Source organism: Salmo trutta, chromosome 31 (genome assembly GCF_901001165.1).
Source record: "Salmo trutta chromosome 31, fSalTru1.1, whole genome shotgun sequence".
NCBI classification, from domain to species: domain Eukaryota; kingdom Metazoa; phylum Chordata; class Actinopteri; order Salmoniformes; family Salmonidae; genus Salmo; species Salmo trutta.
The window spans coordinates 25,498,716-25,570,651 of NC_042987.1; the positions used below are offsets into that span (position 1 = coordinate 25,498,716).

General features: G+C 43.5%; 4 protein-coding genes across 12 annotated transcripts in view; 1 reads left to right on the forward strand and 3 right to left on the reverse strand.

Moving 5' to 3' along the window:
- The first annotated feature begins 7,247 nt into the window (after positions 1-7,247).
- Positions 7,248-9,785, forward strand: LOC115169824 (frizzled-8-like). The gene has a single exon (XM_029725818.1). The coding sequence runs from the start codon at positions 7,647-7,649 to the stop codon at positions 9,396-9,398; it is 1,752 nt and encodes a 583-aa protein (XP_029581678.1). The 5' UTR covers positions 7,248-7,646; the 3' UTR covers positions 9,399-9,785.
- A 7,006-nt stretch (positions 9,786-16,791) lies between these two features.
- LOC115169825 (gap junction delta-4 protein-like) lies at positions 16,792-20,015 on the reverse strand. Its single transcript, XM_029725819.1, has 2 exons — positions 18,327-20,015; positions 16,792-18,033 (listed from the first exon to the last, which is right to left on the reverse strand). The coding sequence occupies exons 1-2, from the start codon at positions 18,388-18,390 to the stop codon at positions 16,847-16,849; spliced, it is 1,251 nt and encodes a 416-aa protein (XP_029581679.1). The 5' UTR covers positions 18,391-20,015; the 3' UTR covers positions 16,792-16,846.
- A 1,636-nt stretch (positions 20,016-21,651) lies between these two features.
- LOC115169826 (cyclin-Y) lies at positions 21,652-54,106 on the reverse strand. 4 transcript variants are annotated; one of them, XM_029725820.1, is made up of 13 exons: positions 53,874-54,106; positions 53,504-53,687; positions 29,219-29,293; positions 28,451-28,471; positions 27,674-27,708; positions 27,519-27,542; positions 27,063-27,157; positions 26,924-26,959; positions 26,750-26,807; positions 26,490-26,609; positions 23,166-23,332; positions 22,672-22,834; positions 21,652-22,330 (listed from the first exon to the last, which is right to left on the reverse strand). In XM_029725820.1, the coding sequence occupies exons 2-13, from the start codon at positions 53,655-53,657 to the stop codon at positions 22,214-22,216; spliced, it is 1,065 nt and encodes a 354-aa protein (XP_029581680.1). In that variant the 5' UTR covers positions 53,658-53,687; positions 53,874-54,106; the 3' UTR covers positions 21,652-22,213. The 4 variants fall into 4 exon arrangements, with proteins under 4 accessions (XP_029581680.1, XP_029581681.1, XP_029581682.1 ...); XM_029725821.1 differs by lacking the exon at positions 28,451-28,471 and having other exon boundaries at positions 53,874-54,105; XM_029725822.1 differs by lacking the exon at positions 27,519-27,542 and having other exon boundaries at positions 53,874-54,104.
- Positions 54,107-60,364: 6,258 nt separating this feature from the next.
- Positions 60,365-71,936, reverse strand: part of LOC115169828 (cAMP-responsive element modulator) — an 18,877-nt gene continuing 7,305 nt past the window's right edge. For 2 of the 6 annotated variants that reach the window (XM_029725826.1, XM_029725824.1), the window contains exons 2-8: positions 70,438-70,580; positions 70,019-70,150; positions 69,209-69,300; positions 68,844-68,986; positions 65,993-66,172; positions 62,576-62,741; positions 60,365-62,219 (exon numbers count right to left, since the gene is read on the reverse strand). In XM_029725826.1, coding sequence (XP_029581686.1) covers positions 62,075-62,219; positions 62,576-62,741; positions 65,993-66,172; positions 68,844-68,986; positions 69,209-69,300; positions 70,019-70,150; positions 70,438-70,554 — 975 coding nt within the window. In that variant the 5' untranslated portion in view covers positions 70,555-70,580 and the 3' untranslated portion in view covers positions 60,365-62,074. Of the gene's footprint in view, positions 62,220-62,575; positions 62,742-62,907; positions 63,346-65,086; positions 65,344-65,992; positions 66,173-68,843; positions 68,987-69,208; positions 69,301-70,018; positions 70,151-70,437; positions 70,581-71,936 lie in introns of those variants that run through there. The other 4 variants (XM_029725827.1, XM_029725828.1, XM_029725829.1 and 1 more) reach the window with 4 other exon arrangements.

Consider the following 71,936-nt stretch of genomic DNA (forward strand, 5'->3'; position numbering starts at 1 on the left):
GAAAACACATGAGAAATAAAACTGATTAGCAGCAAATCTCTGGGTATAGAAAACAAACAGGGGGTCTGCTACAACTACAGGTTGGGAAGTGAATCAGCACTTGGAAGGTGTTGGTGTTGGGGGTGTAGGGTGACGTTGACCTTAGACGCTGATCTTGGGTCGGTATAGCATTTTCCACACTAATGGTTAAGGTTTTGGGGGAGGGAAAGCTGATCCTAGATCTGTACCTAGGAAGAACTTCACCCTGAAGCGAGGTGGGCAGTACTGAGAGGCACAGCTCGGCTATGTTTGTAAATTGGTTATTCATTGGGTGCTAAGAACTCAGCAACAGGGCAGTATCCCATCAGAGATGAAGGGTGGCGTCCTAAAGACTGTGTTCAAACTAAAGTAAACGTTGTTTTGAGAGAGAGGAGGCCTAAATGAGATGTAGTTACTGTCAGCCCACGTTCCTAATACACATATGATTCCGCTTTACTTTAGGACCAAAATGACACGTTTATTTACTTTTTCCAGACTTCAAAAGATATTCTGAAACCTGATATAGTTAGCAAAATAGGCCAGGATGCTCAGTTGAAAAATCCAGAGGAAATGCTAGACTAAGTGCTGCAGAAATCAGTCATAAATTGTGTATTTATAGATCATTCGTAACACAATCGCAAACAAGTATCATCCTTGTAAAATGGTCCAAATATCCAATATGTTACAAATAACTGTCATTGAGTACGTTTACATGCACAGTAATAATTCGATATAAAACTGATTATGGCAGTGGGCAGATTATTCAATAGTCATGTAAACACTTTACTCGCCTCATTTTAATGGGCGTAAGGTCAAAATCTAAGTAAGTATACACCGATTAAAACACCTGGTTTTATGAGCAATCTTTCAAATTATTAGGACATGTAAACACCTTAATCTGTGTTCCAGTTGTGTATTTGATCTGCGCTGGTGTTACCACTGTCTGAGCGAGCCTCCCTCTTTAGCGCGAGTTTGGAACAACTGAATGTATGCGTCTTAGAAGTAGTTTTCGCATAGAAACTTTATATGTCCAAACTCAGAATCAAATACGCTTCCCAAAAATAACATGGTCGCAGTGGTTCAACGTCTATATGTGTCTCAAATTAGTCTTATTCCTCTCTCCCCTCCCCCTCTCTTTCTCTAGTTCTCTCTCTCTCCTCCACCTCGCTCTCTGTGTCTCTCTCCTCCACTTCTCTCTCTCTCGCTCTCTCTGTGTCTCTCCCTCCCCCCACCTCTCTCTCTCTCTCTCTCTCTCTCTCTCTCTCTCTCTCTCTCTCTCTCTCTCTCTCTCTCTCTCTCTCTCTCTCTCTCTCTCTCTCTCTCTCTCTCTCTCTCTCTCTCTCTCTCTCTCTCTCTCTCTCTCTCTCCTCTCTCTCTCTCTCTCTCTCTCTCTCTCTCTCTCTCTCTCTCTCTCTCTCTCCTCTCTCTCTCTCTCTCTCTCCTCTCTCTCTCTCGTCTCTCGCTCCTCTCTCTCCTCTCTCTCTCTCTCTCTCTCTCTCTCTCTCTCTCTCTCTCTCAATTCAATTTGCTTTATTGGCATGACATATTGCCAAAGCTTACTTTGGATATTTACAATATTAAGATCAAAATAATCAAAATCGTCAACGGGACAACAGTAACAAAAATAACCAAGGGTCAAAATAACCATACATTGAACAATAACAATAAGCATACAGTAGAGGACATGTGCAGGTTGGATGGTCTGTCAGACACTGTCCCTCATCTTATGGCAGGCAGCAATGTAGTGCGCTGCCAACCAACAGCTCTCTGCATTCTCCCTCAACAGGACGGGTAGCCTATTCACATCAGAGAGATCTTTTAAACCTTGAATAAGGGTTTCAAATTTGGGGAAATTACACTCTAATTGTTTTATATTTTTTACATTTAGTCAGGAAATGCAACTCTGTCTCAGGTTCTGCTGTGGTGCAGTGGTTGCACAGCCTTTCTTCTACATGGGGCCAGATTTTCCTGTGTCTACCCTTCTCAATGACAAGGCTGTGCTCACTGAGCCTGTACTTTGTCAAGGTTTTTCTAAGGTTTTGATCAGTAACCATCGTCAGATAGTTAGCCACGGTGTACTGTCGATTTAGGGCCAGATAGCACTGCATTTTGCTTTTTGCTTGTGTTTCCCAATAAGCAATGTAGTTTTGTTTTGACTGTGTTGTAATTTGGTTTATTCTGATTGATTGGATGTTCTGGTCCTGAGGCTTCAGTGTGTTAGTAGAACAGGTTTGTGAACTCAGCCCCAGGACCAGCTGGATGAGGGTCCTGAGGCTTCAGTGTGTTAGTAGAACAGGTTTGTGAACTCAGCCCCAGGACCAGCTGGATGAGGGGACTCTTTTCTTTGCTCAGCTCTTGGCATTGCAGGGCTTAGTAATGATATGAGAGGGGGGTCACTGTATTTTAGATGTTTCCAAAACTTAATTGCTCTTTTTTGAGTTTTTATTATTAGTGGATATTGGCCTAATTCTGCCCTGTATGCATTGTTTATAGTTTTCCTCTGGACATGTAGGAGAAGCTTACAGAACTCTGCATGCAGGGTTTCAATGGGGTGTTTGTCCCATTTGGTGAAATCTTGTTTTGCAAGTGGACCCCACACCTCGCTGGCATAAAGTGCAACTGGTTCAATAACACATTCAATTAGTTTTAGCCAAATTTGAATTTGAATTTGTTTTTTAATGGTGTAGAATGCCCTGAGTGCTTTCTCTCTCAGTTCATTCACTGCATCATTAAGGTGTCCAGTTGAGCTTATTTTTAAACCTAAGTAATTGTGTAGTGTGTACAGTACTCTATATATTTTGTACCAATTGAGAACTTTGGTCTAATTCCCTGAGATCTGGATCTTCCCTGGAAAATAATTATTTTAGTATTTTTGGGGTTTACTGCCAGGGCCCTCTCGCTCTCTCTCCTCCACCCCGCTCTCTCTCCCTCTCCCCACCCCACTCTCTCTCTTTCTATGTGTCTCTCCCTCTCCCCCACCCCTCTCTCTCTCTCTGTCTCCCTCTCTCTCTCCCCCTCTCCCCCAACCCGTCTCTCTATCTCTCTCTCTTTCACCTCTCTCTCTCTGTCTCTCCCTCTCTCTCTCGCTCTCCTCCACCTCTCTTTCGGTCTCTCCCTCTCCCCCACCCCTCTCTCTCTCTCTATTTATATGTGTCTCTCTCTCTCTCTCTTTCTGTCTCTTTCTCTCTCTCTCTCTCTCTCTCTCTCTCTCTCTCTATGTCTCTCCCTCTCTCCCCACGTCTCTCCCTCTACCTCTCGCTCTCTCCTCTACCTCTCTCTCTTTCTATGCGTCTCTCCCCAACCCTCTCTCTCTCCTCCACCCCTCTCTCTCTCCCTTTCTCTAGTTCTTTCTCTCTCCTCTCTCTCTCTCTCTCTCTCTCTCCCTGGCATCATGAACTGTGAGAGCCCTGGGAGAACAGGCCAGAGAACATAGAGTAGAAATTGAGTTTTAAACAGATGCAGTAATTCAATTTCCACCCTTTTAAATGTGGAATGCAGGGGGCCATATGTAACCCAACACTTCCTATCGTAGTTACAAACAGGGGGGCGTTTCAACAGTTGGTGGCTAGACTGCACCTCTATCTGTCTTTTAATCAATACAGGGCCCTATGACTCTAATATACACAGTCTGCATCCCAAATAGCACCCTATTCCCTATTTAGTGCTCTACTTTTGGGTGCCATTTGGTATGCACACACAATCAGGGTAACTGATGCTGATCCTCATCTGATAGTCTCCATTATGTTGGCCTTTGGCCCTGAGACTGGACACCTGTTATGTTCTGCAGCTTTCACCTCCAGTTCACAGCTTGTGTGCATCCTAAATCGCACCCTATTCCCCATATAGTGCACTACTTTTGACCAATGCCCATAGGGCTCTGGTTAAAACTAGTGCACTATGTAGAGATTTGGGTGCCATTTGGGACACAACCCTTGTAATGGGGGCAGGGAAGGAGGTGAAGCACTCACAGAAATCTATCAAAAAATGTCAACGCAGAGTAGACAGTGACTGGCGTTGGAAAATGCATGAAGACCACATACAGTGAGGGAAAAAAGTATTTGATCCCCTGCTGATTTTGTACATTTGCCCACTGACAAAGAAATGGTCAGTCTATAATTTTAATGGTAGGTTTATTTGAACAGTGAGAGACAGAATAACAACAAAAAAATCCAGAAAAACACATGTCAAAAATGTTATAAATTGATTTGCATTTTAATGAGGGAAATAAGTATTTGACCCCCTCTCAATCAGAAAGATTTCTGGCTCCCAGGTGTCTTTTATACAGGTAACGAGCTGAGATTAGGAGCACACTCTTAAAGGGAGTGCTCCTAATCTCAGTTTGTTATCTGTATAAAAGACACCTGTCCACAGAAGCAATCAATCAATCAGATTCCAAACTCTCCACCATGGCCAAGACCAAAGAGCTCTCCAAGGATGTCAGGGACAAGATTGTAGACCTACACAAGGCTGGAATGGGCTACAAGACCATCGCCAAGCAGCTTGGTGAGAAGGTGACAACAGTTGGTGTGATTATTCGCAAATGGAAGAAACAAAAAGAACTGTCAATCTACGTCGGCCTGGGGCTCCATGCAAGATCTCACCTCGTGGAGGTGCAATGATCATGAGAACGGTGAGGAAACAGCCCAGAACTACACGGGAGGATCTTGTCAATGATCTCAAGGCAGCTGGGACCATAGTCACCAAGAAAACAATTGGTAACACACTATGCCGTGAAGGACTGAAATCCTGCAGCGCCCGCAAGGTCCCCCTGCTCAAGAAAGCACATATACATGCCCGTCTGAAGTTTGCCAATGAACATCTGAATGATTCAGAGGACAACTGGGTGAAAGTGTTGTGGTCAGATGAGACCAAAATGGAGCTCTTTGGCATCAACTCAACTCACCGTGTTTGGAGGAGGAGGAATGCTGCCTATGACCCCAAGAACAATATCCCCACCGTCAAACATGGAGGTGGAAACATTATGCTTTGGGGGTGTTTTTCTACTAAGGGGACAGGACAACTTCACCGCATCAAAGGGACGATGGATGGGGCCATGTACCATCAAATCCTGGGTGAGAACCTCCTTCCCTCAGCCAGGGCATTGAAAATGGGTCGTGGATGGGTATTCCAGCATGACAATGACCCAAAACACACGGCCAAGGCAACAAAGGAGTGGCTCAAGAAGAAGCACATTGAGGTCCTGGAGTGGCCTAGCCAGTCTCCAGACCTTAATCCCATAGAAAATATGTGGAGGGAGCTGAAGGTTCGAGTTGCCAAACGTCAGCCTTGAAACCTTAATGACTTGGAGAAGATCTGCAAAGAGGAGTGGGACAAAATCCCCCCTGAGATGTGTGCAAACCTGGTGACCAACTACAAGAAACGTCTGTCCTCTGTGATTGCCAATAAGGGTGTTGCCACCAAGTACTAAGTCATGTTTTGCAGAGGAGTCAAATACTTATTTCCCTCATTAAAATGCAAATCATTTTATAACATTTTTGACATGTGTTTTTCTGGATTTTTTTGTTGTTATTCTGTCAAATAAACACTGTTCAAATAAACCTAGCATTAAAATTATAGACTGATCATTTCTTTGTCAGTGGGCAAACGTACAAAATCAGCAGGGGATCAAATATTTTTTTCCCTCACTGTAAGCGCCATACCTCAATATTTTAAATGACGTGCCTGTCCTCCTCCATTCTATGCCGATAGTAGCCTATTGGAGAATGGTGGTGAAAGAGAGGAAATATGTAGATAAGACCAGGAGACTTGGGCAGTTGGTCACTGTAGTAAAATAACATTGTGACTTTGCTTGAGATTACCCTAACCAATTAGTGCGCCAACAGAATCACGTTAATGACAGCCATCACATATATTTCCAAGCTATCAGCTTTGCTCATCTACTTCCCCATAATCCATCTGCTTAGACTATTGACACATATCCTCAGGAAGTTTGCTGGGCGTTGGCAGGCATTTCGCTAATCACCTCCTCAGCATGGAGCCTAGACAAGCACTAAATGAAACATTGGCACCACAATTAAGACCTCTTTCTTTAGTTTCGGACAAAGCCCTGGGGTCTCCCAACTATCCCACATTAACCCCACTGTCTCCCCACTGCCCCAAAGTTCGATTAAATGTGTTCCTTGGGTCTATACCTAGCACAGTGTTAAAGGTTTCCAGTTAATGTGTTACATTTAAAATCACAGATATGCCCCATGTCATGAATATCTCCATATTTCTCAAATTGCATCCATGATTGACTGAAATGTAAATATCCTATTGAATGTGTAAAGGCGTCAGCATGCTTCAGTTCAGCTAGGCGCCAGCCGAACCGAAGCATGCTGACGCCTTTAGGTGTGCCTAGTACAGTGCTTCCCTGATTTGGAAATGGGGTCACAGAAAAACTCTGGGTTATGTCAGTAACATCCAGAGTGGTTTCTGTTTTCCTCCTACAAATGTGGCTCTATCTTTTGAATGGTTTGATCTACAAAATAGTATGACCCCATAACTGAAAGATAAGACTATCAGGAACACGTATGTGTCTTCTGTTTTCTTCTACAATGCCCACAAGTCTCATTAGAACAGAGTGGACAAGACCAGGCACTAAATGTGATGGGGGAAAATAACACCATCTCAATGATGTTCTTTTCTACACAGAATATAATACATTATTGCCTGATGCTTTTTTGAATTTCCCAATACCTTTCTGATGCATTTCAGTCACTTCAAACCATACTTCCTTCAGATTGAAATAGTACCAAAAGTACTGTCAGAAGGATTTACAATCATCATAGCCCCAATTAAAAAAGTACATTGACCATTGATTACATCACTTTTTTTACATGGTGGGTCGTGATTTTTTTTTTATACATCAAAATGGTGTCGCGGGTCAAAAAAGTTTTGGGACCCCTGGCCTAGTGCATGATTACACTGTGACCTAATAAGGATCCTGTCACCCTTCATTTACCTAACAGTTATTGCAATGCAACAAATCAAACAGCAAAAAGGTTTCTATTTCGGAAGCGTAGGCCTGTGTTAGTTAATTTACCCATAACACAAGTTCATGTGAAGGTACAATTAAATTCACTCCATAACGAGAAGAATAAACAAAGACAAAGTCATTTAAAAAAGATTATTCTATGGAGGGGAACATGTAAACAAACACCTTTGAGAAACACTTGATTGATTTACGCTAGTTCCCCGCCCCCGTCGCTCTGTGATTAGGCGCTCCAATAGAGGGAGTGACTTCGCCTCCCCCCATATATATCCCATTCAATGCATCCGCCAACAACAGAGCATGCAGAGCGATCAAAAACAATGGTGCCATTTACGAACACGGGGAGAAACCGAATGGTATCGGCGCGTAAATTATAGTCTGGCAGTCAATAGCAGACGGAGAAGAGTGGTCGATTTTTACAGAATAACGTCAAATCAAGATATAATAAAGCGGTGTGCTGTGTGGATTCCCTACCATTTTACCAGACAGACAAGACACCCACAGGCTACTCCCCAAGAACACCGTCTGCGCCAAGGATGAGTCTACCAGCATTTCTGGATTAATCGGACTTCACAGCCTACTTGCAAGCGCAAGTTCGTTGGCACTTGGAAGCAGACGAATTCAACAGTGAGTGATGATGGGGTGCAACTTGCTGGGTTTGGGGTGGTGCATGTTTTTTGCACTCGTTCTACACAGGTCGAGCTGCGCCGCGGCGAAGGAGCTACAATGCCAGGAGATATCCGTGCCCTTATGCAAAGGAATAGGCTACAACTACACCTACATGCCCAACCAGTTCAACCACGACACACAGGACGAGGCAGGGCTGGAGGTGCACCAGTTTTGGCCCCTGGTGGAAATCAAGTGTTCTCCGGACCTGAAGTTCTTTCTCTGTAGCATGTACACTCCTATTTGCCTGGAGGACTACAAGAAGCCCCTGCCGCCGTGTCGGAGTGTCTGTGAGAGAGCCAAGGCAGGCTGCGCGCCTCTGATGAGACAGTACGGGTTCCCGTGGCCAGACAGAATGAGATGCGATTTATTACCAGTGCAAGGTAACCAAGATACACTATGCATGGACTACAACAGAAGTGCGACGACTGTTTCTCCAGTGGTTGCAAAGCCCACACATCGTCCTGTTAAACCAGTAAACCCACGAAAGAAAAATGGACAAGGCCGTTCTAACGACCCCAGTAAACACAAACCTCCGAGTTCTCCATGCGAACCCCAGTGTCACTGCCGCGCTCCCATGGTTCCAGTCAGCAACAGTAATCCTCTATATAACAGAGTTAAAACAGGACAGATACTCAACTGTGCCATGCCTTGCCACAACCCTTACTTCTCCCAAGACGAAAGAACATTTACTGCATTCTGGATAGGACTATGGTCCGTCTTATGTTTTATCTCTACTTTTGCAACAGTGGCAACTTTTTTAATCGACATGGATCGTTTCAAATACCCGGAGCGACCCATTATATTCCTCTCTGCTTGTTACATGTTTGTCTCGGTCGGCTACATTGTCAGACTAATTGCCGGACATGAACAAGTGGCTTGTAACATGGAGCATGATACCGAACACATCCACTACGAGACCACCGGCCCTGCGCTTTGTACCATTGTTTTTCTACTCATCTACTTCTTCGGCATGGCAAGTTCTATTTGGTGGGTTATTCTGTCTCTTACCTGGTTCCTGGCTGCGGGGATGAAGTGGGGGAATGAGGCCATAGCCAGTTACTCCCAGTATTTTCATTTAGCTGCCTGGCTGATACCCAGCATGAAATCAATAGCTGTGTTGGCGTTGAGTTCAGTGGATGGTGACCCTGTGGCTGGAATATGCTATGTTGGCAATCAGAATTTGGATAATCTCCGGGGCTTTGTTTTGGCGCCGTTGGTTATCTATCTTTTCATTGGAACTATGTTCCTCCTGGCCGGGTTTGTGTCACTGTTCCGGATCCGGAGTGTTATAAAGCAAGGAGGGACGAAAACAGACAAGTTGGAGAGACTGATGATCAGGATAGGTGTTTTTACAGTGCTTTACACTGTCCCCGCCACGATTATAGTAGCATGTTACTTCTACGAGCAGCACAACAGACAGACTTGGGAAATAACCCACAACTGTTCATGCTTGTCGGAGCATGAAATGCAGAAGCCGAACTATGCTGTGTTCATGCTGAAATATTTCATGTGCCTTTTGGTTGGCATCACGTCCGGCGCGTGGGTCTGGTCGGGAAAAACTCTAGAATCCTGGAGGACTTTTTGTACCCGCTGCTGCTGGGGCAGCAAGGCCACGAGCGGGTCAATGTACAGTGACGTTAGTACGGGATTGACGTGGAGGTCCGGTACTGCGAGCTCTGTCTCTTGTCCCAAACAGATGCCATTGTCACGGGTTTGAAAAGGAAGAATGGACCACTAATTGCGTTGGGGTTGACCATCAGCGTGTTCCAATTAGCACATTAACGAGCACCTAATGATTTTTCTTGCACAATGAGACCCGCATCCAGTTTAGAACCATATAATCAGAAGAATTAGAGGCTTTGCCTAATTTGTACCTACAAAATGAGCTTTTCACCTACAAAATGAGCTTTTCAAAGATGATTTGAAGTAGGCTATGCCTTAATGTCATACGGGTTTCGTTGGTGCTTAATGTATTTTTTATAATTATTGATGTACAAACATTGTAAATTTGTATATACAATTTATACGAGATTGAATATATGTATAATTCACTTTGATAGAAGATCTTTATTTTGGTAATAAAACGACTTTTATTACATTTTTACCTGTGCGTCTTGATAGTCATTCTGCGCCAAAGCTGCGCACCACTCCTATATTTTGCAAATTTAATTTTAGCTTTTCTGTCTTCATGCCGTGATACGAGATTTTTGGATAAGTAGAACCCCCTATTCATATTTGTCAAATAGTGATCTAATTATTAATTAATAGAAACGTAATAGGCCTACACAACAGTTGGGTTCCTTTTGGGTAGCATTCGTGGAAAAAAGTACACTTTTACACATTGTAACGAACACTGGTGGTTGGCTGTTGCGTTCCTTTTTGTTATGGTGGGTATCCCTGTTAGGTATTCTAGATGCAACCACAAGCAGTGGGGTACGAGGAGGATTCATAAAAACGTTGAAATGGCAGTGAAAGCCCTACATGTGGTCTGTTTGAGTAATCCTCTCTTGAGGGAACCCCTCTGTGCAACAATTATGTTACAAACGCTGCATAATCTGCCCCCAATTAATACTGATGACCCAGTGAAACATTTCCCACTCTGACCTGCATATGAATATGAAATCATAGGGATTCTACTACTATTCCTATTAAGGTTTGTGTGGGGCAGAGTTCTAGATACTCACCCCTCTCACTGTCAAGATGTCATAGGCCTTATAATTAAGATGCCAGACAGGGAGGGAGGACTGTTGTGCATCCCAAATGACACCCTATTCCCTATATAGTGCACTACTTTTGACCTGAGCCACATGGGCCCTGGTCAAAAGTAGTGCACTATATGGGGAATAGGGTGCCATTTGTGACTCAAGCCAGACTTACTCGGTGACCCTATGTGTTCCAAGTCTGGTCTCATAGATAATTCATAGTGCACGCTAATCCGGGACACTCAAATCAGTATGATATGTTACATTTGGTGTGGTTTTATTTAACTAGGCAAGTCAGTTAGGAACAAATTCTTATTTACAATGACAGCCTACCCCAGCCAAACCCTCCCGTAACCCGGACAACACTGGACCAATTGTGCGCCGCCCTATGGGACTCCCGATCACGGCCGGTTGTGATACAGCCCGGGATTGAACCAAGCTCTATAGTGACGCCTCTAGCACTGTGATATAGCGCCTTAGACCCCTGCGCCACGCGCGAGCGATTATGGTTACATAAGACAGATGGTTACTTGTCCGGGTGGTTGGGTAGGTGTATAAGATGACTGTCTAGCTACCCAAAGTTTGTGAGTTGGAATCTCATCATGAATAACTTTAGTATTTTAGCTAAGTAAGAACTATTCAACTACTTACTACTTTATAGCCACTTTGCAACTACTTAACCCTTTTAGCTAAACCTTCCCCTAACCTTAACCCTTTTAGCTAAACCTTCCCCTAACCTTAACCCTTTTAGCTAAACCTTCCCCTAACCTTAACCCTTTTAGCTAAACCTTCCCCTAACCTTAACCCTTTTAGCTAAACCTTCCCCTAACCTTAACCCTTTTAGCTAATCTTTACCCTAACCTTAACCCTTTAACATAACTCCTAACCTTAACCCTAATGCTTAGCCTAGTTAACTTTAGAATTCATAACATATTATACGTTTTGCAAATTTGTAAGATATTGTACATTTTGCTAATTTTTCAAATTGGAACCGAATAACACAGAATGCTCTGGGACCAGGCTGCAGCTGATGGTTAAAAGGTCATTAAGACTCAGTGTGTGGTCTGTGTATCTGACCATAAAAGCGCTTAAACAGGTGGATTATTTTCTTAACAAACTTAAAGAAACTATTGCATTTGAAAACTGCAAATAGGACCACCGCTTGTTGCGAACACACTTGTGTTTTAGAGGCCCAAGCCTTCAAAATGAGGACTGTGTTTTTACTTTAGCAAAGTTAAACAGTGTGTTTACGGTTTAGCCAATACCCAGATATATAAAAATGTATTTATAAATGAAAATGTTCTTATCCATTTAGAAGAGATCATGTCCATCACAAATCATTGGCTTACCTCTTAAAACTGTCCAACCAAACAGGGACTTTACAGCATGATGTTGTTGGGACTCAGTTGTAATTGCTCTCATCCTAGTTCATAAACTGCAATCCTGACTTTATTTTACATTTATTTAAAAGATAGACTGTATCGACTTGGCTACTACAGTCAGTGATATCATACTGCCACCTTGTGGACAAAGAATATCCTCATGAGTTACAAGCTTTCAACAAACCTGTAACAAGCACTTATTAAACGTTATTTCAAAATAATAAAAATGTATTAAATGTGCACTATCACATTATCAATTTAATACATTTAATTATTTTGTTTTTTTCAATACCTTTTATAAGTAATTGACGTTCCAATAAAATATAAAACAATTGGTAGGCCTACAGGCTATTCTTAACAATGTATAGTGAACAAACAGGAGGGTACAACTATGCTTCAGCTCAGAGACAAAGTTATATGTTGCTTCCCAAATTGCACCATATTTCCTATATAGTGCACTACTCTTGACCAGCCCTAGTCATCTGGGACGTTGCCAGAGATTCTTCCAATCCAATGCAGAGAGGTCAGGGCATGCGTGTGTGTGTGTGTGTGCAGGTCAGGCTGTGTACACTCTAGGCTAAAATCAACAAAGGAAATGAGATCATGGAGGTCACGCCAGATCCACCTCCTGCCAAGATAAACAGGAAGTTTACTAGTGGGTGCAGGAAGGGCCCATCACTTAGAGGCCGTCCATAGCATGTGTCCCAAATGGCCCAGGTCAAAAGCAGTGCACTACATAGGGAATATGGTGCCATTTATTAATAAGGGCACATTGAATGGTGTCTTTGTCTACTGATTGATTGAGAAACATCTGTTGAAATTGAATTCAGAAGTAAGATGGTGCCACCATCGTGTCGTCAGCAAACTTAATCATGGTGTTGGAGTCGTGCACGACCACGTAGTCGTGGGTGAACGGGGTACAGGAGGGGACTAAGCACGCACCCCCATGTTGAGGGTCAGCGTGTCGAATGTGTTGTTGCCTATCCTCACCACCTGGGGGAGGCCCGTCAGGAAGTCCATTGATTGTGGCCTGTGGAATGTTGTCCCACTCCTCTTCACTGGCTGTGCGAAGTTGCTGGATATTGGCGAGAACTGGAACATGTTGTCGTAGACGTCGATCCAGAGCATCCCAAATAGGCTCAATGAGTGTCTGGTGAGTATACAGGTCATGGAAGAACTGGGACATTTTCAGCTTCTAGGAATTGTGTACAGACCCTTGCGACATGGAGCCGTGCATTATGCTGAAACATGAGGTGATGGCGGTGGATGAATGGCACGACAATGGGCCTCAGGATCTCTGTGCATTGTGTTCGTCGTCCGTAGATTATGCCTGCCCATACCATAACCCCACCACCACCACGGGGCACTCTATTCACGATGTGATGTTGACATCAGCAAACCGCTCGCCCACACGACGCCATACAGGCTGTCTGCCATCTGCCTGGTACAGTTGAAATCGGGATTCATCCGTGAAGAGCACACTTCTCCAGCGTACCGGTGAGCATTTGCCCATTTAAGTCTGTTACGAAACCGAACTACAGTCAGGTCAAGACCCTGGTGAGGATGACGAACAGATGAGCTTCCCTGAGGCGGTCTCTGACAGTTTGTGCAGAAATTCTTCGGTTGTGCAAACCTACAGTTTCATCAGCTACCCAGGTGGCTGGTCTAAGACGATCCCGCAGGTGCTGTACAAATCTTTTTTCCCATGCTGGCGCTGCAGACTGCTGTATCGGTCTGCTAATACATGACTATTAAAGGCCCAGTGCACTACATTTGTGAGAAATTATTTTTCTATTAATATATATATATATATATATATATTTTCTTCCAATTTTTCAGGGGGTGCTGCAGAACCCTCTGCACCCATACTTCTCATGGCTATGGCCACACCTGTCAGGTGGATGGATTATCTTGGAAAAGGAGAAATGCTTACTAACAGGGATGTAAACAATTTTGTGCACAAAGTTTGAGAAAAAATGTTTATTTGTGTGTATGGAACATTTCTGGGATCTTTTATTTCACGTAATGAAACATGGGACCAGCACTTTACATGTTGCGTTTAAATGTTTGTTCAGTGAAGCAGGCTCTCTAATTCCTTTACCACTATATCTTCAGACAGGGTTGGACATCGTTCATTCATCACTCAAAATTAGACTAGAGGTGAGGGTTGCAAAGGTCAACGGTTATAGCTATATCCGTCAGTCCATGTTCGTGAAAGTGTGTGTGTATGTATGAGTTTGTGAGTAAGTCAATGTATGCATGATATTTCCATATACAGGAAAAACAAAAATGTTGCATATCTATATTATGTTGCCTCTACTCTGACAGTGTTTTCTAATTCTTCAATACACAGAGAACACTAATAGCCTGTATACTGACTCTCCACTTATTTCCCTTACACAACAGAGTCATATTCACTAGGCACCAAACATAGAAAACATACTAAAACAGGAAGGGACTTCCTGACTTTGTCCTGTAAGAAATGCTTGTTTTCGTTTTCTGTTGGAAAACAGTTTGCTACGTTTTGATACGGTTCGCAATAATGAATGCAACCCTGTAGGCTTGCTGGGAATAGTCCATTGTATGTAGTGATCTCTACATTTACTCTGACATCAACATCCAAGGAGTGAGAATGGATTTTTCTGTCACCAAGGACAACAAACATATAATCCTACTGAATTCTCTCCGCAACATGCAATCTGGTCTCAGAGAAAGACGTATAATACTATTGTCCGCCAAGATGTATTATAAGTTACATCATCCAATTCGTATGCTATTTATTGTATGATCAGGTAAAACATATACTATACGTCCTCTCATTCCTATGATATTGTACAACTGCTATTCCATTCATAATGTAACCTAACGTTATGTATCATACTAAATGAAGGAGAATGGATTTTCGTACCAAATCTTACAAATTTGCTTTGAGGCCAGGTTGATATTTTATATATATTTTTGATGTACTTTTATGCTCAATGCTGAATTCTCTGCATAAATTACTCTATCACTAGTTTCTGTCAACCATGAGATCTAAGTACTTTACCAATAGCATATAGGACCAGTGAGGGTTGGATCATTTTCAGATGAACAGGGCTCTGGTCAAAAGTAGTGCACTATTTAGGGATATGGTGCCATTTGGGATGCATCCGAACAGTGGATCAATAAGGTTGAGTAGGCGCTGACTCACTGTTGTGGTTTTCCCATGTGAACACCAAACATCATCCTTGCAAAACGAATTCAGAAAATAAAAATGATGATTAAAATATAAAAATAGTTAAATTCCAATTTACAGTTAAGGAAAAATATCTACATACAGTATGTACAGGTATTTTCAAATGGATTAAGAATTTCTCATCTCTGGCAGAGTGGTTCTTTCTTGTATCTGTACTTTCATTTATCTACCAGAGGAGGGCAGTAAAGACAATGGCATACACTTATTCAGATGTTACACGACCCTGTTGTTTCAATGGATTTTAAAAAATATTTTTATTTAAAAAGGCAAGTCAGAACGAATTCTTATTTACAAACCCTAACCCAAACCACACTGGGCCAATTGTGTGCCGCCCTATGAGACTCCCAATCACAGCTGGTTGTGATACAGCCTGGAATTGAACCAGGGTCTGTAGTGACGCCTCTAGCACTGAGCTGCGCCACTCGGGAGCCCTAAAACAAACAAGGTAATGATTATGGCTGCCCCATGTGTACTTAAATGTTTAATAGTCTGTACAATTACTTAAAAAAACAAATTATATAAATGCAGAGATCCTGCCTACGAATTGAACAACGAAACAACATCCCTGTCCCAGACAACTATATCTGAATGTAAGCATAAATTTAAGATGCATATACCACAACCCCATTCCGTGAATTAACCTTTGACCTACTAGCATCATCACCCACTTACACGGGGTAATTTGTTCCAAGAGACCACTTTCTTTGGACAAGACACACTACAAAAGTATGTGGACGTTCTTTATCCCACCCCAGCCAACGCTTGTCATTGCCCATGGTGATCTTAGGCTTGTGTGTGGCTTCTCGGCCATGGAAACCCATTTCATGAAGCTCTCGACGAACAGTTCTTGTGCTGACAGATATACAGCTGTCAGCAACGGTGTGGCTGAAATAGCCAAATCCACTAATTTGAAGGGGTCCACATACTTTTGTATATATAATGTATGTTTTCAAAACTGTTTTTTAAAATTATTTCCAGGGATACACAACATACTGAAATATATGTAAATATCTTTGTTAGAAAGAATACTATATTTTCCTTGACGGAGTGGTGCTGAATGTAACAAATGGCTCTCCCCTACACTCAAAACCGCATGAAGTCTTTGGCCAGGATTCAATCCAAGGCACGTTGTAGAGCAGCGCATTGTGTTTGACTTTTAAATGTAATTTACACTTGAGCTGACATCCACAGCATTGTTGACAGTAGGTGGCCTTGCATTCACCTCAACTTTTCCATCACTGGCCTCCTGTAAAACCTCTCCTGACATTTACAATGTATTAATTTAGCAGACACTGTTATTCAGAGTGACATACAGGATAAATTAGGGTTAAGAGCCTTGCGCAAGGGCACATCAACAGATTCTTCACCTAGTCGGCTCAGGGATTCGACCTTTCGGTTACTGGCCCAACGCTCTTAACCGCTAGGCTACCTGCCACCCTGGTGGAGGAGTAATGTTCCTTTGTTACCCTCAGTTTTCCAAGTGGTCTTAGCTTCTGATGAGTCGGGGCATGTCAGTCTTGTCTGACTGTTTGGGAACCCAACGAAAGACCGTGTGAGCTGAACAACAGTGGAGTGCTCTTAAAGGTCAACTAACTGGCATTCATTGGATCACCCATTCTAATTCTGTTAGCTAACACATACAGTGAACACATTCTGTTTGTAGAGCTGAAAGTGAGGTCACAACAGCAAAATGCAATGTAGCCTATTATTACATTTTGGGGAAAAATGAATTTAAGTGTATGTAAAGAGTAAATCATCAGAGTTGTTGAACTAAAAAAGACAGCATTCCCATTGCTGTGTTGCTGCCTTGTATATAATTACATTGTTTTATTTAGACCTATCTACTTTACTGAGCATCTGATGAGGAAGAAGAATCACTGGAAGAGCTTGAGGATCCCCTTACTTCCTGCAGGTTGACGTCATCCAGGAGCCTATCACGGGATTCTGCGCTATCATAATGCTGCTCCAGGAGTGTTGCGTCTACCATGGTGGACTGGCCATGCCTCCGACCACTGTACATTGGTGAGGGTGTAAATTGGCGTGACACTACTACTGGGTCTCTCTCTAACCGCCGGGAGAGAGGGACGGAAGATGAACGGGAGATGTGGTTGGGATGAACAAAGCGCCCGCTCCATGGAGCCCCCATAGGTATGGGGTGAAAAGGCGGTTCAATCTTTGCATCCCTTCGCGGCAGCCTGCTCCGCTGCAGTGGTTGGGCAGACACCCTAATGCGAGTCTCATCATTTATTCTGACTCTTCGGTGTGAAAGGTCACCATTTGGGTTACAGTTCGAGGTTGGTTTGTCAATGTGACTTTGTCCTCTCTTGAGGACAGTTTTGGGGGTGTTGTGGTTCTGGTTGTACAGGGCTTCCATGTCTTCCCCAACCCCACCGTTCATCAACCGTCTGCCCTTTGACCTTGGCCTCTGTGTCACCATCCACTGCACAGAGCACACAAGATCTGCCAAGTTCAGTAGCAGAGACAGGGACGCAGCCCCCAGCATGAAGTTGAGCATGATGGTCTTCTCTGTGGGGCTGGATACGTAGCACTCCACCATGGACGTACAGGGGAATTCATAACACTGGAAGCTCCTGGGGACAGAGAAGCCATAGAGGTAGTACTGGCTGGCACTGAACGCTGCCTCCAGCAGAATCCGCAGTATCACATCCAGAAGATAGGCACTTACAAAGTTAGGTGTTCCTTTTGGTAGAGCGTGTAGAGGGGCACACAGAGTGCCTGCTCCGGTCTGACTTCTGCTTCCAGAGAAATAGTTCCCTCTGATACGGAGAGTTGACGATACTTTGTGGATGATATAAGAGATGAACATCAGGTGAGGGAGACAGAGCATGATCAGTTGGAACAGCCAGAAGCGAAAGAGGGAGAGGGGAGCGAAGCCGTCGAAGCAGACGTTGGTACAGCCTGGCTGGATGGTGTTGCACACAAAGTGCTCCTGCTCGTCCCGGAAGAGGGGATAGCCAGAGAACAGGAGGATGAGTAACCTCAGGACCACCATCAAGATCATCCATGTCTTCCCTGCAGTAACAGCAAATCAATTAAATATTCACTCACACACATTTAAACATTTACATTTTGGTCATTTAGCAGACGCTCTTATCCAGAGCAGCTTCCAGTCAGTGTATTCAACTAAGGTAGGTAAGACAACCACATAGCACAGTCATTGCAAGTAAAACAAACATTATTTTAGTGTTAGATACTCTTGGGAAAAAAGCTTCATGTTAGTAACATTAACTATCCCATACATACAGCATCTACAGGCTCATTTACATAGAGTACAGTATGTCCACATAGCGGAAAGGAAAACCTACCCAGAAAAGTGACGTTGTGATTGAAAGTAATGAAGAGTATTTCCATTAGGCCCGTCTTCTCCATGATAAAAACAACAAGCAGCTCATCCCATAGAGATCCTGTCTGTATACCTTGATCCAATCCAGATTACTCAGCAAGGGTCCATTTCAGTCCAATCAATCCAGTTCAGTTCAACTCAATCAATTCACTTTGATTCAATTCAGTCCATTTAAAATCCAAGTACCTCATTTGGTTGTAGAGAAGTGGCTCAAGTTCTCAGTTCCCCAGAGTGTATGTCTACTAGACTATAGATGTCTCTCAAGTGTTATAAACAGCTCCGTGATGCCAGGCAGGGTTCTCTCTCTGCTATTATTATCACGTCCAAATCATGTTACCATCAAACCATTGCTAGGATATTTCAACAAAACACACTGAGCTAAGACAACTGGTCGGGTCTACATAAAAGAACCATAGTGATTATAGAATGTTATTCAAATTGAGGTTACCAGGTTAAAGGTTATAGGACAATAATGAGAATTGTAGCTTTGTGCCCAAATGGTGGTGACCTTGGCCTCCTGTCCATTAACCTCAATATCCAGGCTTCCTCACATACGTTCGGAAATAGCAGCATGATTAATGATACTTGGTGTGCATCCCAAATGGCACCCTATTTCCTATATAGTGCACTGCTTTTTACCCGAGCCGTATGGGCCCTTGTCAAAAGTAGTGGATTACATAAGGATTGGGTGCTATTAGGACGCATTTTTGGGGGTATGGTAACGCGAGTTTACATCTCCATGAAGCCATTTTAATGGTCATGTCAAGACGACAGCTGCTACATGTTGGATATGTAACAGTATGGCTTCTGTCCATCCTAGCACACAGCTAACTAGCTCGCAACTCCACATTGGCTACAAATAGACTGCTAATAGGGGGATTTAGTGATTAGCATACACACATGATCTAACAAGTTCTCTACATATAAACATAAATTAATACAACAGTCAGACAAACGCTTTGGAAATAAGTGTATTTTACACTTTCATGTGTTGTCCTCTTGGATTTCTAAACTGTACAAATAGTTTTCACCCAAAAATAAATGAATCAAAATCAAAAGACATGTTCTTTTATTACAAACATGGATCAACGCCTCCATATAAATATTTCAAAATTAAGTTAATGATCGCATCATCACTTTAATACTTGATTATACACTGTACAAAGTTTAATTTCAAAATAATTCATACAATTGTAGTGCTTCAGTTGTCAGTAGGGTCTTCTTGACAATGATAAAAACACAAATAAAAGTTGATCATGAATATAACAATATTAATATATTTATAAGACAAAATCAAACTGTATAACGTTTGGAGGAGCTATGTTATATAGAAGTTGGCTCAGTGTTCAGGTTTTTGTTCTTAAACAAATAAAGAAACATTGTAGCTTAAAACATCGAGTTCTAAAACAAAAACATGCTTCACACGGTGTATCAAGTATGATAACCCATTTCTATCCTTTCAATGGTCACCTTCTTGTCAATATAACCTACTTGGAATCCTGTGGATGACACATTCACAGTAGCTAAATCACTCACATATACACTACATGGCCAAAAGTATGTGGACACATATTAATCATGGGCATTAATGTTGGTCCCCGCTTTGCTGCTATAACAGCCTCCACTCTTCTTGATTAGGCCTGGGTCTCAGTCGGCGTTCCAATTCATCCCAATTGTGTTCGATGAGGTTGAGGTCAGGGCTCTGTGCAGGCCAGTCAAGTTCTTCCACACTGATCTCGACAACCCATTTCTGTATGGACCTCGCTTTGTACACGGGAGCATTGTCATTCTGAAACAGGAAAGGGCCTTCCCCAAACTGTTGCCACAAAGTTAGACACACAGAATTGTCTAGAATGTCATTGAATGCTGTAGCGTTAAGATTTCCCTTCACTGGAACTAAGGGGCCTAGCCCGAACCATGAAAAACAGCCTCCACCAAACTTAACAGTTGGCACTATGCATTCGGGCAGGTAGTGTTCTCCTGGCATTCGCCAAACCCAGATTCGTCCGTTGGACTGCCAGATGGTGAAATGTGATTCATCACTCCAGAGAACACATTTCCACTGCTCCAGAGTCCAATGGCGGTGAGCTTTACACCACTCCAGCCGACGCTTGGCACTGCGCATGGTGATCTTAGGCTTGTGTGCGGCTGCTCGGCCATGGAAACCCATATCATGAAGCTCCCGACAAACAGTTCTTGTGCTGACGTTCATCCAGAGGCAGTTTGGAAATCAGTAGTGAGTGTTGCAACCGAGGACAGACGAGTTTTACGCGTTACGCACTTCAGCGGTCCCTTTCTGTGAGGTTGTGTGGCCTACCACTTTGTGGATGAGCCGTTGTTGCTCCTTGATGTTTCCACTTCACAATAACAGCACTCAAAGTTGACCAGGGCAGCTCCAGCAGGGCAGAAATTTGATGAACTGAATTGTTGGAAAGGTGGCTTCTAATGACGGCGCCACATTGAAAGTCACTGAGTTCTTCAGTAAGGCCATTCTATTGCCAATGTTTGTCTGTGTGCTCGATTTTATACCCCTGTCAGCAACAGATGTGTTTGAAATAGCCGAATCCACTAATTTGAAGGGGTGTCCACATACATTTGGCCATGTAGTATATCATTGATGAATGCATATCTGAATATAACATTCGGAGTATTGGGATGTACAGTAACTAGGGAGATATACTAGTGGAAAGGTACCCACTGGGAACAACGTCTATTTCTTATTTGCATACAAAGTTTAGGTTATAAGTTCAGTGAAAATAATACTTTTTTCAAATCCAATCAGTTTTCCACATTGATTCAACGTCATCACATTGAATTATTTTGTTGAAATTATGTGGAAACAACGTTGATTCAACCAGTTTTTGCCCAGTGGGTAGTAAAGTAATATGGTCAACTTGTTTGAACATGAACAAAATAATTGTGTTCATTAAGAACTAAATGCTTCTGGAATTTGAATGTAGATCTCCAGTAGAAACGCCTGCACAGCTAGAATGCTGTTTTACCTGATCAAATACTGTCTGCAGGTACTTGGGTTTGGTCGGCTATAGCAGTAGGCAGTGAAAACAACCTTATGAACACAAAATGAATAAAAACCCTTTCACTAAAAGCTACAGAACCATCTCCAAAGGCCACCAACTGTCTGTCGTGCCACACCAGCTTGGACAGTCTAGGACCCATGATCGTATTCATTAGTGCACGCCATAGCAAAACGTTTTCAATGGAAACCGGAAAAAAACATGTTTCTCAATGGACAAGTTCAGGTCGTCCACCTGTTTCAGTCCTTTTTCTTTCGTTTGGTACGACCCGGGAAAAGAGGTCAAATGTCACTGAAATGTTGTTTTCTGACAACTTCTCTGGTTTGCTGCTACAACACATAAAGCTAATGTTGCCACAGTGATGGTTGGCTGGCTACTTCTGATGGTCTTGATGGTCACCTGGCTGCTGCTGTCCACAGGAAACTGTGATGTCATGAGATCTCTTAACAGTCATCTTTGTGTTGTATCACAAAGCAGCTTTCATTTTTCTTTCTCTTAACAGTCAGTGAACTACCAGTCCTGTAGAGAGCTCTTCCGTGTGTTACAGGAGCGGAGGCACTGTGAAGGCATCTATCTGTGACAGGGACAAGGTCGGTCTGTCTATCCAGGTTAGGGTTGCAGAATTCGGGTAACTTTTCCAAAATTCCCAGGAATCTAGACTGGATGATTCCCGGAATCAGCAGGAAATCTGGAATCCTCCAATCAGGTATTCTGGAAAACCTGGGAATTTTGGGAAATTTACCATGCTGGCCTCAGGCCCGGCCTCAGGCCCGGCCTCAGGCCCGGCCTCAGGTATGGTCTATGTTCCTGGTTGTTAGGAAAGGATGGCAGGGACCCATCGCACCCCGACCAGATTGTCCACGCTCGCTGAGCGCTTCTTGGCAGCTCTCCTGGCATCCTTGTACTTGTCGTCACATAACCTTGAGATCGCCTTTAGGAGCAACAAACATGATGAATCGATAAACAAACTCGCTTGAACAGAATTGTTACTGCCCTTCGGGCATAGACTAAAAGATGTAGAAGATGTAGTTAAAGTGTTAAACCAAGACTATTCAGAGGATCAGCTGCCATCAACACAAGCCATTTTCAGATCAGCCGTTGACACAAAGTGCTCTATAGTAACCCGGCCTACCCTGTACTGCATAGCCTCTGCTTCCTCTTTCCGTCTTGGCCGGGCTACTGTAAAAGCACCTTGTGACAGCTGCTTATGTAAAAAGGGCTTTCTAAATAAATGTAGTTATTGATAAACAGCTAGATTGAGTGGTGGCTCACCTCTAGTCTCTGGGCTTTGACCTGGCTCAGGGGCTCCAGAGGGAAGCTCAGGTTGTTGGTCTCTGACAGTGAGCGCAGGTCAAAGTAATACTTGGCATAAACACTTGACGGAACGTTGATGTTGAACTGCAAAAGCTCCAGAAACTGACGCTCCAGCTCGTTCCTGTTGAGAAAAAAGGGAGAATATATGTTTATCACAACAATTGATGGCAGTCATACAGAGACAGCTCACTGTCCTAGAGATCGACACCAACATATTAGGGACACGTATCCAAAACATCAGTGTAAAAACAAATTGTTGAATGTACAGTACATGGTTTTGATTTCACAATGTGGTCCAGTGTCAGACCTACAGGAAGTCAGTAAAGCTTTAAGTCTGAGCTTTTCAGAAAACCTGTGTACACACTAAATGTGAGCAGCAAAACAGGTCAGCTAAAATTAGCCAGCAGAAGAGTCCCTATTGAAAATAACATCCTGATTTATTTTCTTCTTACATGTCCTCCACGGTGATGTCTTTGAGGATCTGGCAGTAGTCTACGTTCCAAACAGCCTGGTCATCCCAGACCTTAGAGGCCAGCAGAATGGCTCCCAGTACCATACGCTTCCAGTTCTCTGGGCCAATGTCTATCTCTGCATACGTCAGCAGCCTCTCAACATACACCTGAAAAACACAGTGGGAAAATGAATACTAAAGTCATGAGGTAATTGAGGCAATTACCTTTGTGATATTTGCTTCCCAAATAACACCCTATTGCCTAACTAGTATGTTCATCTCCTGATAATGCGTGGCACACGCAGAGCCATATCTGACCCGTATCTGAAGCTTGATTCATACATTAACCTTCTGTGAACTCCCTCTTAACCCACCTCTTCTCACCTGAGGCACACCACCCCCTATCCCTCCTCCATCCATCACCCCTACTCCCATAGAGCCCTACACAGCCCCCTATCCCTCCTCCATCCCTCACCCCTACTCCCATAGAGCCCTACACAGCCCCCTATCCCTCCTCCATCCATCACCCCTACTCCCATAGAGCCCTACACAGCCCCCTATCCCTCCTCCATCCATCACCCCTACTCCCATAGAGCCCCACACAGCCCCCTATCCCTCCTCCATCCCTCACCCCTACTCCCATAGAGCCCCACACAGCCCCCTATCCCTCCTCCATCCATCACCCCTACTCCCATAGAGCCCTACACAGCCCCCTATCCCTCCTCCATCCCTCACCCCTACTCCCATAGAGCCCCACACAGCCCCCTATCCCTCCTCCATCCCTCACCCCTACTCCCATAGAGCCCCACACAGCCCCCTATCCCTCCTCCATCCCTCACCCCTACTCCCATAGAGCCCCACACAGCCCCCCATCCCTCCTCCATCCCTCACCCCTACTCCCATAGAGCCCCACACAGCCCCCTATCCCTCCTCCATCCATCACCCCTACTCCCATAGAGCCCCACACAGCCCCCTATCCCTCCTCCATCCCTCACCCCTACTCCCATAGAGCCCCACACAGCCCCCTATCCCTCCTCCATCCCTCACCCCTACTCCCATAGAGCCCCACACAGCCCCCCATCCCTCCTCCATCCCTCACCCCTACTCCCATAGAGCCCTACACAGCCCCCTATCCCTCCTCCATCCATCACCCCTACTCCCATAGAGCCCTACACAGCCCCCTATCCCTCCTCCATCCATCACCCCTACTCCCATAGAGCCCTACACAGCCCCCTATCCCTCCTCCATCCCTCACCCCTACTCCCATAGAGCCCCACACAGCCCCCTATCCCTCCTCCATCCATCACCCCTACTCCCATAGAGCCCTACACAGCCCCCTATCCCTCCTCCATCCCTCACCCCTACTCCCATAGAGCCCTACACAGCCCCCTATCCCTCCTCCATCCCTCACCCCTACTCCCATAGAGCCCCACACAGCCCCCTATCCCTCCTCCATCCCTCACCCCTACTCCCATAGAGCCCCACACAGCCCCCCATCCCTCCTCCATCCCTCACCCCTACTCCCATAGAGCCCCACACAGCCCCCTATCCCTCCTCCATCCATCACCCCTACTCCCATAGAGCCCCACACAGCCCCCTATCCCTCCTCCATCCCTCACCCCTACTCCCATAGAGCCCCACACAGCCCCCTATCCCTCCTCCATCCCTCACCCCTACTCCCATAGAGCCCCACACAGCCCCCCATCCCTCCTCCATCCCTCACCCCTACTCCCATAGAGCCCCACACAGCCCCCTATCCCTCCTCCATCCCTCACCCCTACTCCCATAGAGCCCCACACAGCCCCCTATCCCTCCTCCATCCCTCACCCCTACTCCCATAGAGCCCCACACAGCCCCCCATCCCTCCTCCATCCCTCACCCCTACTCCCATAGAGCCCCACACAGCCCCCTATCCCTCCTCCATCCCTCACCCCTACTCCCATAGAGCCCCCCATCCCTCCTCCATCCCTCACCCCTACTCCCATAGAGCCCCACACAGCCCCCCATCCCTCCTCCATCCCTCACCCCTACTCCCATAGAGGCCCACACAGCCCCCCATCCCTCACCCCTACTCCCATAGAGCCCCACACACCCCCTATCCCTCCTCCATCCCTCCCCCCTACTCCCATAGAGCCCTACACAGCCCCCTATCCCTCCTCCATCCCTCCCCCCCTACTCCCATAGAGCCCCACACAGCCCCCTATCCCTCCTCCATCCCTCCCCCCTACTCCCATAGAGCCCCACACAGCCCCCTATCCCTCCTCCATCCCTCCCCCCTACTCCCATAGAGCCCCACACAGCCCCCCATCCCTCCTCCCTCCCTCCCCTCACTCCCACATAACCCCCCTCAGCCCCATCCCTCCCTCCCTCCCCCTAATCGCACACAGCCCCCCCATCCCTCCTCCAACCCACTCACCCCTCCCTCACCCCTATTCCCACACAGCCTCCCTACTCCCACACAGCTCCCACAGCTCCCCTCAGCCCCCAGGGCCCTCCTCCCTCCCTCCCCCTACTCCCCCTCTCAGGATGACCTCCTGAGAGAAGACAAGGATGTGTGTAAACAAGACCACAATGTTGGTGCATCGAAATGTCACTTGGTACGTGGAGAATGTGCTTCTGTGATGCTGACGTTAGCTCTGCTCTGGCTGCAGACCATCTGTGTGTTCCTCTGGCAGTAGAGTAGTAGTCCCAGGCCTTTTACTGTACGTTTGTACAGTAGAGGACACAGTGGCTAACTGGCTTTGGCCCCTGGTGGTTGGCCTAATTTTCCTCCACTGTTGCTCATGTCAGTGAATATCACAGGCTCTGAAACTGGCTGCCAGCCGCCTACAGACACAGGCTAGTTAGGAGGCTTCTTCTGACAGATTCGGCCTGCATCTCAATTCCCTATATAGGCCTTTGTCAAAAGAAGTGCACTAAATAGGGAAAAGGGTGCCATTTGGGAAGTAGCCACAGGCTAGTTAGCAGCCTCTGACAGACTGACTCACATGGTGATCAGCCTGAGACAGGAACACTCCAAGCCCGTGTCTGACCGAGGATAGACAGGCAGACAGTAACCAACAGGACACCAGTTGATCAAACATAAAAGGCTGTAGCTAAAGGGGAGAGAATAACTTGGTGGACAGGAGTTCTGTCTGCCCTGTCTGAGAAGGTGTCAGACGAGTTGAGAATTAACTTTTCTAAAAATATATAGGTCTAATTTATGACACCTCTGATGAAACAAGTTTGGTAAGCTACCTGGTCAAAAGTAGTGCACTATGTAGGGTATAGGGTCAGGTGCCATTTGGGACGCAAACAATGGAGTCAACCAGTCCCCCTCCTTTACCAGTGTAACAATGGCACATTCTGCAGTGAGCTGAGCAGCGCTGAACAGCGTCCGGACGAAGCGGTAGATCTGTTTCTGCTCGGGGTCGTGTTTGTCATAGTCAGACGGCACTTCAGATTTCTAAGAGAGTAGAAGAACATGATACGAACATGGTCACTGTATAAAACTAAATGTATAGATTCATACATAAAGGCGCACACACACACACACACACACAGTGGGTCAATATGAACACGGGAACTGATTGCATTGGCTGTTACCGAGAGAGGGTGAAGCTTCTCGTCAAAAATGTCTTGCCGCATTCCTCCATCTGTGTCCCTGAAACAGGTCATTCAGGAACGCTCAAAGGTCAAATGTTTTACTGGACTGTTACACTAGCTAACCAAACTCTCCATTCAAGGCATTGCTTGCTCAAAGTGATAGGGTATTCTTACCTATTCTTTATATGGTAATATATTGCAAGAGATACACTGTAAAGAAAGAAGGGTAGTTGTTAAAGCATTTGTCACAACCAGTACTTTCTGTCTGTCCCATTGGTCAACCCATGTAAATGGAACTGGGACATTCACTCACCATTTGATGGTGAATTTAAGATTGGGCTGACTGACTGTGTTGTCATCCAGGAAGATGGTGGAACAGGAGCTATGTTTTCTTCTAGTTGATCCATGCTACAATAACGACATAGAATTACAAATACACATCCCTATATTGCTGCAATTATAAAAGCTGACCATTAGTCGAGGGCATGTTGTTACTAGAGGGCATATTGATACATTAAATAAGGTTTCTACTGAGGCTACCTCCTCAAATGTAGCATGCGATGGACATGCATGGCAAATTAAGAGATAATTGTGTATTCACTATTTAAAGATTGCTAATCATTGTCCATAATGCAGAGGGTCCTTCACCTCTAACATGCTACCATGAATGATGCAAGTCAGCCCTAACTATATGAATTTAACATGATGTCACATGAGTAGCAATGAAATGGATCCATGGAGGACACACATAAATAATGCTGTACCTTACCTTTGACTCGTCAATGTGTGTTAACTTGTAAAACAATAAGGAATTACCATGGGCAATTCATACATTATTATGAATCAGTTACAAAGATTAACTGTCCAATATAAGGAAATAATATATTAGCCTGAATCTATATTTAATACGTATTTAATACTCACATGATTGATGAAGAGGCTCTTTCTTTTTTCACGCACTAAACAGAGATAAAAAGAGAAGGATTGAGAAAGGCTTTAATCCTTTGTTATCAGCATTGTCCTAGAGCAGCGGGATTCAAAGTCGGGGTCACGAACTGCAGTGGGGTCGTCAAAATGATGTTGTTTTTTTACAAAAAATTAAGAGTACAGGTTATTTTATGGGACAATATACAAATGTTTTGAGAAAGATACATTTTGAAAAATAAAATGTTATTGAGTAAATGTATTTATTGGTTGATAAGAGATGAAAATGTAATGAGTTGAAGGTTTTGTTGATGTAAAAATCTAAATGTACAGATTTTAAGGTTTTGTCATTAGATTTGGGATGGGGTGGGTTTGCGAGAAATTCGTGCCCAAAAAATGGGGTTCCCAGAAATTCTGGTGAAAAAAATGGGGTCCCCGTTGAAAAAGTTAGAATACCACTGTCCTAGAGATTGCGTAAGCAATAGAAAAAAGCACAATGGTAGATGAGAGTTTCAGCATGATCAGCAAGACATTCTGCACTGAAACAGCAACGCTTCTATGGACCCTACATGCGTTATTTGCAACATACTGTACAGCAAGAAGCGTATCAAAGTGTGCACAAAGAGAACAAAGTGGTTAATATCACACTATCAGAGATGATTCATTATGGTTAGGGCTGGTTACTGGTTATGAACAGAGAGTATTAGAGGCAGACATTACTCCACAGCTAGGGGGAAACAGAAGCACTCAGTATTACTGTACATATACACTACTCACCATTTTTGCTAGACAACTCCACTGAAAAACAACCAAAAGCCGTCTACTTAATTTACCTGTTCAACTCAAACACACAACTATCACTGGCTCTCACTTAACAATAGTATGTATCAAATGTAGCTTCTATCCTGGACAATTGTGTCACTTAGCCTGCTATGCGAATACTGTCTTGTTACAGTATAACATAGCTAAGCATGACTCAAAGTTCCTAGAATCACTGTGGTGTTCTAAAATCCTTCCTAGTAAAATGGAAAGATTTATCAGTGAAAAACAGTGTGATAGGATGAGAATCCCTGAGGCTGTAGATACTGTAGTACTTCTAGGGAAACACCCCAGGGCAAGGCATACATTACCACACAGAGCTGAGCTGTCTGTGTTCACTGGAAGCAGTCTTGTGATCTGGGAATATCCTACTTTATAACATAATACAGAGGTTATACTGTATTGCCAGTATCCATGAGTTTTCCCTGATAAACCTGTGTGTTTTCTTGGTCAGGTCACATGGTCAGGAAAAAACCCTGGTCCGTCCCCAATGGCACCCTGTTCCCTACATAGTGCACTATTTTTGACCAGGGTCCATAGGGCTCTGGTCAAAAGTAGTGCACTATGTAGGGAATAGAGTGCCATTTGGGACGCAGTCCTGGTTTTAGTTTTAGCTAAAGGCCTGAACGTGGAGTACAGGGCCTACCAGTATGTCCATGTTAAATGCACCTGTTGAGTGACGTCAAAGATTCGTCATTTTTTATTGATTGATTGAGAGCCACTCACCATCCGTCTGAGATTTGCTGAGGAATATTGTGCTGGCCCGAGGATGGTCAGAGGGGTTGTACTCCATGTTCAGCTCTGAGAAAACAAAAACAATCAATCACTCTGTCAGTTACTGAATAACACCCTATTCCCTTCACTTTAGGGCCCTGGTACAGGGAATAGGGTGCTATTTGAGACACACCTAAAAATTAACCTGTCAGATCAGATGTGTAGAGTTCCTCAAGTTACAACACACATGTTTTGCAAGAGAGAAAAACACCCTCTTGTTGAATATGAAAACATTTCATTGTAGACAAACACATGCAACTTACAACTGACCGCCAAAATGTAGGGGTGAGATGACATCATTTCAAAGGTTACATTTATGCCCAAAGTTTCTCTCTCATCCATGCATTGGCCTCATTGTTAACTCATCCAGCCAGTATATGGCATCAGACAAAACATAGCCACATGCCTAATTCACACAATAGGGCCAAACCGAGCCAAACCAAGCTGAGCTGTACTGGGCTGGCCTGATTACACATCCACGATAGTTGCTGGAAGCGTACTGGAAAGGACAATGTGAAAAGAAAATATCCAAACCAGCACAGTACAGTTCAGATGGACTCCATACACAGACAGGAGGCTATATGTGTCATACATATAGAGCTGTTGTGAAGGAAGTTGTTAAGGAGATGAGTCTGTGTTTATACAGGACCTCCTGACCTCACCTACCTCAACCAATCATGTCAATGTGGAGCTATACGGAGCCCTCTGCACTGTTACACATTTTGAGAGGCACACGGTAGTGCGGTATGAAGCTCAATTTAGCCTCTGCATGCCACCATCAATACGGAGCCTCCGACCACATTTTCGGATCAAGCATAAATTGGCTCTTACCTGCCGACGGTGATTAATAATAACAATATATACTGCTCAAAAAAATAAAGGGAACACTAAAATAACACATCCTAGATCTGAATGAATGAAATAATCTTATTAAATACTTTTTTCTTTACATAGTTGAATGTGCTGACAACAAAATCACACAAAAATAATCAATGGAAATCCAATTTATCAACCCATGGAGGTCTGGATTTGGAGTCACACTCAAAATTAAAGTGGAAAACCACACTACAGGCTGATCCAAATTTGATGTAATGTCCTTAAAACAAGTCAAAATGAGGCTCAGTAGTGCGTGTGGCCTCCACATGCCTGTATGACCTCCCTACAATCCCTGGGCATGCTCCTGATGAGGTGGCGGATGTTCTCCTGAGGGATCTCCTCCCAGACCTGGACTAAAGCATCCGCCAACTCCTGGACAGTCTATGGTGCAACGTGGCGTTGGTGGATGGAGCGAGACATGATGTCCCAGATGTGCTCAATTGGATTCAGGTCTGGGGAACGGGCGGGCCAGTCCATAGCATCAATGCCTTCCTCTTACAGGAGCTGCTGACACTCCAGCCACATGAGGTCTAGCATTGTCTTGCATTAGGAGGAACCCAGGGCCAACCGCACCAGCATATGGTCTCACAAGGGGTCTGAGGATCTCATCTCGGTACCTAATGGCAGTCAGGCTACCTCTGGCGAGCACATGGAGGGCTGTGCGGCCCCCCAAAGAAATGCCACCCCACACCATGACTGACCCACCACCAAACCGGTCATGCTGGAGGATGTTGCAGGCAGCAGAACGTTCTCCACGGCGTCTCCAGACTCTGTCACGTCTGTCACATGTGCTCAATGTGAACCTGCTTCATCTGTGAAGAGCACAGGGCGCCAGTGGCGAATTTGCCAATCTTGGTGTTCTCTGGCAAATGCCAAACGTCCTGCACGGTGTTGGGCTGTAAGCACAACCCCCACCTGTGGATGTCGGGCCCTCATACCACCCTCATGGAGTCTGTTTCTGACCGTTTGAGCAGACACATGCACATTTGTGGCCTGCTGGAGGTCATTTTGCAGGGCTCTGGCAGTGCTCCCCCTGCTCCTCCTTGCACAAAGGCGGATGTAGCTGTCCTGCTGCTGGGTTGTTGCCCTCCTACGGCCTCCTCCACGTCTCCTGATGTACTGGCCTGTCTCCTGGTAGCGCCTCCATGCTCTGGACACTAAGCTGACAGACACAGCAAACCTTCTTGCTACAGCTCGCATTGATGTGCCATCCTGGATGAGCTGCACTACCTGAGCCACTTGTGTGGGTTGTAGACTCCGTCTCATGCTACCACTAGAGTGAAAGCACCGACAGCATTCAAAAGTGACCAAAACATCAGCCAGGAAGCATAGGAACTGAGAAGTGGTCTGTGGTCACCACCTGCCGAACCACTCCTTTATTGGGGGTGTCTTGCTAATTGCCTATAATTTCCACCTGTTATTTTTTTGAGCAGTGTAATTAAAACACAAATTAATAGCTTTTCTGAAAAACACAGGGGACACAGTCACACAGGCTATAGGAAATGAAAGAGTGAGCAGCCTTAACAGTGAAGCACCATAGGATGCGTCCCAAATGACAGCCTATTCCCTATTCCATAGTGCACTACTTTTGACCAGAGTCCTGTGTGTTGTTTTTGTTATCTGCTGTCCACTCTAGTACTCATATATAAATTGTTGTTTGTTTCTCTTCACTCTCACAGAGACACTGAAGAATGATTCATGCTTTGTGATTCAGAGCATTATCTACATCACGGCCTGGGTATATGAGCTACGGATGGGCGTTCATGTCTCACATCAAACAAATAGTTACACTCATATGCTATACATATGCTATAGTATGGTAAATTACCCTGATGGAGAAAAAGTTACTGAAGGATACTAATAAGCCACTATAGCTACCTTTAATTTGGACTGTGTATCATAATGAAGTCTCCATGATATACATTTGATACCATTGAACGCTACTCTAGCCATCACGGAGTCACTTTTCCAGAGGTAACAGCACCTCAACAACAACACCTCAACAACACCACAACAACAACACCACAACAACAACACCTCAACAGCACAACAACAACAACAACAACACCTCAACAACACCTCAACAACACCTCAACAACAACATCTCAACAGCACCAGGAAATTGGGGTTTCATGCTCAAACAACTGGACTATAGGTACTACCTTAAATAATAGAACAGAATAAACTCAAACCACAAAGCTAAGCCAACTTCCTACTCAAGAGTGAGAAAAGTCCCTCAGATAGCCTTGTACTGAAATGGAGTACCTTGAAGAGCCTTTTTTGGTCAATTCTGAATAAAGAACTGCCAGGAATGCAGGGAGGTCCTCTAACTCCTACAGTGGCCCAAACAGCACCCTATATAGTGCACTATTGGGCCCTGGTTAAAAGTAGCACTATAAAGGGAATAGGGTGGCATTTGGGATGCGCACAGCCCTACTGTATCCCTCCCCCTGGCAGGCAGACCCAGCCAGTAGATTACAGAACAATATACCACAGAACTGGACAGTCAACAACAAGCTGCAAAGGAGTTGCTATGAGGGGTGTTAAAAGGAAAGATATGCTTTCTACCTTGTGTCATTTATTCATTCAACAAATGGCTACTGTGATGGATGGAGAGACCTGAGGGTGCTGCTGATGAAGAGGTCTGAGGTGTTCGTCAGCAGCAGAGGGATATGACCTGGCGGCAACCCAGACAGAGAGCATGTTGGGCTGGCTGTAGGTCAACTGACCCGGAGGGGTGTGCCAGAGTTGAGAGAGGCCCTTTTGGTTATATTTTCGTTAGCTCGCCGAGACGTGGGGCAACTCTAAATGGACTGACAGTGTGGATTAGTCTTGCATAAAACACGGCCATTCCGTCAATTTAGCACACTTATGCAACAGCAACCTGGGTTGTGTCTGAAATGGCATCCTATTCACTGTATATTGGACTACTTTTGACCAGGGCTAACAGGGCTTAGGTCAAAAGTAGTGCACTAAATAGGGAATAGGGTCCCATTTCGGACACAGACCCATAGTATTACACTGAGAGACGTTTCAACACATTCAGAAATTAGGACCATTAGTTATTCAGAGGCAGAGGTAATCCTCTGACAGAAACAAATAGCCTGCAGTTATACACCATGGACAAGGTACCAACATAAGTCTCTTTTCTGTAGAGCAAAACTCTTTTTAAATAGGTTAAAGTACACAATACAGTAAATCCATTAACCTTAATCCATTCATTTTATATGCAATCAATCAATTTCAATAAAAGATCGTTCACACTTAATTTTCCCCTTTTACTTCGCAGTACACAGTGGGTTGCATCGCAAATCCCTAGTGCACTACTTTTGACCAGAACCCTAGGTGCCACTTGGGACACGTACCAGTGTAGATGAATTGGCATCATCCCTGACAGCATGCAGACAGGAAGGATATGAGAGCTCAGCATTTTAATACATGCCTGTTGATGCCCACTCACTACTACAGAGCACCATCACAGAGTACAGACCCGATCCGGGACTCGAGCGGGTCCGGATCCAGAATTCTAAATAATGTCACGGGTCTGATCTGATTGTCACGGGTCTCAGGTATGTGTAATTTTAACTGACTTGTCCGGAAGGGACCGTACAGATCAGAACGAGACTGCTGCAGTGTATAAAGAGAGAGATATTTTATCATTTATACTGCTCCTCTTGCTTTTCACGAGAGTGGAGCTTGTTGTTGGCCAATCATGAGTCATCAAAGCGGCAATAGGCTATGGTCATAGAGCCTCGCTCAGTGTGTAGCAGAAATTAGGAGATATCTAATCAATGGAATTAAAATGATGGAATTAGAAGTTAATGGAGGATACAACGACCAGGAGCCAACAGGTAGGCTGCTACTTAATAATCTGAATGGAGTTGTCATTTGTAACAGTAAGACGAGAAAGCACATGCACTGCAACCTCAGTTAGCCTAGCTAGCTACTGTTAGCTAGCTTAACTAGTTTCTCCCGGTTTGATGCAGGCCAACACAGGTACTACGTAAATAGTATTTGATGATAAATAACCTAGCTATGGCAGCGATTAGCCTACTATAGCACGAGTCGGCTTGGTTAGTTGCGGTCTCTCACTCCCTCCTCCCCGTGTCACTCGCTCACAGTACAACCCCTCCCTGCCTGCTAGAGCGGCACCTCTCCCGCTTGCGGGTCTCTCTATATTTAACACATGTATTTATGCATATCTGGTCCAGGTAGGAAAGCCCCAGGTCCATTACGGAACGGATCCAACTTATTGGTCCCATGAAGACCTCTATCACAGAGCGCTACCATCGAGCAAGGGGCAGAGAGAGGGGAACAGCAGCCTATGCTATCACAAAGTATGCAGCCACACCCATCTCTGGGCTCCATGAGAGAGTCACCTGAGACATGGCTCAACACCACTGACAACTGAACTGACAGAGAGATAATCAGCATCATAGGTCTACCTCTTTCCCTCTGTCTCAATCTGACACTGTCCTTCTTTTCTTACTCTGAGTATAATTCTGTTGTCAGACAGCAGGTTGTCAAGCAGTAGGATCTAATGCAGCTGAGACACCATCTGTGGCCAGCCTGCTCCTTCTACAGCAAGGAACAAACTTTTTTTTGACAAGACCTTGCAACCATGGTGAGGCAAATACCTGTCTATTTATGTAAAATTACACTGATTAACGCTTTAGTCATATCACAGTTTACTTATTTACTTATGTCGCTGCCTACTCCAGACGACTCATTTTTCAAATTATATATAATATAATATAAACCAACATGCAACAATTTCAAAGATTTTACAGTTCATATGAGGAAATCATTCAATTGAAATGCATTCATTAGGCCCAAATCTATGGATTTAATGACTGGAAATAAAGATAGGCAACTTTTGGTTACAGATACCTCCAAAAGAAAATGGGCCTCACAATGGGCCTCAGGATCTCATTGCGGTATTTTTGTGGATTCAAATTGCCAAGCGATAAAATCCAATTGTGTTCATTGTCCATAGTTTTAGCTTGCCCATACCATAACCCCACCATGGGGCACTCTATTCACAATGTTGACATCCGCAAACCGCTCGCCCACACGATGCCATACACATGGTCTGCGGTTGTGAGGCCGGTTGGACGTACTGCCAAATTCTCTAAAACGACATTGGAGGCGGCTTATGGTCGAGAAATGAACATTCAATTCTCTGCTTACGGCTCTGGTGGACATTCCTGCACTCAGCATGCCAATTAGATGCTCCCTCAACAAGAGACATCTGTGGTATTGTGTTGTGTGACAAAACTTCACATTTTAGAGTGGACTTTTATTGTCCCCAGCATAAGGTGCACCTGTGTAATGATCATGCTGTTTAATCAGCCACACCTGTCAGGTGGATGGATTATCTTGGCAAAGGAGAAATGCTCACTGACAGGGATGTAACAAAAAAATAAGCTTTTGGTGCCTATGTAACTATTCTGGGATCTTTTATTTCAGCTCATGAAACATGAGACCAACACTTGACATGCGTTTATAATTTTTGCTCAGTGTATATAAGCAAAACATATTTATCTTTATTTGGAATGGTAAGCCAGACAAAATTAAATGTGCTTATTTATATAATGATTCTGAGTTTGGGGGGGGATAAAAATGATTAAATGTTAAAGCATTAAACCTCTCACTAAAAGCTTCAGTCATACTAAAATTATACTTAAACCCAGGGGTGCAACTTCTACTGGGGACAGCCTACCCACATTCTGGGTAGGCTGTTTTCCGGTTTCAGACAGCAGGATTTAGGACCGCACAGTCACCACAGAGCTTGCAGACAGGCTGTGTGAAGGCAAAGCTTCTGAAAGGCTGGTGTATAGGACAGGCACGGAAGAGATGAACAGAGGCAGCTGCTGTCTGTGTTGTGCTTTTTCTCTGAGTTGTAAAAGCAAGCATGGCAGAAAATGGCTACTCTCTTTAGTTGACTAATCTAGCTGGCAAGGTAACTGCTGTTTGACAAAGGGAAAAAAAATATTCCTAGTTCTGAGCTAGTAGTGTAACTGACATGTTACGTTAGATAATGTTTCATCCCCTCTACTAGCTAACTAGTAGCTACCACAGCCAGTTCAGCTTTAGCTAGCCTCTAGCTATCTGTCAGGTAGCAGTATCTAACAGCTGTTGTTGTATGGAAATGTTTTGTAGCCTTTGTTTTGTCCCGTTTCAACAGAAGTAAATTTGATGATGTACCATCAGCTAGCAGAGCTAGCCAAAAGATGGGTAACGTTAGCTAGCTAGCAAATTTTAGCTATTATTTTTGCCTCAATCACACTAGACCTGAATCAAACGATGAAACCAGTGTCCAAACGATTAAAGACCGATATTCTGACGTTTTTCAGCACAATGCAAGTTTTTATTAGTCAGTATGGCAATGTAACATTATTGATATGTCAGTTTCCCTAGCTAATTCCCTATTTTTCCCACTGACACGGTATAAACAGCTCTACAGGCTTCACTGTCATGGTGCGCAGAAAGTACACAACACTATGCTCATCATGTCTTAGCAGGATCAGATGGTGACAGGTGTCCCAGCAGGATCAGACAGCCAGGGAAGACCAGTCTACAGAGCACAGGTGAATTTTGCATTATATTATAACAATCAATGAATGGATACAAAGTTCCATCTTGAGTTGATGGGTAGACTACAGTCTGGGATCTGGGAATAATGGTAATTTCAGTTGTTGAACCATTGATTCTATTCATGGCTAATACCATGTATAAATGTACACCAATGTAATTCTTTGTCATGCCTCATCTGAGCAGGATCAGATGGTGACAGGGGTCTCATCGGGATCAGGCAGCCAGGGAAGACCAGTCTGTGACTGAGCTGAGGTGAATTGTAGCAGACAACATTTTTCTCTGAGCAGCAAACACTGGATAAGCAAAAAGATTGAAAATATTGTAAGACTGTCTGACAAACCTCTAAAGTTGATTAACAAACTGTGTCAAGGATTGATAAAGGCTTTCCCCGATGACACAAAACATGTCAAACTAAAATGTGAGGAAGACTTGGGAGACGCTATTCATGTTGACGAATGGTTGTTATGTTAGAATGCCCAATCATGTTCATAGAATCTCAGACATAAATTACTGCAGTTTAAGACCATGCATAGAATGTACTACAGTTGAAGTTTACATACACTTAGGTTGGAGTCATTAAAACTAGTTTTTCAACCACTCCACAAATTTCTTGTTAACAAACTATAGTTTTGGCAAGTCGGTTACGACATCTACTTTGTGCATGACACAAGTAATTTTTCCAACAATTGTTTACAGACAGATTATTTCACTTATAATTCACTGTATCACAATTCCAGTGAGTCAGAAGTTTACATACACTAAGTTGACTGTGCCTTTTATTTTTTTATTTAACCTTTATTTAACCAGGTAGGCAAGTTGAGAACAAGTTCTCATTTACAATAGTGACCTGGCCAAGATAAAGCAAAGCAGTTCGACACATACAACAACACAGAGTTACACATGTAGTAAAACAAACAGAGTCAATAATACAGTAGAAAAATAAGTCTATATACAATTTTTATTTTTTTATTTTTTTATTTCACCTTTATTTAACCAGGTAGGCAAGTTGAGAACAAGTTCTCATTTACAATTGCGACCTGGCCAAGATAAAGCAAAGCAGTTCGACAACATACAAAAACACAGAGTTACACATGGAGTAAAACAACATACAATCAATGATGCAGTAGAAAAAAATAAGACTATATACAATGTGAGCAAGTGAGGTGAGATAAGGGAGGTAAAGGCAAAAAAGGCCATGGTGGCAAAGTAAATACAATATAGCAAGTAAAACACTGGAATGGTAGATTTGTAGTGGAAGAAAGTGCAAAGTAGAAATATAAATAATGGGGTGCAAAGGAGCAAAATAATTAAATACAGTAGGGGAAGGGGTAGTTGTTTGGGCTAAATTATAGATGGGCTATGTACAGGTGCAGTGATCTGTGAGCTGCTCTGACAGCTGGTGCTTAAAGCTAGTGAGGAAGATAAGTGTTTCCAGTTTCGGAGATTTTTGTAGTTTGTTCCAGTCATTGGCAGCAGAGAACTGGAAGGAGAGACGGCCAAAGGAGGAATTGGCTTTGGGGGTGACCAGAGAGATATACCTGCTGGAGCGCGTGCTACAGGTGGGTGCTGCTATGGTGACCAGTGAGCGGAGATAAGGGGCAACTTCACCTAGCAGGGTCTTGTAGATGACCTGGAGCCAGTGGGTTTGCATTTACATTTCAGTCATTTAGCAGACGCTCTTATCCAGAGCGACTTACAGTAGTGAATGCATACATTTCATTAAAAAAAATTCTCCATACTGGTCACCCGTGGGAATCGAACCCACAACCCTGGCGTTGCAAACACCATGCTCTACCAACTGAGCCACACGGGACCTGGCGACGAGTATGAAGCGAGGGCCAGCCAATGAGAGCGTACAGGTCGCAGTGGTGGGTAGTATATGGGGCTTTGGTGACAAAACGGATGGCACTGTGATGGACTGCATCCAGTTTATTGAGTAGGGTATTGGAGGCTATTTTGTAAATGACATCGCCGAAGTCGAGGAAGGTCAGTTTTAGAAGGGTATGTTTGGCAGCATGAGTGAAGGATGCTTTGTTGCGAAATAGGAAGCTAATTCTAGATTTAACTTTGGATTGGAGATGTTTGATTTGAGTCTGGAAGGAGAGCTTACAGTCTAACCAGACACCTAGGTATTTGTAGTTGTCCACATATTCTAAGTCAGAACCGTCCAGAGTAGTGATGCTGGACGGGCGGGCAGGTGCAGGCAGCGATCGGTTGAAGAGCATGCATTTAGTTTTACTTGTATTTAAGAGCAGTTGGAGGCCACCGAAGAGTTGTATGGCATTGAAGCTCATCTGGAGGGTTGTTAACACAGTGTCCAAAGAAGGGCCAGAAGTATACAGAATGGTGTTGTCTGCGTAGAGGTGGATCAGAGACTCACCAGCAGCAAGAGCGACATCATTGATGTATACAGAGAAAAGAGTTGGTCCAAGAATTGAACCCTGTGGCACCCCCATAGACTACCAGAGGCCCGGACAACAGGCCCTCTGATTTGACACATTGAACTCTATCAGAGAAGTAGTTGGTGAACCAGGCGACGCAATCATTTGAGAAACCAAGGCTATTGAGTCTGCCGATGAGGATGTGGTGATTGACAGAGTCGAAAGCCTTGGCCAGGTCAATGAATACGGCAGCACAGTATTGTTTCTTATCGATGGCGGTTACGATATCATTTAGGACCTTGAGCGTGGCTGAGGTGCACCCATGACCAGCTCTGAAACCAGATTGCATAGCGGAGAAGGTGCGGTGGGATTCAAAATGGTCGGTAATCTGTTTGTCGACTTGGCTTTCGAAGACCTTAGAAAGGCAGGGTAGGATAGATATAGGTCTGTAGCAGTTTGGGGTCAAGAGTGTCCCCTCCTTTGAAGAGGGGGATGACAGCAGCTGCTTTCCAATCTTTGGGAATCTCAGATGACACGAAAGAGAGGTTGTACAGGCTAGTAATAGGGGTTGCAACAATTTCTGCAGATAATTTTAGAAAGAAAGGGTCCAGATTGACTAGCCCGGCGGATTTGTAGGGGTCCAGATTTTGTAGCTCTTTCAGAACATCAGCTGACTGAATTTGGGAGAAGGAGAAATGGGGAAGGCTTGGGCGAGTAGCTGTGGGGGGTGCAGTGCTGTTGACTGCGGTAGGGGTAGCCAGGTGGAAAGCATGGCCAGCCGTAGAAAAATGCTTATTGAAATTCTCAATTATAGTGGATTTATCGGAGGTGACAGAGTTTCCTATCCTCAGTGCAGTGGGCAGCTGGGAGGAGGTGTTCTTATTCTCCATGGACTTTACAGTGTTCCAAAACTTTTTTGAGTTTGTGTTGCAGGTAGAGGTCGGCCGATTAATCGGAATGGCCGATTTAATTAGGGCCGATTTCACGTTTTCATAACAATTGGTATTTTAGGCCTCCGATTTGCCAATTTGTTATTTTATTTTTTTACACCTTTATTTAACTAGGCAAGTCAGATTTAAGAACACATTCTTATTTTCAATGACGGCCTAGGAACGGGGATTGACTGCCTTGTTCAGGGGGGATTCGTTTTTGCAACCTTCCGGTTACAAGTCCAACGCTCTAACCACCTGCCTTACATTGCACTCCACGAGGAGCCTACATGGCAGGCTGACTACCTGTTACACGAGGGCAGCAAGAAGCCAAGGTAAGTTGCTAGCTAGCATTAAACTTACCTTGTAAAAAACTATCAATCTTAACATAATCATGGTGAGGAAGGCATTTAAAAAAAATAACCAGGCATCCTCTACTGACGGGATGAGGTCAATATCCTTCCAGGATACCCGGGCCAGGTCGATTAGAAAGGCTTGCTCGCTGAAATGTTTCAGGGAGCGTTTGACATTGGTCGTTTGACCGCTGACCCATTACGGATGCAGGCAATGAGGCAGTGATCGCTGAGATCTTGATTGAAAACAGCAGAGGTGTATTTAGAGGGCAAGTTGGTTAGGATGATATCTATGAGGGTGCCCGTGTTTACGGCTTTGGGGTGGTACCTGGTAGGTTCATTGATAATTTGTGTGAGATTGAGGGCATCAAGCTTAGATTGTAGGATTGCTGGGGTGTTAAGCATGTCCCAGTTTAGGTCACCTAGCAGCACGAGCTCTGAAGATAGATGGGGGGGCAATCAGTTCACATATGGTGTCCAGAGCACAGCTGGGGACAGAGGGTGGTCTATAGCAGGCGGCAACGGTGAGAGACTTGTTTTTAGAGAGATGGATTTTTAAAAGTAGAAGTTCAAATTGTTTGGGTACAGACCTGGATAGTAGGACAGAACTCTGCAGGCTATCTCTGCAGTAGATTGCAACACCGCCCCCTTTGGCCATTCTATCTTGTCTGAAAATGTTGTAGTTGGGGATGACGATTTCAGAGTTTTTGGTGGACTTCCTAAGCCAGGATTCAGACACGGCTAGGACATCCGGGTTGTCAGAGTGTGCTAAAGCAGTGAATAAAACAAACTTAGGGAGGAGGCTTCTAATGTTAACATGCATGAAACCAAGGCTATTACGGTTACAGAAGTCATCAAAAGAGAGCGCCTGGGGAATAGGAGCGGAGCTAGGCACTGCAGGGCCTGGATTAACCTCTACATCACCAGAGGAACGGAGTAGGATAAGGGTACGGCTAAAAGCTATGAGAATTGGTCGTCTATGACGTCCGGAATAGAGATTAAAAGGAGCCGGTTTCTGGGGGCGATAAAATAGCTTCAAGGTATAATGTACAGACAAAGGTATGGTAGGATGTGAATACAGTGGAGGTAAACCTAGGCATTGAGTGATGATGAGAGAGATATTGTCTCTAGAAACATCATTGAAACCAGAAGATGTCATAGCATGTGTGGGTGGTGGAACTGAAAGGTTGGATAAGGTATAATGAGCAGGGCTAGAGGCTTTACAGTGAAATAAGCCAATAAACACTAACCAGAACAGCAATTAACAGGGCATATTGACATTAAGGAGAGGCATGCTTAGCCGAGTGATCATAAGGGTCCAGTGAGATTCAGACAGCTAGCCGGACCATAGGTAGCAAGCTGGCAGAAGATGGAGGGAGGTCTATTTTTAGCCACCTCGTGTGTTTCAGTCTGTAGATTAGTGGGGTTCCGTGTGGTAGGGGGGACCAGTCCAATTAGCAAAATAGTTATAGTGGCCCAAGAAAATTGTCCGATAGACCTATTCAGATAGCAGACGATAAGACAGCTAACGATTAGCGGGCCGCAGATGGGCGTTCAGGTTACGTCGCGACGGAGGGGCCAGTTGGATAACTCCCACGGGGAGATAACGTCGATAGTCCAGTCGTGAAGGCCCGATGGGGCTCCGCATCGGCAGTAAAACGGGTCCGGATAGGTGATTGTAGCCCAGGAGTGGCTGATGGAACTCTTCAGCTGGCTAGCTCCGGAATAATTGATGTTAGCTCCAGGACCGACGTTAGCCAATAGTCAGTCGGGTAGCAGCTAGCTAGCTGCAAGATCCAGGTGTAAATGTCCAGAGCCTGCGGTAGAAATCCGGGGATATGGAGAGAAAATAGGTCTGGTATGCTCTGGTCTGAGTCGCGCTGTACAAAACTGCCGATAGCTTTTCGAGCTAAGGGATAGCTGATGACCGCCAAACGTGGCTATGTGCTTAGGGTCGTTGTCATGTTGGAAGGTGAACTTTCGCCCCAGTCTGAGGTCCTAAGCGCTTTGGGGTAGGTTTTCATCAAGGGGCTCTCTGTACTTTGCTCCGTTCATCCTTCCCTCGATCCTGACTAGTCTCCCAGTCCCTGCCGCTGAAAAACATCCCCACAGCATGATGCTGCCATCACCATACTTCACCGTAGGGATGGTGTCAGGTTTCCTCCAGATGTGAAGGTATTCAGGCCAAATCTTGGTTTCATCAGACCAGAGAACTTGTTTCTCATGGTCTGAGAGTCCTTTAGGTGGCTTTTGGCAAACTCGGGCTGTCCTGTGCCTTTTACTGAAGAGTGGCTTCTGTCTGGCCACTCTACCATAAAAGGCCTGATTGGTGGAGTGCTGCAGAGATAATTATACTTCTGGAAGGTTGTCCAATCTTCACAGAGGAACTCTGGTGCTCTGTCAGTGGCCATCGGGTTCTTGGTCACCTCCCTGACCAGGCCCTTCTCCCCGATTGCTCAGTTTGGCTGGGCGCCAGCTCTAGGAAGATTTGTTGGTGGTCCAAACTTCTTCCATTTAAGAATGATGGAGGCCACTGTGTTCTTGGGGACCTTCAATGCTGCAGACATCTTTTGGTGCCCTTCCCCAGATCTGTGCCTCGACACAATCCTGTCTCGGAGCTCTACGGACAACTCCTTCGACCTCATGGCTTGGTTTTTGCTCTGACGTGCACTGTCAACTGTGGGACCTTATATAGACAGGAGTGTGCCTTTCCAAATCATGTCCAGTCAATTGAATTTACCACAGGTGGACTCCAATAAAGTTGTAGAAACATCTCAATGATGATCAATCGAAATAGGATGCACCTGAGCACAATTTCGAGTCTCATATCAAAGGGTCTGAATACTTATGTAAATAATGTGAGTGAGCGCGTGTGTTCAATGTAAGGACCAGTTGTGAAGTATTTTTGGCAAAGACTGAGATGTGCAATACAATTATTCATTACAGGGCGAACTACTGTAAAAGCTTCATGACATTTCTGGTTTTCTTTAATTGATTTATATGGTCAAATATAAATAGTAGGTCATTGAGGAAATGCATTAGACTGTGGAAGAGTAGTGTGAATATCAGGAATGTAACGTTTATGGCCCAGGCATTAGTAGAGTATCTGAAAGCAGCTAAACTCCTGACAAAGATTAAGCCTAGTTCTGGACTAAGAAAAACTTTCAATGGAGAATTTATGTCTGGGAAATCAGCCCTGAGAGTGTTGACAACTAGTCCATGTTATTACTCAAAACAAGTATTATGACACAGAAAAAATGGTTTGGCTTGAATAGTATGGTTCAACTGGTTTCAGTTATGTTCTCTTCATGAGATAGAGCGGTGGAAACAAAGGTGCTTTAAGTCAGCCATTTACCCTGTGTTTTCTTTGACATTCCATTCATTCATAAAACACATGTAAAGTGACCACAGGCTTACTGTACAGCTTAATGTAAACATGGTGTGTTTCGGTAAATTCATCACCTTGGTTAAAGGTGACACAGATACAGTATATTATAGAACATGTATGTATTTGGGACTTGTGGTGAACTGCAGCACACTTATCGGGAGTCAACTGTGGAACATTAATGGAATTCACAGCCAGCACTGCTGGTAAACTTTAACAAAGATTTAGGGGCACCCTATTCCCTTTATAGTGCACTACTTTTGACTAGAGCCCTTTTGACCAAGGCCCATAGGGCTCTAGTCAAAAGTAGTGCACTATGCAGAGTTTCCACCTGAGAATTACCCCAGTGTGACTTCTCTGTTTCTGTCTCCACAGCCCGGCACACGTGTCTCACTGGGTCATGGCCTCGGTGGACCTGCTCTGAGTTGGAGGTCAAGACCTGGTAACTGGTACTTTTCAGCTTTCATTTACATAACTCATGTTCACAGTGAGCCCTTGTTAACACCTTTCTATAATTAATCTCACAAAGCAACTGTCTTGATGATGCAGAGGTTGTTTATTCTGCTCTTTGCAAGTCACCAGTAGTTTACTCTCCCCCAAGTCTTTAGTGTCCCACTCCTGATGTAAACAAAATAACACTACAGCTAACATTAACATAAACACTGGTGACACACTGGTGCTGGGTAAGTCTCAGGTGGAAAAATCACCAAATGTTATGTAGGGAATATGGTGCCATTTGGGATGCTGCCTGTGTAAGAGAAGGCTATCGCCTGTAGCGTAGGCCTGCTGTTCTCTGATAGGCTTTATGAATTAAGAATGGGACTGTTAAACAGTGCTGGAGAGAGAGAGAGAGAGAGAGAGAGAGAGAGAGAGAGAGAGAGAGAGAGAGAGAGAGAGAGAGAGAGAGAGAGAGAGAGAGAGAGAGAGAGAGAGAGAGAGAGAGAGAGAGAGAGAGAGAGAGAGAGAGAGAGAGAGAGAGAGAGAGAGAGAGAGAGAGAGAGAGAGAGAGAGAGAGAGAGAGAGAGAGAGAGAGAGAGAGAGAGAGAGAGAGAGAGAGAGAGAGAGAGAGAGAGAGAGAGAGAGAGAGAGAGAGAGAGAGAGAGAGAGAGAGACTACCACAACACAGGCCACATCAGAGTCACATGTTTGTTTGGAAACTCTGGATGCCTGCGGGTGACTGGGGCAGGCAGGAGGGAGGGGGCCATTTTTATGTTGTTTCTGTTAGACTTAACAGCAGAGATTGAATAGATTTAAAGATTCACTACAGCAACAACAAATTTAGATTTGGTCCAAAACAATCAAGTTTTCAGTTTGAGAATACTGGTATGAAGATAATGGGAGAATGATAGAGCAGTCAATAAAAAAAAAGTAATCTGTAGAATACTTGTAAAGCTATAACTTTTCCATATGATTTGCAACAGGTCTTAAGTGTGAGGCAACGCTACAAAATCCCTGAAGAAATAACAACAACACTTGTTTCCTCTGTCTCTGTGGCATTTGATACTTTACAAGAGGACTCCTAAGGATCCAGTCCGGTGATGTCAACATGAGTAGTTAGTGTTGACCAGATGGTTACTGCCTGCCATTCTTTTGTGTGGCTCTCTCTACGCTAAAAGGATTCTCTTAATATTACTGACAGTTGCTGCAACTACTTTGCACATAAATGCATCTTTGTGTCAACTGAACAGAATGACACTTCCTTTATAAACTCCTAACCCAAAGCAAAACATGCAAATGTGAGAAGAGCGAGAATTAACAAAAACAGCTACTACTCCCAAACTACTGTCTGTATCATCCATCCTGTCACTTAGCAAACACAGCATGTGTCCAAAATAGCACCCTATCCCTTATATAGTGCACTACCTTTGACGAGGGCCCATAGGACTCTGGTCAGAAGTAGTGCACTATAAAGGGAGTAGGGCGCCATTTTTGGATGCAGACCCATCATCAGGCCGTTGTCTAATCTCCCTAATACTGTTCCAACCGACACCCCGTTGTTGGGCTACAAAAGTTGACTGTAAGAGTGTAGTGGATGGTGGTGGGTCCAGTTTAGACAAAATGCTGAGCTGCGGAGCTCTGTCTAGGAGAGAAAGGCCCTGTGTCCCAAATGGCACCCTATCCCTTATATAGTGCACTACTTTTGACCAGAGCCCTATGGGTGAGACAAGTAGCACTGACAGGGCCAGACTGAGCCAAAGCACCATTAGTCTGTCAATCAGACATGTAACTAATTGCTTCAGTCTTCCCCTGAGAAGACTATTTCTCTGCGACTAAAGAATCCAAGACTCTTACTCAACATCAGACAGGGATGTCAACTCAGATTTGTATAATTGCATTATTTGTATAATGGCAAGTGAAAATAAGATTGCCAGTAAATGATTTCCTCTGAGCACGTTACTGAAGGCCAATGAGACCAATGCTTCTAAAGGGGTTATTCATGTGATGAGATGCTCACTGATGGGAATAAATGACTCTCCCTTAACTGGTCAATAAATCAATCAGCCACCTCTCGTACTCCTGCCAAGGCTTAATCTGTTAGACATGATTCGGTAGCAGTAAAGGGGAAGACGTAGCAGTAAGTTGGAATTTAACTCCTCCCTGCAAACTTTGGACATTTATTTTTGGACAGACATTTTCAATGGTTTAAGGCACACTAATTCCATGTACCGAGATGATTGGTTTGTGATTACAGCCAATATTTAAATGTAAAAATGCTTACCTTTTCCTCTCTTCAAAACCAGCAGTTTTAATAAAGGGGGTATTAAAAGGAAATAGGACGGCGTCTGAGCCTCTCTACATTTGCATAATTTCAGATGAGGCCGGTGTCTACAGACAGAGAAGTAGGAAGGAGGAGACAGGAGGGGAGGAATAGGGAGCGAGTGATGGAAGAGAAGAAACAGAAATGGAGTTGAAAGTGGTGGAAAATGTATGAAAGAACAGTGAGATTGACACAGTAGGAGAAATGGGGGACAAACTGTACCATTTCAGCTAACATGTACAGTTGAAGTCGGAAGTTTACATACACTTAGGTTGGAGTCATTAACACACGTTTCTCGATCACTCAACAAATTTCCTGTTAACAAACTATAGTTTTGGCAAGTCAGTTAGGACATCTACTTTGTGCATGACAAGTACTTATTCCAACAATTGTTTACAGACAGATTATTTTAATTATAATCCACTGTATCACAAATCCAGTGGGTCAGAAGTTTACGTACACTAAGTTGACTGTGCCTTTAAACAGCTTGGAAAATTCCATAAAATGATGTCATGGCTTTAGAAGCTTCTGATAGGCTAATTGACATCATTTGAGTCAATTGGAGGTGTACCTGTGGATGTATTTCAAGTCCTACCTTCAAACACACTGCCTCTTTGCTTGACATCAGTGGAAAATAAAAATAAATCAGCCAAGACTTCTGAAAAAGAATTGTAGACCTCCACAAGTCTGGTTCATCCTTGGGAGCAATTTCCAAATGCCTGAAGGAACCACGTTCATCTGTACAAACAATAGTATGCAAGTATAAACACCATGGGACCACACATGTCTGCTAGAGATGAACGTACTTTGGTGTGAAAAGTGCAAATCAATCCCAGAACAACAGCAAAGGACCTTGTGAAGATGCTGGAGGAAACCGGTACAAAAGTATCTATATCCACAGTAAAATGAGTCTTATATCAACATAACCCGAAAGGCCACTCAGCAAGGAAGAAGCCACTGCTCCAAAACCACCATAAAAAAGCCAGACTATGGTTTGCAACTGCACATGGGACAAAGATCGTACTTTTTGGAGAAATGTCCTCTGGTCTGATGAAACAAAAATAGAACTGTTTGGCCATAATGACCATCGTTATGTTTAGAAGAAAAAGGGGGAGGCTTGCATGAAGAAGAACACCATCCTAACCGTGAAGCACGGGGGTGGCAGCATCATGCCGTGGGGGTGCTTTGCTGACCTAAGACAGGGAATATTTACTAGGATTAAATGTCAGGAATTGTGAAAAACTGAGTTTAAATGTATTTGGCTAAGGTGTATGTAAACTTCTGACTTCAGCTGTATATCTCAACAGGCCTGAAGCACACAGAGCTTGTGGCACATTACAATACATTTTCTTCAAGGCATGAGTTGTGAGCATCATCTTATCTGATAATAAACCAGTCTATTTGACATATATAGGCAGTGATAAATGTAAGAGAGAATAAAGACAGTTGAGGAAAGGGTTTCTAGTTTTACTTACTTCCTGTTGACTACTCCATGTACAATGCACACGCTAGTCACGTGGGGGGAGAGAATAACATGGCAAGGGATTCATGCAGAGTCATAATAATTATATAGACCGTTTCTGACCATATAATCAATAAAGGATGTTCCTTCTGCACCAAATAATTTGTGCAATGAATGGTATCTAGCCACTACACTGATAAATACAAAGGAGCGGACATGTTTAGAACACCCCCAGAGGCTACAGGAGTTCTTCCCCATTACATTCAAGATGATATCACTCATCATCAATTACTTCCAAGTAATGAGCTCTAAGTCGATTTCAAAGCCCCCAGCATGTTAGGTTTTTGAGTACCAAATGGCACCCTATTCCCTATATAGTGTGCTACTTTTGACCAGAGCCCTATGGGGAATAGGGTTCCATTTGGGACGCAAGCTGTGTCTTCGATCACTCAACACTGAGAGCCCATTATGGACTTAATAACAAGATACCATTACACAAACCTCACAGAGAGGAAAGACTCCCTGCATCCAGAAACTTAAATAGGAGCGTCAGCTGATTCCTGCCTGGCGCCCTGGTCTGCAGAATGAACAATCATCTTAAGGCAGGATTCAGGAACACAGTAAGCTTTGTGACAGAGAGAACATAAGACTGGGTTGTCTTCCCCCCCCCCCCCCCCCATCTCCCTCTGAGAGTGTCTCTTTCTTTGTGACCATCTCTCTCTCCCTACCTCTCTTTCTCTACAAAATAAGTTTTCGCTCAAAGATATTATTCAAATTTTAACTACAGAGAAATTATATTTATTCTAGGATATTTCCTGAATATAGGACACATGATCTTTGGTATTGAACATGTCTTCTATACTCGGGTAATGAGAAAAAAGGGCCTTGCCAGTCGGCACCATTCTCAACAGAATAATTGTGTCCCAAATGGCATCCTCTTCCCTATACAGTGAACTACTTTTGACCAGGGCCCAGACACTTGTGAAAAGTAGTGCACTATAAAGGGAATGGGGTACCATTTGTCATGCGCATATGTGAGGCAGATCTACCCAGGAGTCATCTCTGGACAAAGTAAGACATGCTCTGAATTTCTTTAAAAGCAGCCTGCCTGCCTGGCAGTCAGTCTGAAATCTAATCTTAGTATCAGCCAAGAGATCAGTTCATACAGGGCAAGCATGGGGTTTGAAATAGTGTCGTGATGACCCCTGCTTAAAAACACAGGATGGAGAGTCACTTTAGGAAAGGGCCACAAAGCCATAAATGGGATGTGACATAACCCAGGCTACCCGGGTCAGACATCACATAACCCAGGCTGCCCGGGTCAGACATCACATAACCCAGGCTGCCCGGGTCAGACATCACATAACCCAGGCTGACCGGGTCAGACATCACATAACCCAGGCTGACCGGGTCAGACATCACATAACCCAGGCTGCCCGGGTCAGACATCACATAACCCAGGCTGCCCGGGTCAGACATCACATAACCCAGGCTGCCCGGGTCAGACATCACATAACCCAGGCTGCCCGGGTCAGACATAACATAACCCAGGCTGCCCGGGTCAGACATCACATAACCCAGGCTGCCCGGGTCAGACATCACATAACCCAGGCTGCCCGGGTCAGACATCACATAACCCAGGCTGCCCGGGTCAGACATCACATAACCCAGGCTGCCCGGGTCAGACATCACATAACCCAGGCTGCCCGGGTCAGACATCACATAACCCAGGCTGCCCGGGTCAGACATCACATAACCCAGGCTGCCCGGGTCAGACATCACATAACCCAGGCTGACCGGGTCAGACATCACATAACCCAGGCTGCCCGGGTCAGACATCACATAACCCAGGCTGCCCGGGTCAGACATCACATAACCCAGGCTGCCCGGGTCAGACATAACATAACCCAGGCTGCCCGGGTCAGACATCACATAACCCAGGCTGCCCGGGTCAGACATCACATAACCCAGGCTGCCCGGGTCAGACATCACATATCCCAGGCTGACCGGGTCAGACATCACATAACCCAGGCTGGGTCAGACTCTGGCTTCTCATTCAAACAGAACTAGATCCAACCTTATACAAACAACTTTTAAGGCTTGATGAAGTCTTCATAAGGCCTTTATAGATTAATTCTTCAGAAGTTGTAGGGTCGTTTCACGAAGAGGATATTTTAAGTAAAAATGTGCAGCACCAATATTAAATAAAACAATTATGTTATATTAAATGAAGCTTACTAATTCTACCACATGGAAATTCAATGAATCAATTGATTTAAATCAAATCAATTTTGTCTTTTTTTTAACACACTTAACGCCAACATTTCTTCAAATTGTTACCATCATTGCAAATGTTCTTGCTTTGACAGTCATTTCTGAAGATAATTATTTATTTAATATGATTAGTGAATAATTTACATCTGTCCCTCATTTTAAGGTCAACCCTGTTATGTGAACGGAACTCTCGTTTTATTATGGTGAAACTATTCCATTTTAAATTATTTTTTCAAAAAAATAATTTAAATAATAGTGTAGAAGCTGGTTCTACTATTTTTAGCCATTTTCTGGTGTTTGAGCTGAGTGAGTCGAGCATAACACGTCAACCCTGTTACCCATATATATTTCTAGCCTATGTCATTTTTGGGGTGAAGCTTGCATTCAATTGCTACTCCCGGTTGCCACAACAAGCTTCCATCTCCCCTGTCACAAGGGGATTTATGGCTGATTTAAGATGAAAACCTCAACCCTGTTACGGTCAACCCTGTTATGGTCAACACTGTTATGGTCAACCCTGTTACTTTATTGGCACTTACTATTGTCACATTTTTTTATTCAACCCCTTGAGATGGGAAAACATGTTTTTTATGAAGTTGAACATGTGCTCGTTATGACAGAATGTCAAAATTAGGTGAAATTCATTTTTTTACCAAGTTACACTACACAAAATGTACTCTATTCGTGGAACGAACCTGTAGTTCTTTTAAAAGAGGGACCCAGAACTATTTTGACAAGAGTATTCTAATAACAAATACTGAGATTTAGTCCATGAGAGTCTTGGGGTTAACAGTCCATCCTTTCAGAAGAGAATAACCCTTTTATAGTGTCTCATAAGACTCCCAATCTAAATGAAGGCATTAGTTTGTCTCTCTCAGTAGTGATTTGTCCCGCTGGGCATGCAATTTGCATCTACAGGCTTCAGCTGCTGCTGTGGTAAGACGGCTACAGATAACACACACACACACACACACACAACTGCTGTGGTAGGACAGCGACAGACAGCCCCCTGATCAGTCTGTCGTTCAGAAGCACATCGCCATCCTGTCTGTGACCTCACTCGCAGACTTCGTCCCAAATAGCACCCTATTCCCTATTTAGTGCACTACTTTTGACCAGGGTTCTGGATGCTGTCTGACAGACACCCAACATTGTATAAACTGCCTTAATTTTGCTGGACCCCAGGAAGAGTAGCTGAATGGAGATCCATATTAAATACAAACACATTCACCTATACGCTCCTTTCCAATCACGAAATGAGCAGTCCCCAGTATCTCTCTCTCTGTCAGTCTCTTCTTTAATCTCCCTCCCTCTATTTTCTCCTCGCCGTCCATATGTGTAGTAGAGGGATACTCTGTCACATTGCTCTCGTCTTCAAGCTAAATCTCAAAAGCAGAGGTGTTATTGGTGGTGTTTCTAGGGACTTCCTGCTCCAGAATAACATGCTGGGTGCATTAAACCCACACCACCAGATTATGGGCTTGATGTTCTGTCCATTCCAGCTCTCAGAAGTAAGAGCCAAGGCAGAGTGAGACTCAGCCTATAATTAAAACTGTACAGACAGTCACAGCTTCTATCCACCACTGTAGGTTCACTGTGGCTTGGACATACCCAGTGTTTGAATTGGACCGGTACACACTGGTACCACCACCTCAAAATATTCTACTGCTCGAGTAACAGAATATCTTGTAGAATATTGGATCAAATATTGTGGAGTACTGTCACCTAAATATATACAATACTGGGCGGGACACAAAGTGAGTACCGGCCTATATTTAAATCCACTTTAAACACTGGACATACCCATAAGAAACACTGATGAATGTTCAGTGGCCTGATGTCATGATAGGGAATGGGGGAAACCCCAATAGCAGTTGATGTCAAATGTGCAGACTTTGCAGTTCATGTGTTTTCAGACATGCATGTTGCAGAGCAGATCTTACAATACTTCACTTCAGACAATTTAATCTCTAAATGAGCCGGTCCAGCTTGAGTAGGTTATACCCATTTAATAGACACTTTGAGAGTAAATGTATGAATTTTTAATATATGTTTCAATAAAGAGTGCTATACCATGCCACCGTTGGTGTGTCTTTCATGCTCCAAGTGAAAACAAAGATAAGCATTTATGAACAGGATGTTGTCTGCTCTGGTGCACCAAGGCTGTCCCCCAAATGGCACACTATTCCCTATAGTGCACCACTTTTGACCAGGACCTATAGGGCTCAGTCTCAGGTCAAAAGTAGTGCTCTTTAATTGGAATATTGTGCTATTTGGGTCAACCCATATTTCAACATGTCACATGGGACTGAGAGGCAGACTGGATGCCCATGCTGCCTGCCCCCATGTATAGAAATATTTATGTAATAACATATGTAACAACACACATTCAGATAATCACGCTGGCATAATATATGCATTAAGTCAATCACAGAGATCCATTGCCAGGGGGAGGAGCAAGCCTTGCTGATAGAAATATGCATATATTATAAATCACCAATAAAGGTCCCACACTAGTAAATGTTGCCTACATGCAGCCTGGTCTCATACACTAGATGTAACATAGTAAATATAAATCCTGGGTACTAAAATTCCTATGGTATGTTACATTTGGTATGGTTTATATTAGACAGCTGGTTACTTAAGTAAAAAAATTAAGTAGGGTGGTTGGTCATATAACACTAACGTCTAGCAACTCAAAGGTTGCAAGTTCGAATCTCATCACAGTCAACTTTAGCATTTTTTGCTAATTATCCAACCTTTCAACTACTTTTTAGCTACTTTGCAACTACTTACTGTGTTAGCTAACCCTTCCCCTAATATTAACTCTTTTAACTAACCCCTCCTCTAACCCTAACCTTAACCCTTTAGCTAAACCTTCTCTCAACCCTAACTCCTAACCTAGCTAACGTTAGCCACCTAGACAGAATTCCTAACATATCATACAGAATGGGTGATGGACATCTACAAATTAATGCATAAAATGATGAAACTTAAAATATATTAAATGGGGTGTTTTGTTTTCCCTACAGAATAATACGAAATACTCTGAGACCAGGTTGCAGCGACATGTTATATTTATAGCCTACTTGGCAAGCCAAACCAATAAAACATTCAGTGTGAACTTCAAAATGTTGAGTCGTGTTTCAAAACACTCACCACCATCACACGAGAACATTAAACATGAATAGGTCTACATTAGGCAAATATTTTATACTTTACCGTCGACATTCTCTCGGTCGCTGATGTGCTGCAGGTTACAGCCCGTATCCTCCCTACTCAACTCCGGCTCCGTGTTGTACGACTCCAGCCTCGAATGAGCGTTTCTCCGGAGCTTCGGACTTGAAGACACACAGCAAGAGGTCGTGCTCCCCATCTTTCCAATGCGTTACAATGTTGCTATTACCTATTGGAAGAATGACACCGGTAGTTCAAATCGCTACTGAAGCGGGGAGGATCAAAGCAACGAGGGTGAAACCACCGTCGCGACCAGCACATGAATACTGTCATTGATAAATCCTCCAACACCATCTGCGACCAAGCAGAGAAATGTTAAGCATTTTACACTGTAAACTGTTTGTAGCCAGCCTACCTTCTTCTAAGTAAGTCGGTTAAGCTTCCACAGTCGGCCAAGACCACGCTTTTGAACATGACTAAGGTTAATATTTAAATCATCCATGCCTGATGAGGAGGAGACATCGTCGTTTTTATCAGTTGTAAAGGGAATGTAAATGGAGCTCTGCGATACACATGATCGTGAAGGCAACACAGTTGTAGCTTGAAAAGGTTCCGGTTCAAGTGGGTGGTTACAAATTAGCTCAGAACCTCCTGTCATGATCACATCAGAGACACATATTCCCAGATCACACAGACCCACAAAGAATTCCACAAACTCCCATATCTTTTAGGCGAAATACCGCAATGTGTAATCACAGAAGCAACATTTGTGGCACGTTGCCATGAGAAAAGGGCAAGCAATGGAGCACAAACAACATCGTAAATACCACCAATATTTTTCTGTTAATTCAAAGGGCTTTATTGGCATGGGAAACATATGTTTACATTGCAAAAGCAAGTGAAATAGATAATAAACAAAAGTGAAATAAATAATAAAAAAATGAATAGTAAATATACTCAAAAGTTCCAAAGGAATAGAGACATTTCAGATGTCATATTATACTGTGTTGTAACGATGTGCAAATAGTTAAAGTACAAAAGGCAAAATAAACAAACATTATTTATCTTTCCCCACTATTCTTACTACAATTATTTACACATTGCTACACTGCACATAGCTGATATTATAAACTGTGTGGTTCAAGCCCTGAATGCCGGGGGTATGACAAAACATTTATCTTTACTGCTCTAATTATGTTGGTAACCAGTTTATAATAGCAATAAGGCACCTCGGGGGTCTGTGGTATATGGCCAATATACCATGGCTAAGGGTTGCGTTGTGCATAAGAACAGCCTTTAGCAGTGGTATACTGGCCATATACCACACCCCCTCGTGCATTATTGCTTAAATATAACACTTCAAATGTCTGTTTTTTAAACTTTTTTGAGTGCAATGTTTACTGTTAATTTCTAATACTTTGTGTGTGTGTGTGTGTGTGTGCGCAGGGGCGGACTTATCGATTTGGAGTCCCCAGGCAAATAAAAAAAGACCAAATCAGATGTGGCTTTGTGTCACTACAATATAACAACAGTAGAATAATTATTCCAAAAGCCTTATACAGCCTGGAATGGATTGGTGAGGTGAGCATTGGCTCCACAGAAATCTGTCTTGTAAATCATAAACTCACTGCCATGAAGCTCGGGAACTTAAAAATATGCCCATGCACAGATAAAGGATTAGACAAAAGTAACCTTATACAGTTGAAGTCGGAAGTTACCATACACTTAGGTTGGAGTCATTTAAAAATTAAAAAAAATCAACCACTCCACAAATTTCTTGTTAACAAACAAGTTGGTTAGGACATCTACTTTGTTCATGACACAAGTAATTTTTTCAGCAATTGTTTGCAGACAGATTATTTCACTTATAATTCAATGTATCACAATTCCAGTGGGTCAGAAGTTTACATATACTAAGTTGACTGTGCCTTTAAACAGCTTGGAAAATTCCAGAAAATGATGTCATGGCTTTAGAAGCTTCTGAAAGGCTAATTGACATCATCTGAGTCAATTGGAGGTGTACCTGTGGATGTATTTCAAGGCCTACCTTCAAACTCAGTGCCTCTTTGCTTGAGATCATGGGAAAATCAAAAGAAATCAGCCAAGACCTCAGAAAGAAATTTGTAGACCTCCACAAGTCTAGTTCATCCTTGGGATCAATTTCCAAACGCCAAAGGTACCATGTTCATCTGTACAAACAATAGTACGCAAATATAAACACCATGGGACCACGCAGCCATCAAACCGCTCAGGAAGGAGACGCGTTCTGTCTCCTAGAGATGAACGTACTTTGGTGCGAAAAGTGCAAATCAATCCCAGAACAACAGCAAAGGACCTTGTGAAGATGCTGGAGGAAATGGGTACAAAAGTATCTATATCCATAGTAAAACAAGCCCTATATCAACATAACCTGAAAGGCCGCTCAGCAAGGAAGAAGCCACTGCTCCAAAACCGCCATAAAAAAGCCAGATTACAGTTAGAAACTGCACACAGGGACAAAGATCGTACTTTTTGGAGAAATGTCCTCTGGTCTGATGAAACAAAAATAGAGCTGTTTGGCCATCGTTATGTTTGGAGGAAAAAGGGGGAGACTTGCAAACCGAAGAACACCATCCCAACCGTGAAGCACGGGGGTGGCAGCATCATGTTATGTGGGTGCTTTGCTGCAGGAGGGACTGGTACACTTCACAAAATAGACGGCATCATGAGGAAGAAAAATGATGTGGGCATATTGAAGCAACATCTCAAGACAGCAGTCAGGAAGTTAAAGCTTGGTCGCAAATGGGTCTTCCAAATGGACAATGACCCCAAGCATACTTCCAAAGTAGTGGCCAAATGGCTTAAGGACAACAAAGTCAAGGTATTGGAGTGGCCATCACAAAGCCCTGACCTCAATTCTATAGAAAATGTGTGTGTGAGCCAAGGAGGCCTACAAACCTGACTCAGTTACACCAGCTCTGTAAGGAGGAAGGGGGCAAAATTCACCCATCTTATTGTGGGAAGCTTGTGGAAGGCTACCTGAATCGTTTGACCCAAGTTAAACAATTTAAAGGCAATGCTATCAAACACTAGTTGAGTGTATGTGAACTTCTGACCCACTGGGAATGTGATGAAAGAAATAAAAACTGAAATGATTCATTCTCTCTACTATTATTCTGACATTTCACATTCTTAAAATAACGTGGTGATCCTGACTGACCTAAGACAGGGAATTTTTACTAGGCTTAAATGTCTGGAATTGTGAAAAACTAAGTTTACATGTATTTGGCTAAGGTGTATGTAAACTTCCGACTTCAGCTGTACATTTCAATACGAAAGTGTGAACGTGATAGAGAAGTGCAGGTGTTCCCTTGTTTACAGACAATGTCAATCGAGATGCAAACAAATATAGATGCAATATCTGTTTTAAGTTGTGACATAGCTCAACCAGAGATGTTTTATTGTTATGCATGTTAGAGCCCTTGTTAGTAGTTTTGTCTCAACTACATTTAAGATCTTTAATGTAATAATACCTTGTGTCCACAAGAGGCCAGTGTTGATCAACTATCAGTGAAGGTAGTGGCTTCAGGATTAGACCAGTGTATAACTACATTATTGACCGCTGGAGGGCGCCTTTTCCTGTAGTGGAAATTTCCACTTCAACCACACAGAATGAACTTCAGGAAGATGTTGCAATGCTGCTAATAAAATATTAAACATACACCCACTTCAAGTTGTTCAACTTCTCAGTTTTGATAGGTCCTATCTGACGGATACAATCCTCATATTGTAAGCATTGTAGGCAAGCTGCTAAATATACAGTAGTTGTTGATTTTCCGTATGACAATGAAACTCTCATCTACGCTCGTACATTCACTCTTCAAATGAGCACTTTCTGTGTAAGTTAGAGTTGGATATAAATTCTGGGAGAATCTATTCACATATAGTCCTCTTTAAAATAACCAATCTCAGACCTCTTTAAAGTGAACTCTGATAAAAATTAGAGAACTCAGTTCTCTTTTTGTATTCACACTGCCCTTGGCTTTGAATGAGGACTCAACTCTTATGCAGGTTCACTTCACTTATTTTGTGGTCTGAGTTCTCTTTGCATTCACATTGCTGTGTTTAGAAAGGAACCAAGATCTTTTTCCAACATTCACTCAATGCATTCTGGGTTTTTACAAAGTGCAGGATAAGCCATTCCATCAGAACGTGTTATCAGACAGTTATATACACCTACTTACATTTTGGAAGCGAATAGATTGCATTTAGTTAAAATATGACATTGTAATCAGAAGATACTATTAACATGTAAATATCATTGGTAACAGAATAAATAGCAGAAGAATAACTATAGATTAAATAATGCTGTAATTGAAAATTGTACACCCAATGTAGGCTACTGCCCCTTTAAGAGCTACAATAGATTGTGTACCCTATGTTGTGATTCTCACCAAATACACTACATATGCAAAGTGGTAGGCCACACAAGCTCACCGAATGGGACCGCCAAGTGCTGAAGCGCATAAAAATTGTCTGTCCTCTGTTGCAACACTCACTACTGAGTTCCAAACTGCCTCTGGAAGCAACATCAGCACAATGACTGTTCGTCGGGAGCTTCATGAAATGGGTTTCCATGGCCGAGTAGCCGCACACAAGCCTAAGATCACCATGCACAGTGCCAAGCGTCGGCTGGAGTGGTGTAAAGCTCACTGCCAATGGGGCAATGGAAATGCGTTCTCTGGAGTGATGAATCATGCTTCACCATCTGGCTGTCTGGACAAATCTCTGTTTGGCGGATTCCAGGAGAACGCTACCCGCCCCAATGCATATGGCTGTTTTTCATGGTTCGGGCTAGGGCCCTCAGTTCCAGTGAAGAGAAATCTTAAAGCATACAATGACAGTCTAGACAATTCTGTGCTTCGAAGTTTGTGGAAACAGTTTGGGGAAGGCCCTTTCCTGTTTCAGCATGACAATGCCCCATGCACAAAGCGAGGTCCATACAAAAATGGTTTGTCGAGATCGGTGTGGAAGAACTTGACTGGCCTGCACAGAGCCCTGACCTCAACCCCATCGAACACCTTTGTGATGAATTGGAACACCGACTGAGAGCAAGGCCTAATCGCCCATCATCAGTGCCTGACCTCACTAATGCTCTTGTGGCTGAATGGAAGCAAGTCCCCGCAGCAATGTTCCAACATCTAGTGGAAAGCCTTCCCAGAAGAGTGGAGGCTGTTATAGTATCAAAGGGGGGACCAACTCCATATTAATGCCATGATTTTGGAATGAGATTGACGTGCAGGTGTCCACATACTTTGTCATGTATGTTGTCGTTCTCACACTATTCAAACCCCACAATCATTAAACAGCTTATGAAGCGCTCTTAGCCTATAGATCACATATTGGAAAACAAATAATCTTGAACTAAAAACTCCACACACATTTAGGAATTTCTGTGCATCCTTGACAATCGCTAATCAATATGTAAATACAGCTCACATTTTTTTTCAGCGAACCTACATGATCATCATCTCTTGTGGCACCAATGTGAGGGGTTATGTCAGGGGAAACGCTGTTGCAGTAGTCTAGTGTGTGGTGCGGAAATAATGACAAGCGAACCTGGGGAGCTTTGTGTTCACATTGCCCTAGAAAAGGGAACCGAACCAAGGATTTCAAGAGAACTGAACTCGGACCACCTCTCGAATTGGTCAGTTCGCTTCAGAGGCTCTTTTGAGGGTCTGAGTTCCTTTGGAGTGTTCACACCGGACAAAATAACCACACTGAGTTCAAACATGAAAGGGTCCAAATGTGAAAACACCCTAACACATTGTACTAGATACGCACATTGTGTTGACATCACAGAATATAGTGGAGGGTCACAGATTGGCTTTACAATAACAGAACAGTGAGGAAAAACAGAAGTTGTTTTAAGGTTTCATTCCAAAGCCCCTCTGTTCACAGGTCCAGCCCATCCACTCCGCAGTGTCCACAGAACTGAACAGGAGAGAATCATGCACTACACCTTCACACTAATACTTCCAGAGAAATTACAAAGCCAAGGCTTAAAAATAACAGAAGAAACAGTTAGAGCAGAAACAAGGTATAAAACAGTTGTTTCCTAACTATACTATAAAGCACAAAAACGGTTCTTGTACTTGAGATGGTCTGTATCAAGGCACAAGGCGAGACCCAGATGGAGACACAGGAGGCAGATGGTTGGAGTCTTACAATGTTTAATAATCCAAAAGGAGTAGGCAAGAGAATGGTCGTGGACAGGCAAAAGGTCAAAACCATATCAGAGTCCAGGAGGTACAGAGTGGCAGACAGGCTCGTGGTCAAGGCAGGCAGAATGGTCAGGCAGGCGGGTACAGAGTCCAGAAACAGGCAAGGGTCAAAACTGGGAAGACTAGAAAAAAGGAGAACAGCAAAAAAGAATACAGGAAAAACACACTGGTTGACTTGACTAAACATACAAGACGAACTGGCAGAGAGAGACAGGAAACGCAGGGATAAATACACTGGGGAAAATAAGCAACACCTGGAGGGGGTGGAGACTATCACAGGAACAGGTGAAACAGAGTGTAACAGTCTGTGTGATATAATGATATAACAGGGATGTTCCTTGGGTGATATTCTATTTCTTATATGCATTTCTGCTTATTGTATCTGATGCCTGGAGTATCATAATGAATTATGTTAGAGCGTCATGAGGATGTAAGGTGTAACACACTTCTGTTGACTAGTCTGTTGTGAAATGTTATGGTGTTTGAGGTGAAGATAAATGATGTTGGCTGGTATGTGTTCATTCTTGTGCTTGTTATTTCAGAGGTGAGCCCAAAGGCATGGTGTGGTACAGACTTCAGTCCATATAGTGTGTAGTTTTCTGACTGAGGATTAATCTAACAAATGATTTCACTGTAATTCATACTGTGGTATGGACATTTTATTAGAAATAGTATATTTTGACAATCTTGAAACATAAGAGGGATCAATACACATGAGGTGAACATCTGGTTTTAAGAGCTAACCTGTTTGACATACTATTCCATTCTATCCAAAACATTTACTGAGATCAAATTCATTTTACATCTCACCTGAATTGTATAACCACTGGCCTGACAACAAACATACAAAGGACATATACCTGTAAACAGAAAGGTTATCAGGAAATTAAAAGCAAGCGAGAGGCTGCAAAATCACTGCAAGCAGAACTGGTGTGAGGAAAGAAAACGAAGCTGCATCATCATCATCATCATCATCATAGTCAGGTCTGTGCTCTCATGGACATACCTTTTAAAACAGCACAGTCATGAACTATTTTTACATGCCAACTGGCACACTATTCCCTATTTAGTGCACTAATTTTGACCTGGGCCCATAGAACTCAGGTAGTGCACTATAAAGGGAATAGTGGGCCATTTGGGACATATCCGATCTGTTATGATCAACTAATTCACATAAAACGTTTAACGAGTATCAAAATATTCAAACGTCAGCTTATCAGCACTTTCAGTGCTTCTTTTGTACAGTACTGTTCCGAGACAGACAGATAAAGGGGACGACTGGTGAGCGATTCAGTAAACATCAAATGTAGCAATTTTGTGTGGTAAAGCAGAAGTCATTTCAAGATGGGCTTGGTGAGATAAGATTCCCCCAATGGCTAGAAATATATCATTATTTAATATACACTCATCCGAGGGCCACGCCATGTTTATTTTACATTGAACTGTGTTGTTTGAAAAGAGCAAGTGAAAGGCATATACTCACATCCTTGACACTGGGTCTTACACATTGATTCAGGTAACACGTGAAGTCATTAGACAACTCCGATTGACACTCAAACGGACAAATATAGAATTTCAAAACTCGAATGATTTCGGAAAGTGTATTTACTCATCACACTGTGCTGAAAGAAGAGGTCCATCTGATTTAACAAAGGTATGTTGACAACAGCCAAGGTGAGCAGAGAAGTACAGTAATATGAGAACTGTAGCTAGCAGTGACAAGTAAAGATATATATGTTAAGCCTGGTCCCAGATCTGTTTGTACTCTTGCCAACTCAAATGCTTTCATTTGCAAGCCAAATGTGATAAAGTAACAAGGAGTTGGCATGACAGCACAAACAGACTGGCACTCAGGCTAAGGTAGGTTGGCTTGCTGGTGAGTCTGCGTGCACTTAATGTGAACTTGCTGGCTGATAGTGAGGCTCTTTCGCAGCTTCTGCTTCTTCAATGCGGTGAGCCAGTGGTGGTGAGCGGTGTGCCTTCAGGAAGCATATCTACTTCCTCTTTCTCTTCCTCTGCAGGCTGGCATCTCATTGGCTGCCTCCCTGCAAACAGCAGAAGCAAAGGCGGCTGGGAGTCACTTGTGTATTCACATACAAGCGCGAGGACAGACAGGGGCCCTGTCCGGAGCAGGACTTGACTTCAGCCCAGAGAGCACAAGCCTATGACCACCTAACAACCTCCGTTGCAGCATCAAATTGACTGGGCCCAAACAAGCGGAGTAAACGAGAAACAAAGACAGTGAAAGTAGTTTTTGTCCCAGAGTCTTTCTTTTACAGCAGTCAATCTGTAAACTCCACTCTGCTTTCTCAGTAGGATCTCTCTCTCTCTCCTGGTACAAGGCTGAGAGCAGCTACTCATTCTTGTGGCAGTAAATGTCCTTTAGTGCTTTGAGTTCCTCAATGAGGGTCTTGTTTTGGTTTTCCAGCACGGCCACACGGTTCTCCAGACACTTGACATACTCTTTCTTTTTTTTGCGGCACTCCCGTGCAGCTTCCCTAGAACACAGAGGAAAAGAGACGGTCAGTGGGATAAACCAGCTCTAAGCACCAATCCAAAACATTTTAGAGACTTCCCATAACATCCAGTCATCCTTTATAGATAATCAATTATCAAAGGGGTGCTTTAAAATCTACAGGAAACTGAGAATGAGGACCATGAATGATATCGAAATCTGTTCCCCTTTTGCAGTTGTTGAACAAATTCAGAGCAACAGAGTAAAACTAGTATGTGTCCCAAAAGGCACCCGACTCCCTATATAGTTCACTACTTTTGATCAGGGCCTCTGGGGAAAAAGTAGTGCACCATAAAGGGAATAGGGTGCCAACTTGGGACGCACCTGTGTCTGTCTCACCTGTTCTTCATGAGGCGGACCTCCCTTTTACGTGTGACCTCCTCAGTGTGCACCGGGGGATTGTGCATGGACAGGGAGCCTGGGGACGCAGCCATCACCAGACCCTGGGGCAGGCCCGACGAGGTGGGCGAACGCAGCTGGTATGCTGGCATATCTCCAGTGGCAGCTAGGGGACACAGACAGAACACCAGGGTTAGTTTTAATAGGACTTCTTTTAAATAAGTTTATCACTTGCACAGACAGACAGGACATCAGAATTGGAAGTGATTAAGTAATTTATTCAAGCAAGGTGGTCACTGGAGAACAAATTCTCGCTTGCATTGACCACTTACCTATATTTAGCTCGCTGGGGCAAAAACCAAGTGCTGTATTTTTTTACTCCAGTCCTTCAATCACACAGATTTCTCATCTTCTATCTACTTAGAGGATAAGCGACCATAAATTAGACATAAACGCTGAACACATCATGTAGATGGGTCCATTTAACAACAAAAAACAACTGGCCACTTGTTTGTTGTTTTTTCTGTTAAACAACCAGACAAGCCCAGATTCCAACGGACCGTGAATTAAGCAAACCAAACCTAATTTCAATGATGTTATTTTTCTACAGACAGATTTAAGATCACAGCACAGGTGCCAAATTAGGGACAGTAGGGCCTAAGCACAGATCTAGCTTTTGTGTGGTTTGAGTACCCACATGAACAAATACTACAGTTTACTATAGAATACTACAGTACTTACTAATGAATTCTGTAGTATACTGTAGAATACTAGACTACACACTAAACTATCCCTTGATCATGTGTAGTACTTTCTATATAATGTTGGGGGGGGTTACTACAACTAGTCCCGTGTGGCTCAGTTGGTAGAGCATGGTGCTTGCAACGCCAGGGTTGTGGGTTCGATTCCCACGTGGGACCAGTACGGGGGAAAAAATGTATGAAATGTATGCATTCACTACTGTAAGTTGCTCTGGATAAGAGTGTCTGCTAAATGACTAAAATGTAAATGTAACTACCTCCTTGACATGTCTTTGTCAGACAATTATGTTAAGACAATCGTCTTTTCTGGTTACTGCCATCCAAGTGAAAGAGAGAAGACAGTAGCACTGGCTGTAGCCTACATTTCAGCCTATATTATTTGGTGATTCATTCATTTTTGGGTCAAATCTTGTACTTTGAAAACAATTTCAAAGTACAAAGCAGTCCTAAGCCGCGGTTTGATCCCCCATTCCCCCACTCACTTTCCATACTGTATCCCTCTTATCCATCTCCCAATCTACATTTCTGACCACTATCGGTCAATAAAAAAAAACTAGAACACAATACACGTATAAAAAACCCAGAAGAGAACACATGAAAGAGTATTTCCAATGTGCTCCTTGGTGTAGGAATGTGGTTCTGATCTGACCACTGGTATGTTGATAAATGTCTCTCTGAAGTGTTCTGATACTCCAAAGTAAATACAGGAGAAAACTATCCTTATATGGCAAGAATAAACACTTATTCAAAACAACTATTTTCACAACAAAACATTTTACTATTTTTTCATTTATGAATTTATAATAGCCCAAATGCCACCACTGCACTCGTGTTTGAACGCAAGAGTGAGCAAGTAACAGCTTGCAGATCTAAAGGGATAAACGAGGCTGAATTCTTCTCTCTCCTGTCGTTATCGGAGTGGATGACTAAGCTGGTAGCGCTGAAGCTGTGATCACTGCTCTTTCACTGCTCCCACAGAGGGCTCTGTTCTGTCTGGAATCACAGTATGACTCCCGGCTGACGTCAATGTGAGTCTCACTCGACAGTTAGCATTCTCATTTCCCTGGCCCCATCTGGTTCCAGGAAACCGGAGTGACGTCAACGCCACCCCTCCCCCTCATCTCCCTGGCTGCTCCAGAGAAGCGTTCTGTTTGTGTGTTTTAGGGGGCAAGCAGACAGACAGGAACTGGGTTGAGCAAGCTAACTAAACACTTACTGCCATGTTCGGTCAACATAATGCCTAGCTTTTCACTATAGGAATGTTGAATGGTAATTATACAGTACTCTTGTAACGTTTTCAAGTCTCAGAGAGAGAGAACTGTGGGCAGGATGCCTCTGTAGTAGCTATCTATTAACCTGAATTAGTAAGTCAGTGCACGTCATTCAGTTTGCTATTGGTTTCCTATGCTCTCTTAAAAATACAGTATCTTGAGAAAAAAATACTCTGAAACACAGCTTTTGAGGCTTCCAACTAAGCCAACTGCTATGACTTAATAACTGGTAGACTAAACACACTTTTGAATAAATTCTAAAAGTTCTGTAAAGACACTTAACAATCCAAACTTTAAAGTAATTACTCACAAGAAAACATGTATTTAGCCCTCTAAATACAGAAACAATGCAAGAACATCTCTGAATTGAACAACAATGCAGGTATACATTGTCTATCACTGCCAGCATGATACATTTAACTTGCTATAAAAGTGAGAAATACTGAGAAAGGAAAACCGACTAAAAGATAGTCACATACCTGATTCAGTCTCATCTCCAGTAACAGCCATATCTTCTACTCTCTAACAATCTGGGATCCACAGTATTACACACTTTCTCTCTCTTTATCTATCTGACTGTGTGTCTTTCTCTCTCCCTGCCTGCCTGCTCTCTCCATGGAGTGGACACCCATCAACTTCGCACAAAATTACAATTAAGGACACTGACATCACAATGACATCACTGGACCTGCTGAAGTCAATAAGACACTCTGCCTCTAGGCCCCTCCCCTGCTCTGCTCCTGGATCAAATGCTAAAGTGGAGCAACACAATGCAGCAAGATAGGGGAGGGAGGGTTAGCTGGATATTTTTAGACCCTATGACGCAACTAGGCGACGTAGAACAAACATTAGGATATTGTGTCAAAGTGACAGCAGTCGTACTAATGTGAGAACCCTGATTGAAGCACTCCCTGGGGACTCACTTTTACTACTTGTTATTATTATATGATTATTAAGCTTTTCATTCATTTCGCTAAAAAATAAGGTCAATAAGTTCAGCCTAATAAAGAAGTAGCCTTCCAGAATGGTTTTAAAATAATAAAAAAGAGAAAATGTTCCAGTTATTGGATTGATAAAAATACTGACATTTTACTGAAACCCCTCAGGGGAAAAAAGTGTAATTACTCTGGTAACTAACATCATTCAAATATATTCTACTGTTAAATCATAACACTGGTTCCATAGTAACATTACGAGGTCAACCAGCCAAACTTGACACTTTTTCGAGACAAACTAGTCAAGCTCCAGCCATTTCAAGAGCTTCCTTTTGTTAATTTACCAAATGAATGCAAACCTATGAATTGATGAATCACACTTTTCCCTACATAGTGCACTACTTTTCACCAGAGTCAAAATGGAGTTAATTTAGGTGCAGTTGTTCCTACCTTGTATCACCACCTGGCCACCTTGTACAGAGAAGAACTGCTGTCCTGAGTCCCCTGCCTGGGTTGCATACTGCAGGATCTGGGGGGTACCAGAGTTGGACATAGCCAGAGTCTGTACGCCCTGCAGACCCTCACTGCCTGGGCTGGCTATCTGGATGGCTCCCCCCTGGGTGATGGCAACTGAGGAGGGACACACATTTTTAGAAGTGATGGGTTACTCAGAGGTATATTGTGTATGTTTGTGTGAATCGTATTAAAAGTTATCTGACCAAAATATTGATAGTAAATGTGCAGAGCTAAAATGGAGTTTGCATTTCTGACCACTGCTACAAATAGCTGATTATCAGCTGCTTCTAAGCAAGATGTTTTGGTCCATTAGATGTTTTTCTTGAAATATAGGAAAGTACTGTACTTTATGGAAGGTAAGGTCACTGGCTTATTGATGCACAACTGTAACCTGGAGAATTTGGCCTCCACGATGAATCCTCCGTTTAAGATCTCTTACACAATAACACAAACTGGATATAGAAATGAATGTCAGGGTTCTCCCCAGGATCTTTTCAGAAGGTGGTGCTGTGGAGTACGGCACAGGGGAGGCCCGGAAAAGGGCCCGTGTCCCGCTTTGGACTCAAAAGTATGTGGACACCCCTTCAAATTAGTGGATTCGGAAATTTCAGCCACACCCGTTGCTCTAAGAACGGGATCGGCTAGTGCTGAAAAATCGTCTGTTCTCGGTTGCAACACTAACTACCGAGTTCCAACGTCAGCACAAGAACTGTTCGTCAGGAGCTTCATGAAATGTGTTTCCATGGCCGAGCAGCCGCACACAAGCCTAAGATCACCATGCGCAATGCCAAGCGTCGGCTGGAGTGGTGTAAAGCTCGCCACTGGACTCTGGAGCAGTGGAAACGCATTCTCTGGAGTGATGAATCACGCTTCACCAACTGGCAGTCTGACAGACAAATCTGAGTTTGGCAGATGCCAGGAGAACACTACCTGCTCGAATGCATAGTGCCAACTGTAAAGTTTGGTGGAGGAGGAATAATGGTCTGGGGCTGTTTATGGTTCGGGCTAGGCCACTTAGTTCCAGTGAAGGGAAATCTTAACGCTATAGCATACAATGACATTCTAGACGATTTTGTGCTTCCAACTGTGTGGCAACAGTTTGGGGAAGGCCCTTTCCTGTTTCAGCATGACAATGCTCCCGGTGACAAAGTGAAGTCCATAGAGAAATGGTTTGTCGAGATCGGTGTGGAACAACTTGACTGACCTGCACAGAGCCCTGACCTCAACACCTTTGGGATGAATTGGAATGCCGACTGCGAGCCAGGCCTAATCGTCCAACATCAGTGCCCAACCTCACTAATGTTCTTGTGGCTGAATGGAAGCAGCCATGTTCCAACATGTAGTGGAAAGCCTTCCCAGAAGAGTGGAGGCTGTTATAGCAGCAAAGGGGGACCAACTCCATATTAATGCCATGATTTTGGAATGAGATGTATGACGAGAATCACGTAGTGTATATACACTACCGTTCAAAGGTTTGGGGTCACTTAGAAATGTCCTTGTGTTTGAAAGGAAAGCAATTTTTTTGTCCATTAAAATAACATCAAATTGATCAGAAATACAGTGTAGACATTTAATGTTGTAAATGACTATTGTAGCTGGAAACAGCTGATTTTTATGGAATATCTACATAGGTGTACAGAGGCTCATCATCAGCAACCATCACTCCTGTGTTCCAATGGCACATTGTGTTAGCTAATCCAAGTTTATAATTTTAAAAGGCTAATTGATCAGTCTGAGATATGGCCTTTTCCTTGCAACTCTGCCTAGAAGGCCAGCATCCCGGAGTTGCCTCTTTACTGTTGACGTTGAGACTGGTGTTTTGAAGGTACTATTTAATGAAGCTGCCAGTTGAGGACTTGTGAGGCGTCTTGTCTATAATTAGATGCATGCATTAGCATTCTCTCAAGATGCTGAAAGAAAGAAATCCTATTTTTCCACTCCTGTTCCCAAGTCAACATTTAGCCTCCATTTGGTTTATAATTTTACTGCAAGAAATGCTTACTTCTGCAGGAGTTATTATTAAGGCTATGTGAGAGGTTATAGACCTACAGTCAGTGTCCAGATTTCAGTTTCCCATCTAAACAGTAGGTTACAGTTCCCTTGACATGTTATAGGCCTATTTGAAGTCCTGTCTTGTGACTGTCGAATTTGTATAGCGCCTCACAATCACACATAACATAGCTGGCACTGCTAACATCCTCTTTTACCACTTCACCAAATCTTTCCCAAACATGACTTTTCTGGCCCCCCCTTCTCTTCATTTTCAACTCTTCATTTTGCTGCTTTTCTCTTATTTAATTAAATGTCAATATTGTCCTCTTTGCATCTGTGGATCAACGTTAACATTTTCTGCAACGGTAACGTTTTCTGCCCGTTCCTAAAAGCATTTGGTGATAGGCGTGTAGTCTATTTGGTACGTGTCCAGTTTGGCCCTAAAGGTTAGGCTTACGCACTAATACCAGATAGCCTAAAATAATTGAAGAAAACCCTAAATTTAGCCTATAGATATAATTTGCACACAAATTATACATTTGTATTTTGTAAGATATTGTTTTGACTTTATTCAACCACACAATATTTAATAACCCTAAACCCGCCCACCCCTCAGATATACCTGCGGTTATGAGTCAACCCGTGCATCACCAACTCTTACATTCTTTGGGGAGAACCCTTAATGTCACAATAGTGAGTGCACGTCAACATTTTGACCGTAGTTGAATCCTAACTATGGCAACCTATTCCCTGTATGGTGCACTACTTTTGACCAGAGCCTAATGAAACTCACTGTATTGGCCGCTGCTGGTCTGATAGATTGAAGTTGGCACTTGAACTGAAGGGACACTGGAGGGTGGAACCTCATCTTCAGGTTTCTCTTCCTCGATTCTCGGAATTGAGGCGGAATCTGATGATAGTTCATTGAGGATTTTTCTGAAAGAAAGAGAAAAGCACGTAATAAACTGCTCTGCTTCGATTGCGTTGAAATGTCATTGCTTGTTTATCAAATTACATCTTGTTCCCTTTATAGTGCACTACTTTTAAACAGGGCCCATATGTCTCTGGTCAAAAGTAGTGCACTATATAGGGAATAAGGTGTCCTTTGGGCGGAAAAAAATGTTGTTTCATATTTGCGACGTTTTTATGTCTACCAACCGATAAGATGGGCGTCTTGAGAGAATCTCTCTTCTTTTCTGTGTGTCTGTGACTGCTGACTCCCCATCTTCAAGCCCAGCTATGGAGGTTATCTGGAGCAAAGGAAAACACTATGAAGTCTGAAAGTAATGCATAGATATGATCCCTGTGTAGGGTCACCTCCCTCCATTTAAAATACCTTACTGAATACTGAAAAATAAGTCATTCCCAGTGCTGAAAACAAATTCGGACAATAGTAGAAATTTCAGGTTGTTTCCTAAATGACACACTATTCCTATATAGTGCATTATTTTTGACCAGTGCTCTATATTAGGGAATATGTACCAGTTTGGGATACAGCCTCAAGTCCCTCTAGTCTTCTTGGCTAAATTCAGTCAAATCGGCATTGTGTTATTTTACTGAGTAGTTATTTTTCCCCATAGAAAAACCAAGAATGGTTTTGCATACTTGTAGCTATAGTTTCTTAGCCTGAGTGCCAGTCTGTTTGTCCCATCATGCCAAATTCTTGTCACTCTTTGTCATTCCAAACATGCTTGGTTGACAATGACAGCATTGAAGTTAGCAAAAGCACAAAGTTTAACCTTCATGTACACAGAATGTTGTATTGTGTCTGACTGTCTCTAAGACAACACACTGTCTGCTTTCATTAGACAAATCAGCACATGATGTCACCCTAGTGGTCCTTTACTCTCTAAATTACACAGAATCTGTCCCAAATGGCATTCTATTCCCTATATAGTGTACTACTTTTGACCAGAGCCCTGTGGGGGAATAGGGTGTATAGGGAAGGGATGGAGCTCTATTAGCTACCTGTACATTCTGCATCTGTGGTGACTGGATGACAGAGGCCTGAGGAGCCTGGATGACACCCTGAACATGAACTGTCTGCCCACTAGGTAACTGCACCACTGTCATGCCAGCGGAGTCTCCTGTTCCTGAAACCTAGAGGAAGACGAGAGATGTTCAATTGTTTTACAAGCAATTTAAACAATATTTGAGGAAAGTAAATTATCATCAGTACGTCTAAACTAGCTTGAGTGCCAGTCCGTTTGTGCCATCATGCAAAGGCCTTGTCAATTATTGTCATGGTTGGCTTGACAATGAGCAATGGAGTTGACGAAAACACAAACAGATCTGGGACCAGGCTATTTAGACCCCGATACACATCTGAATTATAAGAGTGATGATGAGTGACATTGGCCACAACACACACTTCACAAAGTATCTACCTGAGTGATTACTGCAGTGGGTGAGTTGGATTCACTCTGACTTAGATCTTCATCAGACAGAGAGTCATCAAAACGTCCCTCCTGCTTTGACGACGCAACCGCTGTGTCCATGGTCATCGGACTGGAAATGTCAGGAAACTAGGCTAAGCACAATTAAAATACAGTGAGCTCCATAATTATTGGGACAGTGACCATTTCGTTTTTTTGACTCTGTGCTCCAGCACTTTGGATTTGAAATTATACAATGACTATGAGGTTAAAAGTCAGCTTTAATTATTTGAGGGAATTTTCATCCATATCGGGTGAACCGTTTAGAAATTAAAGCACTTTTGGTACATTTTAGAGGACCAAAAGTATTTGGACAAATTCACTTATTTTTTTATTTAACTAGGCAAAGAACAAATTATTATTTACAATGACGGCCTACCCCATCTAAACCTGGATGACGCTGGGCCAACTGTGCAGCGCCCTATGGGACTCCCAATCACGGCCGGATGTGATACAGCCTGGATTCGAACCAGGGACTGTAGCTCTGAGATGCAGTGGCTTAGACCGCTGCACCACTCGGGAGCCAGACTTATATGTGCATTAAAGTAGTCAAAAGTTTAGTACTTGGTCCCAAAGTACACCAAGTTAGGTCTTCTCCTGTGCTGTAATCATATTGATTAAACGACGATACATACAAGTGTTTTAAATAGAGGCAAGGAATGCTTTAGTGTCTTCGCTTGCTGGAAAACATATGCCACAGAGGAGGCTGGTGGGAAGACCTATAGGAGGATGGGCTCATTGTAATGGTTGGAATGGAATAAATGGAACAGAATCAAACATGTGGTTTCCATTTATTTGATACCGTTCCATATAATCCATTCCCGCCATTACAATAAGCCCGTCCTCCTATAGCTCCTCCCTCCAGCCTCCTCTGGTATGCCATCAAAGTTCCAAGAGCTCTTCATAAAGTTCAAGTCAAGCATTACAAGAACACACTTCAACCAAAAGGTTGCTGTGATTGTGAATCAAATTAATGTATTCAATGCAATGTAGTGTTAAATATGACAGTTGCTATTGCTTGGACCTTAGTTCATATTTTCACATAACTTTCCCCCCCATGGCGCAAACAGGCGCCTGTCTGAATTCGAAATGGGAGGAGTGTCGGTTCTAAGCTGTCTGAAATGGTTAGTTTGTACCTTTAGCGAGGTTATTACATATGTAACTTTCTGCTACATCTTTAGCCATATTCAGCACCTAAGGATACATTGGGTACATTTATTAAAAGGTCTTGTTGACAACCACAATTTATTTTCTTCAGTAGCTGGCTAGCTAGCTTTTCAAAAAGAGAACGCGAATGGAGTTGCGTCGTTTAGCTATCCAGCTGTTCGATAGAAACTCCCACCGAAAACCATGAAGGGTGGTAATGTTAGCTTTAGATAATGTAACTAGCAGCTAGCTAGTAGCAGGGAGTTACAAAAAAAGTTAAGTAATAATATACGGTCACTGGTTGG

What these genes read in the sequence shown, in the direction of transcription:
- LOC115169826 (XM_029725820.1), bottom strand. Translation starts at nt 53,657, where the DNA reads ATGGGGAGCACGACCTCTTGCTGTGTGTCTTCAAGTCCGAAGCTCCGG. An exon ending in AGAGCCTCTTCATCAATCAT is followed by an intron (nt 27,543 to 27,673) that starts GTGAGTATTAAA and finishes TTGTTTTACAAG; the next exon opens with TTAACACACATTGACGAGTC. An exon ending in TATTACCATATAAAGAATAG is followed by an intron (nt 26,808 to 26,923) that starts GTAAGAATACCC and finishes GACCTGTTTCAG; the next exon opens with GGACACAGATGGAGGAATGC.
- LOC115169824 (XM_029725818.1), top strand. Translation starts at nt 7,647, where the DNA reads ATGATGGGGTGCAACTTGCTGGGTTTGGGGTGGTGCATGTTTTTTGCA.
- LOC115169825 (XM_029725819.1), bottom strand. Translation starts at nt 18,390, where the DNA reads ATGGAGAAGACGGGCCTAATGGAAATACTCTTCATTACTTTCAATCAC. An exon ending in TCACAACGTCACTTTTCTGG is followed by an intron (nt 18,034 to 18,326) that starts GTAGGTTTTCCT and finishes CTGTTACTGCAG; the next exon opens with GGAAGACATGGATGATCTTG.